This window comes from Megalops cyprinoides, chromosome 7, assembly GCF_013368585.1.
Source record: "Megalops cyprinoides isolate fMegCyp1 chromosome 7, fMegCyp1.pri, whole genome shotgun sequence".
NCBI classification, from domain to species: domain Eukaryota; kingdom Metazoa; phylum Chordata; class Actinopteri; order Elopiformes; family Megalopidae; genus Megalops; species Megalops cyprinoides.
Genome location: NC_050589.1, coordinates 1244566 through 1315908, shown reverse-complemented (window position 1 = coordinate 1315908; position 71343 = coordinate 1244566). Strand labels below are relative to the sequence as shown.

At 45.6% G+C, this 71343-nt stretch overlaps 4 protein-coding genes across 4 annotated transcripts; 2 read left to right on the top strand and 2 right to left on the bottom strand.

Annotated features, from left to right (window-relative positions):
• Window positions 1–12115: 12115 nt before the first annotated feature.
• LOC118780869 (dual specificity protein phosphatase 7-like) lies at window positions 12116–22225 on the bottom strand. The gene is made up of 3 exons (XM_036533615.1): window positions 21444–22225; window positions 19100–19528; window positions 12116–13545 (listed from the first exon to the last, which is right to left on the bottom strand). The coding sequence occupies exons 1-3, from the start codon at window positions 21844–21846 to the stop codon at window positions 13238–13240; spliced, it is 1140 nt and encodes a 379-aa protein (XP_036389508.1). The 5' UTR covers window positions 21847–22225; the 3' UTR covers window positions 12116–13237.
• Window positions 22226–38599: 16374 nt separating this feature from the next.
• On the bottom strand, window positions 38600–46185 carry LOC118780867 (5-aminolevulinate synthase, nonspecific, mitochondrial-like). The gene is made up of 11 exons (XM_036533611.1): window positions 45998–46185; window positions 43060–43274; window positions 42804–42977; window positions 42474–42614; window positions 41911–42133; window positions 41579–41763; window positions 41288–41467; window positions 40938–41102; window positions 39683–39951; window positions 39040–39202; window positions 38600–38904 (listed from the first exon to the last, which is right to left on the bottom strand). The coding sequence occupies exons 2-11, from the start codon at window positions 43256–43258 to the stop codon at window positions 38744–38746; spliced, it is 1860 nt and encodes a 619-aa protein (XP_036389504.1). The 5' UTR covers window positions 43259–43274; window positions 45998–46185; the 3' UTR covers window positions 38600–38743.
• Window positions 46186–49113: 2928 nt separating this feature from the next.
• On the top strand, window positions 49114–50404 carry si:dkey-42i9.4 (uncharacterized protein LOC492503 homolog). The gene is made up of 2 exons (XM_036533621.1): window positions 49114–49669; window positions 49832–50404. Exons 1-2 carry the CDS (start codon window positions 49552–49554, stop codon window positions 50173–50175), a joined length of 462 nt encoding a protein of 153 aa, XP_036389514.1. The 5' UTR covers window positions 49114–49551; the 3' UTR covers window positions 50176–50404.
• Window positions 50405–59605: 9201 nt separating this feature from the next.
• On the top strand, window positions 59606–64896 carry ognb (osteoglycin, paralog b). The gene is made up of 6 exons (XM_036533617.1): window positions 59606–59826; window positions 61463–61553; window positions 62478–62642; window positions 63108–63310; window positions 64206–64298; window positions 64726–64896. The coding sequence occupies exons 1-6, from the start codon at window positions 59665–59667 to the stop codon at window positions 64894–64896; spliced, it is 885 nt and encodes a 294-aa protein (XP_036389510.1). The 5' UTR covers window positions 59606–59664.
• Window positions 64897–71343: the final 6447 nt, after the last annotated feature.

Genomic DNA, 71343 nt, shown 5'->3' with positions numbered 1-71343 from the left:
GCGACGCACTGGCCTGTGTGTCAAACACAAACAAAAACCCTCTGAAGCCACAGGAAGCGTCAACAAAGATGTGAGAAATTCGAATAACTCAAACCAGTCTGAGGCGGTTGCCAAATATCCCCATGTGGCTCTCCAGCAGAACCTGTCCGATCGCCAGCTTCAGCGGCATGCAGGCCAGAGCACACGTGTGTTAAATTACACGTGTACTTCACTGTTACACTAATCACCACTGGATAATTCAGCCAGGACTTTGCTGAGGGTTCACTCGTTCTCTTTAAGATAAGATAAGATGATAAGATAAGATAATCCTTTATTTTTCCCACAGCGGGGAAATTTGCAGTGTTACAGCAGCATAGGGGATAACAGTAGAAAAAAGAACAAGAAATAATAACAATAAGTAATCAAACAAGATAAATAGTAGTAATTAGTAAATAAATAAAAACAGACAGTACACGGTTTAATAGACATTAAACAGTAATATTGCACATGAGTGAGCTATAGGCATTAAACAGTAATATTGCACATGAGTAATTATAGACATTACACAGTAATATTACACATGAGTGAATTTTCAGTTTTGATGTGTGTGGTCCACTGGGAGCACTTTAGTGGGTCCATTGATGGGCTCACCAGGGAGCGGAGATGGGCAAGGACCAGCCAGGGTCTTCATCAGGTGCAATGTCAATGCCACTGGCCTGGTCTTTGGGGTGCACTGGTACCACGCAGGTAGTTTTCCACAGCTGTGGCACTCTCCCCAGCTTCAGGCTCAGGTTGAAGATGTGCCCAACTATCCCACACAGCTGATCTGCACAGGACTTGAGGAGCCTTGGACTGATGCCATCCGGACCTGCTGCCTTTCTCACCTTAAGCCTCCTGAGCTCCTTCCCCTCCTGGTTTGTTGTGAGGGACAGGTTGGAGCAGGTTGGAACAGGAAATGCAGTGTATGTGCGGGGTAGCTGTGAGCTGAATGTTGTGGAAGGGGGGTGGTGGTGGTGGTGGGGGGTGGGGCAGTATACAGGGGGGCAGACAGTAGGGGTTGCAGGCAGGAGGGCTGGACAGGGGGAGCAGCAGATGACTGATCAAATCTATTAAAGAAAATGTTCAGATCATTCACCCACTTTTGGTCCCCCACAGGCTGGTGGGTGGGTTCCTTGTAGTCAGGGATGGTTCCTACGGCGCCTCCAGACTCCGCTGCCTTTGTTTAACAGTGTCATTTTATTGTGCAGTCGATGTAAGTATGGGTCATCGTTAGGTCAGCACAAAAAACAGGGATCCACACTGCAAAGTTGCCTGCATACATCTGCATTACACACCTGCATCAAACATGTACATGGATCAGCATCAATTACCTGTATCAATCACGTACATCAATCACTCAGCATCACCTGAGCTCTGATCAGCGTTGCAGAGTGCTTTCTCATTAAGCTGTCCCCTGCTGCTGCCGTTCATTCAGAGAGAGAGGGAGAGAGAGAGGGAGAGAGAGAGAGAGGGAACGAGAGAAGGAGAGAGAGAGAGGGAGAGAGAGGGAGAGAGAGGGAGAGAGAGAGGGAGAGAGAGGGAGGGAGAGAGGGAGGGAGAGGGAGGGGGGTAGCAAGAAAGAGAAAACTGAGAAAGTGAATGACAGAGTGAAGCCCCTGTGACAGTTCTGTGAGCAGCTCTGTAGGCCCTGAGACAGCCTAGTGAGCTGGGACAGTCCAGCGCAGCTCAGAGAGGAAGTCTGCTCAGCAGGAGATAAGCAAGCCCGGAGCAGAGACCTTTTTCTGCCTTTCCTCTTTCTCTGTATCAGAAAGTTGTTAAAGATAGGTTTGCATTAGGAATACAGCATTTTTTCATTTCACATCAGAATTTTGCCTTTTTACGTCCTCAGTTCCTGTAGTCCTGGGCTCCTCAAACACGTCTGGCAGGACAGTGAATAATGTGAATAATGAGTGTTGAGGGATAAGATTGTATACGTTGTGATGTGATGGAGGGCTGTGTTGAAAGAGTGCAGGATCTCTGGGTGAACCAGTCTCCACTCAGGAGGAAAAAAGTTCCCTTCCAGCCTCCCACAGCCTGGAGAGCCATGTTAGAGCTGAAGCTGGCTGAAAATACAGTGACAGTGAGTGTGTTTGTGGCGTAAGAGATGCAGCTGTGAGAGAGAGGCGGGCAGGGAGAGAGAGAGAGCTCTGACAGACAGCAGAACAGGGCGGACTGGTGGGGTGAGTGCAGACGTACGGGAAGCCACACTTTTCACAAGATCCCATCTCACGCAACTCACATGCACACTCTCACGCACAGACAGACAGACACACACACACACACAAACACACACATGCACACTCCTATACACACACTCACACACACTAACACACACACACACACACACACACACACACACACACTCCTATATACACACGCACACACACACGCACACACACACACACACAAATATACTCCTATACACACACGCACACACACTAACACACAAGCACACGCACACACACACATGCACACACACTAACACACACGCACACACACATACACACACACACGCACACTCCTATACACACACGCACACACACTAACACACACACGCACACTCGTATACACACACACTAACACACACATGCATACTCCTATACACACACACACACACACACACACACACACACACACACACAGTCGATTTGTGCCCCTTCTGTTCCCATGAGTGTTTTGTGTATATGGAGGTGTGGGCTGAATCCAGCTTCTCCTGGTGAATTCTGAGAGAGAAGTCAGAGAGAGCAGCTGAATAAACAGCAGATATACAGCAGCAGTGTGGTATGGAGCAGAGGAACTTCAGTGCAAATGAATCACATGTGAGCTGTGTGTAAACGGCCAAGCAAAGTGATCACAGAGTGCTAACTGAAAGGGTTTAAAGCCTTCTGTAAGCATCAGCGCAGAGTGAAAAATCTGTCTGAACATGTTTCATCAGGCTGCAAAATATGCTACCCTACAACATACAATGTAAATTTACAATAAATTATGATGCATTCAAGAATGTAGTGGAATAGTAATACACCTCTGATGTATACAGATATGAAGCATATGAATAATCCTCTTGTACAGTAATAATAATAATGTTTCCTGTATCTAGCAGCTTATAACGGCACTGATGCAGCGCCTCCATCCATTTGACAGACCATCTGGAACACACTGCAGAGGATTCTGGGTGTATCCATGACAACACTCCTCCATTCTGATACACTGCCAGTATTATGGGCTGTTTCTGTTGTGTCTACAGCTTTTTAAACTTCTGATGACCCCAGGAGTCGGGCAGTTATGATATGATCAATGTATGATATGATCTAACATAACCAAACTTAGTCACTGTGGCATGCAATGTGCTCTGAGCTGACCTGAGATCAGCTGTGCTTCCTGAAGGCTGCATGTGATCTGCAGGTACCCTGGGTGTGAAAGAACCCAGAATTGCCTCAGTAAATATCCAGCTGAATAAATGGATAACGTAAAAATTGTAACCCGTGTAAGTTGCTCTGGGCAAGAGCATGTGCTAAATGCCAATAGTGTGTGTGTGTGTGTGTGTGTGTGTGTGTGTGTGTGTGTGTAGTGTATACAGTCTGAAGAACAGAGCTCTCAGAGGGGCTGCTTTTAGGTGTTTCTGTCTGCCTTTCTTTCCCCGTTTTATTTTAGGCGTGTACACACTGGTCTTCCATCGGTATTTAGGAAAAAAATAAATGAGCAGCTGTGTGAAACCTTCGCAGACCCACCGTGACTCAGAAAGTCACCTGAAACATCGCGGGGAGGAGCGATTGGCTTCGGGACAGAGACTCTGAGCTGCGTGGTTTACAGCAAGGCTGAAGGAGGACAGGTGAAACCGGGGGGGTGCCATTGCTCTGAGTCCCTCCGAGGATGAGATATGATATCACACAACGGGCTGTTCAGTTTATAATGCAAAAGGAAGTCTCCTTCAGTAATTCAGTGTTTGAATTTCAGTGCTGGATGGATTGACCATACAGGCGGAATCAATCACATCTGCACATCTACAGATTTGATATTCATGAACAAGAAATAGATTGATATTTTCAGTTGATTGATGAGTCTTGTGATTACAGCATTTCTAACTGGTTTTGACCCGGTCAGACCAGGACCGGGTCATTTTGCAGTGGCTCAGTAGAAGACAGACACGTTCCAACACGTGACGGAGAGATCGTTAAACAGCAGTCATGCCTCATTTCGTGAAAATGGGTTAACTGCAGTCAGCTGAAGCTGGATGGGACGTGTTGAGCGTGCTGGGCTTGTGGCATGCTGTAGTGCACATTGTGAATGGCTGTGAAATAATAGCACACTGTGAAAGGCATCATGGTAATGTTTTGAAACAGTGGTGTCAGTGTTTTTATTGAAAGGGCGTGTCTCTGAAACACTGGCTTGCATTTAGGAAATGTCAGAGAGCACATGCAAACAAGTGGGAATCAGGAAGTTCCGACAGAGACATGCTTGTGGTCAGAGGAGCGGATGTTTTTTTTTCTTTTTTCTGAACTGTGTGGTGATGGAGAGAAATACAATGACAGCTTTTAATCTGTTTCCTGCTCTGTTCTGCTGTTGGCCTCTCGGCTCTGCCTGACAGACTCTGGAACATTTTTAACAGAAAGGAAGACCATATACACCACCTGCTGAAGATTTAAACAGCCTGGTTATAGGCACTAAACACTGCATTATCTACAGAGAATAACTGTTTTGCAGAACTTTGTCTTTTTTAAAATTAATTGCTCCCTACCATAAAACTGTGTGTTGTGTGTGTGAGAGAGAGAGACAGAGAGACAGAGAGAAAGATTATATGGTCTTTTATATCTTTTAATTTATAAACCTGATCCTGAAAATCAAGCACTTTCTACAGCTTTGCGTTCGCATGTGAGAAGATATTCACACAGCTGTAAGAGCCGAGGGCCCTGCTGCCACGGCTGCAGTGAGTACATGCAGCACGATGGTCACTGTGTTCTTCAGACACCGCTGTTATTCATGGTTTTACATTACATTACATTATTGGTATTTAGCAGACGTGCTTACCCAGTGTGACTTACATTGGTTACAGTTTTTTACAATGTTATCCATTTATACAGCTGGATATTTTACTGAGGCAATTGTGGGTTAAGTACCTTGCCCAAGGGTACAGCAGTAGTGACCCAGTGAGGAATCAAACTGACAACCTTTTGGTTACAAGTCCAGCTCCTTAACCACTATGTTACACTGCCGTCGACTCTATGCTGGGGCTTCTGTTCACTACTGCTAAAAAATCTGCTTATCCTGTAACTCCTGTATCCTGGCTGGTCAGCGATCAGTTTGCCTGACATATTTCCTGACGGTAATATTGGTAATGGCGGTGCCTCAGCAGGGAATCAAAGGAACAATCTTTGAGTTTAACCCCCAACTCCTTAATCACTGCAGTTCCCACGGGGTAAGTCACTCCAACCATCTGGCCAATAGGGGGCTTCATCTGACCTGTGCCCCGCCTACCAGCTTCCTCACTTCTGAACCAATCAGAACGTGCATGAGCACTCTGTGTGCTACCATTTCAGAAGGCGTTCTGTTTCGTTAATACCATTGCTGTTGTTTTCTTTTAGACAGCACTTACTTCTCTCACGTGTTTCTCTTATTTTGTGATCATATTCTCTTCAAAATGGAACAATTGTCATCAAAATCCAAGGTTTGTGCAGAAAAAAGGCTTTTTGCACTTTTTGTGCAACTTCAGTAGCAGCCAGACTGAATATCAGACCTTTTCCTTGGCACGTCTGAAAAGCCTGTGAAATCTCTCTCCTTCTCAGTCACGGGCGTTTAAAACCTGAGGAAGCCGGGCACACACGGAGCACACTGTTCTGTTCCCGAAACTACAGCTCGACATTCAAATCTTTCAAATCCATTTTTCAAACTGACCTCTGGGCTGTTAAATCTGTCATACATTTGCATTCTAATGCGTAAATGTGAGTCTGAAAAGGCAGAATAAGAATGTGCACTTCCTCCTGTGTGTTCCTGAAGATGGTGACAGTAATCTGACCAGTTTGGAGAGCTCAGACAGGTGAGGCATTAGTGGGTCACTCAGCAAACCTGTATGGCCTTTTTGAGTGACAGGTGTTTAAGTGGAGAAAGTCTGACCCATGACAACAGCTTTCCATTCAGCACCCAGTACCTTCTGGTACCACAGTGACTGTTTCACACTGGACTCCTTACAATCATACAGCTCAGCCCTGTGTGTGAGTCTGTGTGTGTGAGTGTGTGCACTTGTGTGTGTGAGTGTGTGTGTGTATGAGTGTGTGTGTGTGTGTGTGTGTGTGTGTGTGTGTGTGTGCGCTTGTGTGTGTGAGTGTGTGTGTGTGTGTGTGTGTGTGTGTGTGTGTGTGTGTGTGTGTATGAGCGTGTGCAAGTGTGTGTGTGTGTGTGTGTGTGTGTGTGTGTGAGTGTGTATGTGTGCGTGTGCATGCGTGCGTGTGTGTGTGTGTGTGTGTGTGTGTGTGTGTGTGTGTGTGTGAGAGAGAGAGAGAGGGAGAGAAAGGGAGAGAGAGTGTGTTTAACTGCATTCTGGCAGATTAAGAGGAATTTATTTCTCTATCCTCCATGTGTGCAGTGTGAATGAGCCTGAGGTTTAAAGCACATTCAGAGCTCAGGAGAGATGAGGGTGAACCAAAACAATGAACAGGAGCATCACAGCTGAAACAGGTCTGTGACTGAGACAGCACTGTGACTGAGACAGCACTGTGACTGAAACAGCTCTGTGACTGAAACAGCTCTGTGACTGAGACAGGTCTGTGACTGAGACAGCTCTGTGACTGAAACAGCTCTGTGACTGAAACAGCTCTGTGACTGAGACAGGTCTGTGACTGAGACAGCTCTGTGACTGAAACAGCTCTGTGACTGAGACAGCACTGTGACTGAGACAGCACTGTGACTGAGACAACACTGTGACTAGCTAGTGCTGTGACTGAAACAAGTGTGATCATTCAGTAAATACAAAAAAAGATGAAGAAAACTTTCTGGTGTTGAAAAGTAGTCTACATGCCTCTGCTGCTGGATCTCTGAGCGAAATCACCCACCCTCTAAACCACACCTCTCTTCCGTCCTCAGAGAACACCTCTCCACTGAACGCAGGGTGTGCAGTCACCCACCAGGTTCCGCCACACTGAGAAACACTCCGCACCCGCTCTCTGATATACGCAAAAGTCTTCAAACATCCCTCTGCTTTCTGCCTAACTGCAGGGAGAGGAACCGCCTGCTCAGGCTGGTAGCCAAAACATTCTCAAAATAAAGCATTCCCCGCAGCCTTTGCTCTGAAAGTACTGTGGCACGAATATCCCAGAGTCCATTTTGACCATTGTTAACAAGGAAAGCTGTACTTGACCTCCACACAGTGTAGTGTCTCTCTCTCACAGGTTAAGTTACCCTCCAAAGCCTCTCAGACAGGTGAAAGGTAAAATTAAACCAGTTCTTAGCTGTGCAGCTTTTCACAACAATGAGCTGAAAAAAAATTTATTGTCAAATGAATCATCGCTTATAATTTCTTCTGTAAATACAATTTACAGTTCGGTCTGTACATTGGAAAGGTGTTAGGTCTGAGGGACATGCTAAAAGCTGATGTAAATGTTTCTGAATCTAAAACTGAATGTAGAGGTGCAGTTAAGCACACGTATAATTGCAAGCATATGCTAACGTACTCAACTAGAGCTTGTAATGTTTGTTTACTTTTTTGTTGGCTTGGTTTTTTTAAAGACAACCATCAATTTGAACAAGTTAGTTAGGGGCGTAGCACTTTACCAGATTATATTTCTGCTTTCCTAGCATGTATTTAAGGTAGGCTAAGCCTACTGTTCTGACAGAGCAGGAAAACGCTCCTTTCACTAGGTCAGTGTTAATGAACGTGTGGCGGGCGAGCCAGGCACTGCGGTCCTCAGGGCTGCATACCCACAATGCACTGCAGCACACAGTCACGGTCACAGCTCGGTCTGCTCCACCACACCAAGCGCCGCTTGCCTTTCACACCAAAGAGCTGGAAAATTAGCACCAGCTTATTAAAGAGGGAGGATGTGTGCCTGAAAGACAGAGACGAGGAGGCGCTGATGATTAAAAATGACAGGCTGAAATATCCAGGGTGAGTGTGCGTTTCCGCAGTGTGGGTGTCTCTGCAGAAGGCTGTGAGCAGGGTGGAGGTCAGTGGGTTGGGAGGTTGTCAGGCCTCGCCCTCTGGCCCTTGTATTTGCATCACAGAAGCAGCTCCCACCTGTCCAAACACCCTCATCACACCTGAGTCACTGGGCTGGCTAGACTTTGGGAACAGGGATCATTTCCATTTATTGAATCAGTCAAAGAACATTACTTTTGGAGACAGGCTCCTTCATCAGAAAATTCACGTGTCATCGTTAGTTCAGTGCATAAACTGAGATCTAGATTTACTTATAGATCTCAGTAGTAAGACTCAGTGCTTTTAAATTTGATTACAGAATACTATACAACACATGTTTGTCTTCCTACCAGGTGAATGTTCTAATCTAAACCAAACTGCTCCCATACAATGCAATTATGATGGGTTAATAAACAGGCAGAGTGTTTGATTATCAGTGACTCTGAGTAAAAATGGCTCATTTTGTTTCTGAGTTTTTTGCAGAAACAGGACTCGTGGGTCACAGGGTCAGAGACAGCCTTACCGGTACAGCACCAGCGCCATGTGAAAACACTCTGGGAAGCTTTTATCTGCTCACTCAGGAGCCAGGTGTGCAGGGCTCTACAGAGGGGGAAACCTGAGGATCCAAACTCAAAGCATAATGCTACACAGTGCGGTACCATCCAGCATTACTGTACCAAAGCACAGCAACAGAGGCATGCGGGGCCAGGGAAGCTGTCTCTAAATGACCGCACAGGCAGAGAAACGCATGTTTCAGTCATGATTCTGTCCTGAAAAGATCTGCAGTTTCAGCCCGTTTTTCAGAGTCACACAGAGCTTTACATCACATCTCGAGCATGGAACTTGCTGTTTTAAAACCACGCCCACCCAGCGTTTCACTCTCTGGTGGATCCGAAGCTCGAGCGTCACGACAGCACCCTTCCAGAGAGGAGACACTGGTGCTGACAGGGTGAAGTGTCTCCCACAGGAATATTCAACGCGTCCCAGAATAGGTTTCACATATTCATACCTGTCAGAACAGAACCAGCTCTACAGCAGCAGGCCCAGTTATTCATATAGAAGTGGAGGAATATTGTCTGGCTCTGCTGAGATAACGCCTTGTATCTATGCAGGGTCACATGACCCCTCCCACCTCAGTGCAGCCAGAGACTATAAATCCCAGGCCTGCCCTACAGGGGGAGCCCCTGCTGGCCCGTCAGTATGATTATTACTTACGGAGACTGAGTTACATGTAATTACACAGAATCCATTTATACAGCCTGACGTGTGTCCTGTTTCCCCAGCGGCGTGTTCAGGAGTATGTGTGCGTGCGTGCGTGTGTGCGTGCATGCATGCGTGCGTGTGTGTGTGGATTGTACAGTAATCCTGTGTCACACCGCAGCCTCCTGCTGTGATAACACTCATAATGTACAGAAATATGCAGACAACTAAGAGCTCCTTATGTAACCAGAGTACTGCATCTCTCACTGGATTACTGCAATAGACAGAAATCATCAGAAATCATCAGAAATGCGTCTCCACCAGACAGAAACACACAACACAAAGGAACAACAGTCTGTAAGCATTTTGTAATACTCAACATGACGTAACATCTGGCCTAAGATTTCTTACGTGGAAAATTGGAAAATTATACAACAAAAACAAATACATTCCTTTTAACATAAAATATATATCTAAAACATTTTAATTAATTGCATTCCTTATGTCTGTGTGAAACCAAGCCTCTTTTGCTTTTTAGATATGTTTTGAATTATTTTCAGAGTTTTAAATATGTGTTGTGCGTGTGTGTGTGTGAGTGTGTGAAAAGGGAAGTGGATGAGTAGTGACTTGCAAGATCGGATGTCTCATCTGCAACATGTAGAGAAACAGGAAGTCAGGCGTGGGTGCTAGAGAAAAGCGAGTGTCTCACTGTGTCTACAGCTGGAGGCCAGGGGCCAGAGGCCGGAGGTTACTGGCCGCAGGATAGAGGCCGAAGGTAAGAGGTTGGAGGTTGTAGCCTGAATGCTGGGGGTTAGAGGCTGGATATTGGAAGATGGAGGCTAGAGGTTGAAGGTTGTAGCTGGAGGTTAGAAGCTGGCTTACAGAGGCTAGAGGCTACAGGCTTGAGGTTGGAAGCTGGAGGTTGAAGGCTGGAGGCCCACCCTGTGGTGAAGTACAGCAAAACCAGCGATCTTGCACGGCTGTGTACTGTGTGTGGGCTCCTGCGGTCCATTGGAGGTTCTCCTGTCTGTCCTACAGCAAAACCGAACCCCCCTTCTCTCTGCTTCTGACCTCTGACCCACAGAGGGACCTTACCATTAGCCTCTTGGGCCAGTGGTGAGAGACTGACGCCAGACAGGGTGTTCAGAATTAATATAGCTGTCAACAATTACATCACCTTGGGCTACAGACAACAGTGATTTGAATATTAAATTTCAGGTTGATAAGGGGCCACAGGTATATTGCACCGTGAATTTCGTGGTGTTGCATGCTGACCGCCCTCATATTGGCATCCGAACTGTTCCTAGATCAGGCCAGTGAGACACAATAAGAGCAAAGAGTGCTCTTCTTACTGGACCAATGATTGTAAACTCTATACTCACACTGGACCAATGAGAGTGAAGTCTATACTCACACTGGACCAATGAGAGCGAAGCCTACGCTCACAATGGGCCAATGAGAGTAAATTCCCAGTCGAAAATGCTGTACACTTCTCTAACTAACACTGCAAGAAAGAGAAAAGGTCTGGATCAAAGAAATAAAACACATGTGAATTCAGAACACCTTTTAAAGAAAAAATAATTCAGTATTTATTTGTAGTATAAACATGTCTTGTGATGGCTTCCGTATTCTGTACAACATATAGGGAAAATTTCATATCCTTCATGAAGCAGACCTACTAAAGCACACACAGACTGCATCTGTGACAATGTATACAGCACATATAAAAAAAGCTCTGACATTTATCTGAAGCAGAAATACAGACGAATTGTCCAAAAAATCCCTGAAGTTATCCTCTACGAGGTAACAATACATTTTTATTCTGCTCAGAATTATAATTTTATAATTCTTGGTCAGTCATTCTCTCTCCTTTTATCTCTCTCTCTCACACATTCACTTGTTCCCATGTCTCTCTGAGGAATTCGACAGAAACAAAGCTTCTCATTCCTTCGGTAAAATATAAATGGAGAACAGAGAATTTCATGTTTCTGTTTACGCTGTTACAAGGAAACAAACATATGCTCTGAGCAGCTGAAAAGCAAAGTTTTATGGTAAAATAATCTCCTTACTGAAGGAAATATGCTTTGATAATTGATGATCGGCTCAATAATCACACCGACGTTGCTCTTGGAAGATACAGAGGCAGAAGTTTAAAGCATGAACACCATCAAACACAATATGAGTCCCTTATATCTCACTGCAACAGTGGGCTGCATTAAAGTTGTACTGAAGGCCACAGCAGCCACATCTGACAGTGTGAGATATAAGTCAACTACAGACCTTTTGAGAGCTTCCCGTTCATACAAATGAATGTTGTATAGGTTGTATAGGTGCTGTTACAACCCGCCTCCAGCATATGATGAAAAGCACTGTGCTTTGACTGGTCTATCCAAGCTAAAATCAGCCAATGAACTGTACCCACTGAAACACTTGCACAAAAGCTGACGCACATAGGAAGAGAGTGCAATGTGTGTGTGTATGCGTGTGCATGTGCGTGTGCGCGTGAGTGTGTGTGTGTGTGCGTGTGCGTGCGTGTGTGAGCGTGTGCATGTGCGTGCGCGTGAGTGTGTGTGTGAGTGTGTGAGCGTGCGCGTGCGCGTGAGTGTGTGTGTGTGTGCGTGTGCGTGTGTGTGTGAGCGTGTGTGTGTGAGCGTGTGCATGTGCGTGCGCGTGAGTGTGTGTGTGTGTGTGTGAGTGTGTGAGCGTGCGCGTGCGCGTGAGTGTGTGTGTGAGTGTGTGAGCGTGCGCGTGAGTGTGTGTGTGTGTGTGAGTTTACACGTGCATCTGTGTCGCTGTGTGTTTAAGTGTGTGTCTGTAAGTGTGAGTGAGTTTGTGTGAGTAAGACGAACAGCAGTAACAGACCCCTTACTTTGCTGGTGTCCAGCATTGCTGCGTTTAGCTTTACAGAGTGAAGTGAATCCTTGAATATGGTGTTGAACAGTCAGCACGCAAAATGCATCAAAGCATATTCAAGGCTGGCGTGAGATGCACCCCCTCTTATTCTACAGCGCGCCCCCAGTTTTCTGAGGTGTCTCTGTTCACATACAGCCCTGCCCCAGTGAGAGACCGCCCCACGCTGAGTGAGGAACAACACGCTTTTGCATTTAGGTGCTTCGCCCTGACTGGCCTGGGTAGGTCTGGACTGGCCTGGATTGGCCTGGTTTGGCCTGGACTGGCCCAGTTTGGCTTGGTTTGGCTTGGCTTGGCCTGGTTTGGCCTGTTTGGCCTGTCTTGGCTTGGCTCTGCAGTCTGTTCAGCGGCTGCAGTCCTCCCTGCCTGGAGAAGCCCTCTTTCTGAGCTGCTGAATGACTCTTTATCTGAGTGGAGGACCAGCTCTGAGAGCCAGCACGTGGAAGGCCTGGCTTTGTGCAAACTACATGAGGTCATTACAAACACAGAGGGAAAAAAGAGAAGAGTACAAAAACACTCAGAATATCACAAAAGGGCTTTTTCTGTTGGGTTGTTGTCAACCAGCTATTACTTCTTTTAAACAAACACACAAGTACATGTGTACATGTATGTATATGCATAAAGTGGATTTGTACTTGTGTTTTTGTCAAATCCAGACAGATTCATTCCTGACAATTTTCCTGGCAGATATCACACTGGTAACGTTTGCGTCAGGAGGGTAAAACTGTTGTCCTGTTGACTCTCTGGTCCCCTCTCCCTGCCCAGCACAGGAAGTGAGAAGCACCAGTTTCCTGTCCATCACTGACTAAAAAAGAATCAAAAGGGAGCAGTCTATTCCAAAGGCTTGGGGAGTCCCCCCCCAGTCCAGTAATGAGGGGCAGTGCTTGCTGCCCGTCAGCCAATGGGGAACATCCCAGCAGTCCCATGTCCCGCCCACTCTCCTGACAGACAGCCACAGTGCCGCCTTGCATTGAAACGGTGGCCTCATGTGGACTCCAGCGTGTCCAGCCGGAACACGTTGTGATTGGTGGGCGTGGTGAAGAACAGCTGGTCGCCAGGCGACCGGTTGTCGCAGGGGCTGTTCAGTCCCAGGGTCCTCTCGAAGTCCAGCAGCTGCCCCATGAAGTTGAAGTTGGGCGAGATGTTGGACTTCTTGCGCTTGACGAAGTCGTAGGCGTCGTTGAGGGACAGGTTGAGCTTCTGCATCAGGTAGGCCACCGTCACGGTAACGGAGCGGCTGATACCAGCCAGGCAGTGCACCAGAACCCCACACTGCTTGGACCGGGCTTCATCTGTAGGGCGGAGAGGAGGGCAGCAAGTTAGTCTAACGTTGGGCTGAATTTATTCTGACGTTAGGCTGGCGTTAGGCTGATGTTAGGCTGATGTTAGGACTGTGCTTCCAAAGGGCCGTACTCTTATTATTTCAAACCAGAGAGACGATGGCCTGTAACCATGGGGGAACTATTGTCTCACTTCCAGTCTCTAACATGCTTGCTTTGACAGAATGAAAACAAAATTAGACTTGCAAATCCACACAAATGCCAGGGCAGCTTGTGCAGATTATTACGAGCTCATAATGGACACCTGCAGCTCTGTATCACAGCACAGCCCCAAACATTTGCTAAACCGCAGGGCTGCGTCTGCCCTTCTGCGGGGACACGGACACTACGACTACAGTTTCATCAGCTTCTTTGTAAATGGCTCCTACAATAATTTCAACATGATCAGATAATTTGGACAAGAATTCCCCTGTCAGTCATTCATCAGGAGTAGCAGATATCAATTTCAGAGCATAAGAAGAGATAAAGACAAACTACAAAAAACCACTAAACAAATAGCTTTCCTTGTTCTTTAATAATTTACAGTCAAATTATGACACATTGCTACGGAGGACAAAAACTGTCAAAACAAAGTTAAAAGTGCCATTAAATATAAAATGAAAAATTAAATAGTGAACTGAATAAATATATTCTTATTATGAAATACATAAAAGCTAAAGATCTGATGGTGAGTGTTATGATAAAGATACTTCAACATTTATTTTTTATTTATAATGGTATTTATTTACTTACTGATTTATGAACATATGACTGTACTCTGTCAATCAAATCTAGTAGGTGGGATCAAAGCACTGACTGACCCAGTGTACTAAAGGAGGAAGTGCCAGCCACAGAGTCAGGCCTGGGCCATGTGCTGACGGCAGCCATGTTAGACCTGTTTCTCTCGCTCTTTTCCTTCACCCCAGGACAGTGCCACAGCTTTCCTGGTACCTTCCACATAGAGGTGCATTTCTGCTCATTGATGTCCACTTAAATTGTAGTTCACTTTGCTACAGGCCTTTTACAGTAATGATGGGGGGGGGGGGGGGGTGAGGTCAGAGATGTCCACCTTGACACCAAAGACCTTAAACGGAAACCTGTAATTTGTGCCATCTAACTGTCAAAAAACACATACCAGTAATTAGGCCACAAAGGAAAACTGTGTGGATGTGTTCTTTATTATAAGCCTCTGAGCAATACTGCTACTTTCATACCCAGCAGTGCGTGGGAAGCATTGCCTCTGTGCACGTGTGTGTGTGTGTGTTTGTGTGCGTGTGTGTGTTTTGTACATGCATTTTTAAAGAGAAGGACAGAGAGTGACAGACTGGAGGAAAAGAAACTATTGAAATCATTGACCTCAAACAGTAAATTTCCCAAGAGCTGAAACCTCAGACTGGAAGTTCTAACAGAGCTGGAGTCTCAAACGGAACTCTCTCTCAAACAGCTGCTGGTATGGAACTGCTGGTACGGAGCTGCTGGTAGATATGTGCCTTAAAGCTGTTGTTCTGCTCTCACAGCTGTTGTGCTACATGTGATATCCATGAATGTGAAACCCTCTCCACCAGAAAAAATGGGCTCTCCATATTCCTATCAGGTAGGTCAGTCATTCCACTCTATCTGTTGTGTTTTTGGAGCTAAAACCTCTGCCAATGAAAAATGCCTATGCCTGCCTGAATTTCAGTGATCCTGCAGTATCTGAAACAGAGCATCAGATAAAGAGCTCACATTCCTCCCGGGAGATGGCCTGGACAGGCAGCACATTCCTGTGAGTGACAGGAAAAACGCAGAGAAGCTCATGCCAAAACAGGCCTGATTTCACATGAAATGAGCCAGAAAGTCAGGTCAGAGGTCAGAGGTCAGGGGGCGTGTCCTCCCCCGCCCCCACGCCTCCCGGCCTCCTCTTTCCTTTGGACATTTTTTCCTAAACCAAAATGTGCTCCCCTAAACCAGATGTAAGCAAAACAAAACTCAGAGATTAGGCAGCATATTATCCTATTATCCTCTGTATTATCCTTGTGGGTTTTGGGAGAATAATATAAACATATAATTATCCCCCTCCCCCCCCATAAAAGAAAATCATGAGTGAAGGAAAGCCAAGCCTCTTGCTGTGGGTGAGAGTTTAATGACTCAAGCATTGTTTAGAATAAATGAAGAAACTCCACAAACATGGACAGCCGGCCATAGTGGAAAATATGTTTAGTTAATGAAATAAATCAGTTTTATTTTCACCACCCAGTCTCTTCCAGAGGTGGGTGCCGTATCACTGTATCCTCCCCCGACCTGACCCTTACAGACAGTTTTCCTACTTAACAGAGTCTATAAAAATGAACACTACACAGAATATTTCTAAAAAGCCAAACTCATGCTCTGAATGTATGTATGTGCATGTGCGTGTGTGTGTGTGTGTGTGTGTGTGTTCAGAGCTTGTACTAAGCACAGCTAATGGTGGTGCTTAAGAGATCACAAAGCTAGTCGTGACATCAGTGTCCACAATAGCTATTCAGACAAGAAGTGATTCTGTGGAAACAGAGCTTTCATGCTGGTCAATGATTCATGTCTATATACAATCACCAGCATTGCTTCAAACACACACAGAGCCGCCAGGCTGAAAGCATTTGACTTGATTTTCAATTCTGGCTGATAGTATTAAATACTCAATAGGGAACAGTATTTGTAGGCAGTAGGTTGCAGGTTCAGTTCCCATGTGAGGCTCTGCTGTTGCACAATTGAGGAAGGCACTTAACCTGGATAAAAGTAAAATCCAAACTGCTCAATTCAGCCTGGGTAATGATGGCCAAGCAAGAGAATAAGGAAAGGGAACTATCTGTGCAGTCCAAGTCATCGTTTCCAGCACATCCTGCAGGTGTGAGAGCGCAAATCAAACCAAAACCATATTTACAGCTGGACTGTATTTCTCAGCTGGACTTCCCCATGGCAGCCAGACCCCAGCCTGACTTTGAAAATGTGTTTATGACTTTCCTGATGTGTTGTGTGTCTGCACCAGGAACTGCGCAAACGCTAACACTTCTGAGGGCTGGCTGGGTGGCTCGGTTGTACTCAAGAAGAGTACAAATCACCAAGAGATGTGACAAAGACTAAACCCAATCGCACAGCAGAGGGAGAGTCGTGTGGTGCTAGTCAGGGAGGCACAAGAGATATATTAGTGTAATGGAATATGAATTTATCATGTTTTTCAAAATTGCCTATTGGTGTGGAAGGCCCACAGGGTCTTATCAACAGGTCAGTGCAGCGGAAGAGATTTTCTGACAAACTTTTTCCTGGACGCGTCTTTGAGAATGCCTTCTGCCTCGGAAACGCAGCGAGACCGGCAGGAATACGCCACACTGATCGGGTATGCGCTCCGTACTCAGGCCACGGCCACTCACAATAAGAAGGAACGTCAGACGCCCTGATGGGGGTCTGATTTGTGAATAGATTCCGTTTTCAGAAAGAATGTGGCTTTTGAGCAGGACGTGTTGCACAAACAGGCTGTTAGCCCACAGAAACCACAGGCAGCACAGGGACCATTTCCTGAATGAAAAAACCCTGCTGGTCGCTCCGGTAACAAACACAGAGTCGGGTTTGAGGCTGACGCTGATGCTGATCTCAGCGATAAGAACGCGGTCACCTGACCACACAAAAAAAAAAAAAACTTGCCAAAGCAAAAGTGAAGATAACAGCCATACCGAAAACAAAAAAAATGATATTCATTCAAAGTGGAGGAGTGTGTGTGTGTGTGTGTGTGTGTGTGTGTGTGCGCGGACTCCGCCGTGTCTCACAATGAGCACAGGGGTCGCACAGTCACACTGACCTCACAGCACAGGGGGCGCACAGTCACACTGACCTCACAGCACAGGGGGTGCACAGTCACACTGACCTCACAGCACAGGGGGTGCACAGTCACACTGACCTCACAGCACAGGGGGCTCTGACCTCACAGCACAGGGGGCACACAGTCACACTGGCCTCACAGCACAGGGGGCACACAGTCACACTGACCTCACAGCACAGGGGTCGCACAGTCACACTGACCTCACAGCACAGGGGGCGCACAGTCACACTGACCTCACAGCACAGGGGGCACACAGTCACACTGACCTCACAGCACAGGGGGCACACAGTCACACTGACCTCACAGCACAGGGGGCGCACAGTCACACTGACCTCACAGCACAGGGGGTGCACAGTCACACTGACCTCACAGCCACAATCGCACTACTGAACTTGTGAACTGGCTCACAGAATGGCAGTCTTCTTTACAAAGCCCCCCTGTTTGAAATTCTCATTTTTATGAGAACAAAGAACAACTAAATGTTCAGTGGTTGTGTGAAAAAAGTTACAAAAAATTAAAATTGCACTCTACCTTTGATTCATCTAACAGTACTTACAGAACTTGTGTGTGTGTGAGTGTAAGTGTGTGCTCTAATGGCTACAGGGGAAGGTTTTAATTGTAACTATGTATGTCATCCAAGGTCCATCCAGCAGGTAGAGGCATCACTGCTATGACGTCATTGCTCTTTATAGCTATGGCTACAATATCAGCCTTCTTACTTTGCAGTCAGGGAGAACAATTCCTTCCTCACGCGACGGTAAGCAGGGACTCATTTCAAAACAAACACAGGCTTCCTGACTGTCTCAGAATGAGGAAGCTGATGTTAACCATCAACTAAATCCACTGACGTCCAGAGAGACCGAACACACCCTCATTCGGTCAGAAATGGCTGAATCAGGTTTCGGTGGCTTGGGTAATACACGGTTTATACGCTGTTTTAATAACATGCCTTTCAAATCCCACCTAAATATAACACCTAGTGGGCGTCTTTAACGTTGTATTTTCATGTGTGTGAATCCCTCCCTGTCCAGACCTGATATTAACCCCCCCCCCCACCCCACACCCCCACCCCCACCCAATGCCTGCCTTCCTGTCAGCGCAGACCGCTGAGCTGGAGGAAGTGCGAGCATCACAAACAGGAAGTTCCGCACGACCTGTTTACAGCAGACCGCATCCTCACACCACCAGCCCATCACAGCGCAGAGATCGCCGCATCAGTCCTGGCCCTGCTCTCACACCCAGCTCTCTGCCGGCGGCTTCACGGACATTACAGGGCTTTCTTTGGGTTGATAAAAATAAGGAATCATTATAACCACCTCATACTGCATGTTCATAAGTCCTATAAAGGCAGATGTGGTGATGGAGTCGGGTGTTCCATCTAACTACTATGGAGCATAGTCCTCAACTTTAAATCACAAATTCAACCAACTGTTATGTGCCTGTTTTATCCTTACACAGGGTTTTTTTCTTGATTTCAGTGAGCACACAGGTAACACCACCTGCTTGAACAGGTTAGGTGAAGTTTGAGACACAGTACCGTGGTGATTAGGCTGAATGGAGGGGAAAAAACCCCTGAGTGAATGTAAACCACTTTATCTCCTGATGTGAGGGTGGCCGGAAGCAGCACCTAGCACACCAGCATGCAGCCATGTGTTTTCTGTGTTTGTTTTGTTTTACTGAAAGGAAATGACTCACCGATGAAAGAGATGGCCTCGGGGAAGAACTGTGAGAGGTTCTGGCTCCAGTGGTCTGAGATGGGTATCTGCTTGTACTTGAATTCCCCGTCGTGCTCGAACACGTTGGGCAGGTTGGGCGTCACGTTGAGGATGTACCTGATGTTGTGCTGGCCCAGTACCGCCAGGTTGGTGGAGTCCTTGGCGCAGCCCAGGTAAAGGTAGGGCAGGATTTGGACCGGAAAGGCGGGCTGGCAGCTGCCCAGCGGGCTGCCGTCCAACTCGGTGGCGCTGCCTGACTCTCGGTCCGATTCGCCGTCCGAGCAGTCAGAACCGATCCGCAGCCCCCCCAGGCCCAGCACAGACTGAGGGGGAGAGGTGCTGGGGCAGGGGACGTCCAGGCTGGTCTCACAGTGCTCGGGGCAGTCCAGCCGAAATCGGGAGAATCCCCCTGCAATTAACACACAGCACAGGTACAGGTGACATAACCTGCAGGGAAGGGGGGGGTGGGGGGGTCACCTGAGCAGGAAAAAGAGGTTTTCAGTCCACATCACGGGTAAAACTATGCTCCAGCCCTATGACGCATGTGGGTGCAGTCTAACCTGCATTGCATGGATGTGTATCTTACACACGAGTGCGAGATAAATGAGACAGATAACAGCCTCTCACTGTACGTCTGTATGTAAGCAGCGGCACTGAACCTGGGAGTCCTCATCCACAGGGCGTGCATGGTCACATGTGCCTCGGTGATTTGGAAACTGGTATGGTACAGTGACTTGGAATTTCTGTCCAGTGCGTTTCAGGTTCAAACGCAGGGAGGGACACTGCCGTTGTACTCTTGAGTACAGTACCTAATCTTACATCTTTCAGTGAATACAAAGGTCATCGAGCAGAAAACACAGAATATTAACTAAACTAATTATGAAATACATTAAAAAGCATTTCCGGTTTTCCTTGTATAGTCACCATACAGGTTAAACGGTGTAGTAGATAAAATGCAGAATTTGGAGGACAGGCGGCTGCGCTCCCGTGCGATCTATAACGCTTCTTAATGAGAAATACCCAACTACAATAAAATTACCCGTTCATTTCACAAAAAGTCGCAAATGACTCCCGGAATAGATTAGTTTTATAAAATGAAGTAATTTAGACATCTTATCGTGAGCTTCTCGGTTTAAAATACATGTGTGATTTCATCCACCTTGATGTTACTATAATTTGCACGTAAATGCGCGCATATTTAATATATGCTTTAACAGCATGCAGGCTAGGAAGTCAGGATATCTGAGCACAAATGATCTGGCCGTTTTATCCTTACCGCCGAAGAATTTTGTGAATGACTGGAGTTGTTATGTAAGGGCATATTTATTCGGAGAAACGTGTAAAATAATTAGTGATGTTGTGTATACAACTCACAAAATATCTGTTAAATGTAAAAACACTTTCTTTTTTCCTGAATTATACCGTATCCGTTTTCTCTTCCTCTCCATTCATGAAAAATGGCTTTTTCCTGAAGAAACGCAACATGGCGTAGCCATTTTGGAATTTTAATTGAAAACATCTTGCTCGTCGACAAATTCTTTTACAAAGTTTAGCGTTACTGTAGTTGGCAAGGCATGCGTTCAGTGTTTTAGACCAAGACATATTATATAAAAGAGCTCCCTGTGGGTACTCAAAATACTGCTACATGCTAAACCTCTTTGTTGATAAATGCTTTTATATAACTGGCTAAATTATGGATCCTTTAGCCTATATTCAGTCGCACTCCAATGAGCGATCAAACGAAGCGTCTTCACTAATCTACATATATCGTGCTCGGCAAATTAGTCAAAGATTTGAAATGGATTAGCGTGTCAGTGCATTGATTTGAAAGATATCAGGCAGTAAATCAGAACAGCTAATTGTAGATGCAACTTCGGAAACTACACTGGCCACTAGCTAGCTAAAGAAACAGGCAACGTATAACCAGCAAACCAGCTAGAACTGTGATAACTAGGTAATATAAGTAGGCTATGCATTAAGTAAAATCTGACAACACCGCAGACCCTAACAAATGTTTATGATAGAATATTAATTATTAGCTAAAATACAAAGTCTGATTATGATGTAGGCTGTAACTCTTACTTGTATATCTGGTTTCCGTTGCATGTCAAAACTGCCTCATAACTTTAACGTTGATTCATATCATAAAATCTTAAGACATGTAAGTAGTCACTACAATGTAATGTGGGAAACGGGTCGTATGCTTCTATGCGGAATCCGGGTTACTTTACAGGTGGGGAACTTTAAAGCGGACACCTCGCCGGCAGCCGGTTTCTGCCGCTGCCGGTTGACATTTGCCGAAAGTGCCGCCGCGTTCCCCTTACCCTCCAGGTAGTACGCCTTGCAGCCGTCATCCCAGAGTTTCCGCAGAAGAAGCCCCAGTACAGAGCCGGAGGCCCCGCTGTCCTGCAGCTCCAGGGTGTTCTCGTCGTACAGGACCACCGTGTCCGTCTTGCACCGCTTGACGAACTTCTCCTGATCCTCGTTGTTGGGAATGATGGATCGGATCGGCAGGCTTCCTTTCTTCAGTCTGCGCAGCATCAGCCCCGGGATGGCCAGGTTGATCGCCGTCTCGATGTGAGAGGACTCGTAGTACTCGTGCGAGCGGCAGTCCAGCAGCAGCAGCGACGCGCCGCCGGACTCCAGAGCGTCCTGAAGCCAGTCCGCGCTCTTCTTCGGCATCACCATAGTCATGTCCAGCGAACCGCTCCGAAGATGATATTTCATGAGGAGAATACACACGGGCAGCTACCGGCAGTAAAAACAAGGCGGAGGAACGCGGCGATGAAATTGTCCCATGAAAGAACCGCGCGTTGTCCGTGGCCCTCCAAAACAGCGCGCATTGTGGCAGCTGACCACGAGTGAAGCACTCCGCATCAGCATGAAAAATAATTTCATTCACTCCTTTAGACGACAGCTACGCAGCCCACTGACGGTCACAGCAGCGGATGAGATCGAGCTAGCTAATATCCTCCGCAGATCCGTGCTATCTCCGATTTAATGTTAACTCCATCTTGACTCGCGATTAAAGTCATTTTTAAAATCCATTCTACAGAGTTACTTCTGTGTGTTTACAACTCTCGCCCTCCGCCCTCCGGTTACGCGTGTCCAGCATGCTGCCGCTGACAGGCCGAGCTAAGGGCTTTTTCTGACAGTTGTGTCAGAGGAGGAGGAGTTTTCGCTTTCGGGGTTTAAAGACGCAGTGAGTGCTTTTTGAAACAGGACGGCTATTCCTGTTTCAGCTGAGACGTCCCATTTTGAAGGTTCAGAAATTTTCTGTCACAAGTGCTAATGGGCTTTGTTGCCTGTTCATCCCAGGTTAACATGCCTGGCTGGTGGCTTTCCCTTATCATTAATGTGGATAGCAATATTTCACATCACGGGAGGACTAGATGGTTAACCTCGCTTACCAGCCACTTGATGATATCCCTGCCTAATATATAGACAATTAGCTGGTAATTAGCCAGTTTAGCCAGCCCGCTACCTCAGAGCTCGTCCGGGGGATGGTACCAATCGCTGTAATGGCACCTCAGACATCTCGCACATCCATCAGTTGTGACGTGACCAAATGTGACCAGGGTGGGCATTTCCACAGGTTCCTCCTATATTTCACTTAATAATCTTCACATTAATCAATGTTCAATGTAAGCACATAACAAAAGAGCCAGCCACACTAAGTTAAACATCCACCTCCATGCTGCTGTGAAACCGTGGCTGCCCAGCTAGCTCATGTCCACTCAATGAAAAAATGCTATTAAAACAAAAGCATAATTTTCTCCCTAAATCACCTGCTCTGACCCCATCCCAGTGAGAGTGGATGGGACAGTCATGATGTCTGACCAAAGCCCCTCTTCTGTTCTAGATCCTGTCATCTCTTTCCACAGAAAAGGGGTAGGGGCAGTGTAGCATAGTGGTAAGGAGCAGGACTCATAACCAAAAGATTGCTGGTTCTATTCCCTGCTGGGGCACTGCTGTTGTACCCTTGGATAAAGTGCTTAACCCAGAATTGCCTTAGTAAATACCCAGCTGTATAAATGGATAACATAGTGTAACTTATGTAATTTGCTATTGGTAAGAGTGTCTGCTAAATGGCTAAATGTAATATGGAAGGTTGGTCCAGCTCTCAGAGAGCCGTTTAAAAATCACTGAGTCATTTTTGGGGAAGTGGCATTATCACGCCTGTGTTTATCAGAGGCAGGCCAGGGCCATGCCGGGGAAGTGAGGCGAACAAAACATTATCGTCTCTCCCCCACAGCCCACAGCGGATGCAGATATGACGTCACAATGATCTCACAGAAAATGGAGCGTTACCCATGATCCTACACTGTAGTAGACATGCTTCTAAATGCCTAGTAACTCTAGGCGTGTCCGAATGTGCCATCGTGGGGAGGTATGGCTGACCGTTGCGTCAGTAAACATTGTTATTGTATGAAGCGTAGTATCTGGAGTTTGGTCGGAACTCTCAGCTGCTCGTTATGTGGTTATAGTTCCTCATTCTAAGAAGAGCTGATAAAAAAGTGATGCACTCTGCCACATCAGAAATATGAGCATAATATCACACTGTGACTTCTCCTTACTTATGCAGTAATGGTAGGAAGAATATCAATATGATACCATTCCAAACTGTTGCTGTTATCCCAGATATTTACCTTCAACCCAAATCCTTTCTGCTATTTTAAGCCAGTACTATAAGTCCATAGTGTCAGTATGACTGTTCACTACTATTTCATACCAGCCCCGGCATTTCAAACCCTCACTGTTCCCTTAAACCACCACAATCACTCCAACTGCCACTTTTTCGACTTCCACTCCAAACTGACCCGCTACTCCAAACTGTGTGCCTTTGTGCCCTCAGCCCTCATGACTCCTCTGCAGAGAGTGAGTTCTGTCTCTCTCGGTGTGACTGTCAGGCTAAAGCCGAAAGACAGCATGGGGCCTCTCAGAATGATGAGGCCTGGCTCTGCACGAGTTGCCTGTCAGGAACAGAGCAGCTTTATCGGAGGTGAGGAGCTCATTTCCTGACTCTGATGGAGCAGCTCTGAGAGCTCAGGGTCATTCCAGGTCAGGGAGAGGCCTGTCCATGGGCAGCGCATGGTGCTTATCTCACTGCACGCACACACACACACACACACACACACACACACACAAACACACACACACAGATACACACACACTCTCACACACACACTCCACTACAGATACACACACACTCACACACTCCCACACAAACTCACGCACTCACATACATGCGATGTTACATCCCTCTATAATGTTGCTTTTAAAGTGGAGAAGCTGTAGTCAAGGAGAGACCAGTAGAATCTGCATGTCCTTCAATGTCACCGACTCTGTTCTCTGTGACAAGTCTTCATCATTCTAAGGCCAGAAAGATTCATTTTACCTTACAAAAAATAAATAAATAGCTACATTTCTGTGTGAGAACACTTAAACAGCATTTTCTGTGGGTGTAGGTCCACTCTTCATGTTCTGTGCTGACCTACTGAACTGCAGCTTCACAGAGTCAGAATGAGGCGTGCCTCGGCACTGTGGTGACAGAGGCAGATCTGGGATCAGTCAGGATGGGCGTGTTAGGGGTGTCAGAATGTGCTCAGAGATGACTGGCATGGATATCCAACTTTTAACCCCTATGGTTATAGATTTACATAGTATCTCATCATAATAAATAAACACTATATTTAATTGGAACTGGATACCAGCTGTGTACATTCACAAAAGTATAATAAAATGTCCAGGTTTTGCTGTGTAACTCAGCCCTGATGAGGCTGATCAAGCCAAGACAGTGTTCCTTAAGAGGAGAGCGGTCATAGCTCATCTTTGAGAGGAGTTAGTCTTAAAAAGTGTGCTTAACACCAGCTTAAGATAGATCTCAACAGGAGCTGAAGGTGGGTATGAATCTCTCCCACATGGCCTTGCTGAAGCTCTGAAGATCCTGATGACTCATTTCCTGGGTGTGATCAGAGCTGGCTGCCAGTGTGAGAGTTAACCTTGGGAATGCCGTTAGGTCCGCTGTTGGAACTGTGGCTGTGGATATAGAATGGAGCATGAAACATAAAAACCATTTCTTTCTCCACAGGAAAGACCTGCTGTTTGTCAGGTAATACAGTGAGTAAGCCGTGAATGAGACAGAGGAATGCTGCTCTTTCCTGTAAGTCTGTGTCCTCTCCCTCTCCATCTTCTGAGTAACACTCTGATTCAGCCGCTGCATATAAAAAGCAAAACTAACAAATCGCATCACCTGACCACTGCTTTGAAAGGAAAAAACTGTTCTCATTATACACAAACCACAAAAAGAGCTCTGAATGCATTACTAATCCCAGACTTCACTAACTCCAGTGTTACTGTTCACTCAGAGAAACAAAGAGGCAGCGGACAACAGGTCATTGTGTGACGTTCAGGTTGTTTCAGTGTGCTCAGCTGTGTTCCGTGAGCTGTGCCTCACCCTGGCTGATTCTCAGGATTGAACAACATTTTAAAAAATAAACTTGAATGAATTGCATTGTTTCAAACAAAAATGAATCTGTTCCGTGTCACTGCACAGATCTCTCTATTGGTGTACTTGTATTTTCCGTATGAGAACCCTTCTGACAGAGTTTCCCGCTGTGACATCATAATCAGCCTCCAGCTATGGCATCCTAGTGGGCTTCCCATGGTGACATCATAATTGGCTTCGAGCTGTGACATCATAATGAGCTTCCAGCAGAGGTGACTCTGCTCCCTGTAGACCTGAGGGGGGTGTGACACAGGACAGGGTAAACACAGAGATGGCACCCGCTGGGTGAGGTTCAGAGGAGCTGCGCCAGGCTGAGCTATCAGGGACGTTTCACACACACACACAGAGGAATGCTAGCCTGCACTGGAGCATTCGGGAAGAGCCCATTTAATGTCTTCACTGCCTATTTAAAATTAGATTGTATAAAAGCAACACATGGTTAACCTACCAAGCCTCAGTGAGGAGATTGGTTTTATATGTTTCATCATGGAAAAACAGCTGCTCTCCAGCACCTACACTTACTGACAGAGAGATACAGTATTCCCTGACACGGAAAAATGCTAAACAGCAAGACAGAAATCATAGCAAGCTGGGGGAATAGAGGAAACTCAGGAGGGAGGTGTGGAAGACATGGGTGTGGAGGGCAAGCAAGTACTCTGGCCATTCATCAGATGAGAACATTCATAGTTACAGTACACTGTACACACACTAGGGGGCGCTGATGATACTCCACATTCTGCCACAGTGTACTCCAACGCAATAAATAATTGAATAAATAATAAATCAATAAACAATCACCATTTAAGTGACCTTATTCTTAACGGTTATAGAGAATGTACTTATCATAACAAAGAACGAATTACATAGTCAAAACCCATATTTAGATGCTGCTTCATGTTAGCACATTACAGGAACTCACTCCAGACCACAATGAGAGAAAGAACAGAAAATGTACGCGTTTGTGAATCTCCAACACAGCAAGGTTATCCTGCTTCATTTAAAAGCCCATGACTGGCCAGGTGAGCACACAGGTGAGCTGATTCAGACACAGCATCTAAAACTCTGACGGAGATACGGATGAGCTGCAGTGTGCGGTGGTCACGCCTCTTGCAGGCAGGGTGAGTGATGGAGGAGCTTTGCTCTCACTGTAAGGTAAGATGAGAGCGATAGCGCTCTCCCAGGCTGCACGCTCACGGAGAGCATGTTGAGAGGAGGCGCTCACGCTCTCTTTCAGCATCACTGCCACGCCCCGCCTCTCTGCAGCCCTGTCCTCGAGTGCACCCTTCCACAGTTACCTCAGATAACACCGGCACACACACACACACACACACACACACACACAAAGGCTTTCTCCCGCCCTGCTGAGTCACACTCCTCTCTTCCATGTAAAGTCTCATTGTGCAGGATTGCTGTTGCCATGGTGATGGCTGTAATAAGGAGACAGGCTCCTCACCCCGCCCCCTCTCTATGGAATGCCTTTCAGCCTCAGCAGCTACTCTCACATACACACACACACACTCACACACACACAGACACACTCACACACACACTCACACACACACAGACACACTCGCACATACACATACACTCACACACACTCACACACACTCATACACACACACGCACACACACACACACACACACACACACTCGCACACACTCGCACACACTCACACACACACACACAAACACACACACACACACACACACACACACACTCACACACACATACACAAGCAATGATACCGTGTTGAGAGAAGTAGAGAGCTGTTCAGTCTGTGCTGGTGTGTGGGCAGAGATTGGGTCTAATGCAGGGTTAACCCTAACGCCCCTTACACAGCGTTGCAGCATGTAGTGTGTATGTACAGCAGTGCGTTCTACAGATGCGTATATTACAGCCTACGAAAATGTTACATAACTATCAGAAGGAGAGGTAGTATCAGAAGCCAAGGTACACTGTGATGCACTGGGTATTCAGTTTTTGAAAGATTCAGGTGTCCTAACTGCTATGGGGAGCTGATTTGGAGGCAGAGCAGACAGAGCATGTGACCAGGTGCATACATTTAAATTCCTAAAATATCATCACATGGCATTTTGTGGATTGTATGTATTCAAATATAAGCACATATTTAATAATTTATGTAAACTGACTCCTTAAATTTAAGATTTTTTTTTTAAACTGAGTAAGACTTTGAGTAAGACTACAACTGCATCTGAATCTGATGTGAAGTTGTTCTGCCAAAGCAATGTTTCTTTTTTCAAGAAAAAAGTGTAGTTAGTGTAGATATACACCGGGTAGTGAAAGTTAGTTCAAATTCAAATACAAAGAATTCCTTATTTTATAATAAATTGTATTATATTTAAAAGGGCAAAAACATAGTTTACATCTACAGTCACTGTGAGTGTCACGATAACACACAGCATATTATGACAGCACATAATATCTATAAACAGCATTTCAAAAGAAGAAAAAACATTGGGAGAAAAAATGTAACAAAAGTAGGGGTGGTGTTTTGCAGAATAGTGATAAGATTGATGTTCTTTTAGCCATTGTTTAAGTTTGCAGGACGAGTGATCCAAACTGCAGCTAGCATGTGTCTCAGACAGCACTACACTCTGACTGCACTTTGCAGTGTGTTATGCACAGTCTGAGTGTGGGCTGGTGCGAGTGGAGCTTAGCACACACTGCAGAGTTGGAGAGGCAGGAATATGAGGCAGCTGAAAAATGTTGTATTTCTTGAAACACAATCAATGATACTGGTTTACTATGTGACAGTGGTGATACTTCTGCGTGTGTGTGTGGTATGTAGGGACGTCACTTTGCGTTAACACCGTAGTCCAGTATCTTGATTTGTGATCATGTATTTTCACTACACGGCCACTAGATGTCAGGACAGACTAACAGGAGAATTTGAACTTTCTTCCCTTGGAAACATTTTATTTACAAGGGAGTGTACTATTACATGCATTTACCAGACGCTCTTATCCAGAGCAACTTCCATCACAATAGAACATATGTGTATCCATTCAATTTAAACAAACAATAGTCTATAATCTATATAATATAATCTATATATAATAATAATCTACATTTATATTTACACGTCACATTTTTTATTCATTTGGCAGATGTTGTTATCCAAAGCAACTTACAAGTGAGGCAGAGTACAACACAAGCAAAAGCCATACAAGGAGTCACACTATTTGAAGAGATGCATGACCAAGTTTGGATAGTTGACCAGACAAGGTACAAGCTAGCTAGTAGAGACACAGGTGTATTAAACCATTAAATTTGATTTTTTTTTTTTTTTTTTTTAGGAAAACAGGTCTACCACATGTATTGTTCAGATACTTTGGTCTTTGGAGTTAAGATGGGTTTGTGTAGTTGTGTTACTCAGTTTTCTATACAAAATGTATATGTGGAGTGTGCAGGTGGCCCCTGTCCCGTGCCCAGAGGCATAGAGCTGATGCAACTGCAGTGTCGTCCAATCACAGCCCTGCTACCACCCGCCCCTCAGGTACAGCATTCAATACAACACTCTTCACATTCTAATCAGGACGTGGGTGGGCAGTACAAAATGTGTGGGTTCTCAGTGTAATAAATGAATCAGGTATTAACATTTAACATTTAATTTTTAACTTTAACAACGACACTGGTAAGTCTGATTCCCTTTCTAGGTGAGGTTGGTTGCCCCTGTTCAAATGAGACCAGATAATGCAATTTCAGCTCTCTGGGTTAATGTTTTGTTACTGACAGAATGCAACAGCTTTGTGAAGTTCATTGTAAGAATTGTTCATTTTTCCACAGAATGTGTAAAATGTCTTTGGTTCCACAGAACCAGGTAAAACTCAGCTTTATCAAGAAAGATACACTGTAAGACACACACATTAGCAGCTCCCCAGGAAATCATTTTTACTATGAAAATTAGCCAACATTCTCAACATTCCAAATACTTGGTGAGAAGCAAACTACACCAATAAGGACATTGAGCAATGTTTTTAAAAAAAGATCATTTTTGTGTTATTACTATCATTATTGTCATCAGTAACATGAAAACAGACACATGACAAATGTGAGAAATTTCGATTGATCCCACCACAAATGCACGAGGACCAACTGTACTTCCATATCATCTAAAATGCTCCAGGTGTTCACCCCTAGGCTTAGATATTGTCAGTATGTGTCACTGTACAGTTGATGATGTGCATTTCGCCTTGTGCATGGGCACAGACAGCCAATGAGGGTGCTGTGCAGAGGTGCAAAAAAACAAGTGTTTTTAAACAGGAAGTGACCTCAACTTCACAGCAGATTCCTGAGATCCTTTTAAATGATTAAGACCAGAGACAAAGGCCCCAGCTGACGACTCCAAAACGCAAGAGGAGACCCCTGCGCCTTTGGCCCTCAGCACTGTGGGGAGAGAGAGGGGTGCGCTTCCGGAACGTGAAAGAAGCCACGAGACTGTGCAGAGATACTTTTCACAGCAGACTTTGTACTGTAGACTGCAGACGTTAATTTCCTCCCTAACTGGTGTCTGAGTCTGTCATGCTGGAGTCAACAGCATTGACTCTAAAACCTGCTGCTTTCAGAGTGCTTGCAGAAAGGCATCGGCTCTGTTGGTGGCCTTGATGGGATGGAATCAGGAAGCTGGTGCATTTTATGGAGTCAAAGGCTGGACGCAGGAGGGGGAGTGATGTGTGATGTCACTTCTCTTTACCTGACCCTTACACAAGCAAACACACTGGACTGTGCAAACGTTGCTCACAGAGCAAACAGCGGAGCGCCTCTGTCACCGTGTCACCTGTTCGGAGCCCAGGGCTGCGTGCGAGTGTTCCAGGGGATGATTTAATATGAGACACACGGCAATGCTGATATGAGATAAGCATGTTGTTATCTCTCACACGGGTCTGAGATGCCCACAGAGTCCTGCTCTTCTCTGCCACTCACCCTGACCCACACAGGTTTTCACCCTGCCCCTTTTCACCAGGAGCTAAACACTGTTCGAGACATGAGGGATTGTTTGAGAAATGAGTGACTGTATGAGACGTGAGAGATTGTTTAGGGGTTGTGTGATTGTATGAGATGTGTGTGATTGTTCAGGGGTTGTGTGATTGTATGAGGTGTGTGTGATTGTATGAGATGTGTGTGATTGTTCAGGGGTTGTGTGATTGTATGAGATGTGTGTGATTGTAAGAGATGTGTGTGATTGTATGAGATGTGTGTGATTGTTCAGGGGTTGTGTGATTGTATGAGGTGTGTGTGATTGTATGAGATGTGTGTGATTGTTAAGGGGTTGTGTGATTGTATGAGGTGTGTGTGATTGTATGAGATGTGTGTGATTGTTCAGGGGTTGTGTGATTGTATGAGGTGTGTGTGATTGTATGAGACGTGAGAGATTGTTTAGGGGTTGTGTGATTGTATGAGGTGTGTGTGATTGTATGAGATGTGTGTGATTGTTAAGGGGTTGTGTGATTGTATGAGGTGTGTGTGATTGTATGAGATGTGTGTGATTGTTCAGGGGTTGTGTGATTGTATGAGGTGTGTGTGATTGTATGAGATGTGTGTGATTGTTCATGGATTGTGTGATTGTATGAGGTGTGTGTGATTGTATGAGATGTGTGTGATTGTTCAGGGGTTGTGTGATTGTATGAGGTGTGTGTGATTGTATGAGACGTGAGAGATTGTTTAGGGGTTGTGTGATTGTATGAGGTGTGTGTGATTGTATGAGATGTGTGTGATTGTTAAGGGGTTGTGTGATTGTATGAGGTGTGTGTGATTGTATGAGATGTGTGTGATTGTTCAGGGGTTGTGTGATTGTATGAGGTGTGTGTGGTTGTAAGAGATGTGTGTGATTGTTCATGGATTGTGTGATTGTATGAGGTGTGTGTGATTGTATGAGATGTGTGTGATTGTTCATGGATTGTGTGATTGTATGAGGTGTGTGTGATTGTATGAGATGTGTGTGATTGTTCAGGGGTTGTGTGATTGTATGAGGTGTGTGTGATTGTATGAGATGTGTGTGATTGTTCATGGATTGTGTGATTGTATGAGGTGTGTGTGATTGTATGAGATGTGTGTGATTGTTAAGGGGTTGTGTGATTGTATGAGGTGTGTGTGATTGTATGAGATGTGTGTGATTGTTCAGGGGTTGTGTGATTGTATGAGGTGTGTGTGATTGTATGAGATGTGTGTGATTGTTCAGGGGTTGTGTGATTGTATGAGATGTGTGTGATTCTTCAGGGGTTGTGTGTTTGAGATGAGCAGGGAGCTCCTGCTTCTGTTGGTGTCAGAAAACAGAAAGGGATTCATATTTTTTACATCACACCATTAATGACTGAAAAATGGAAAAGCCCACTTTAGCAGTCTAAATCATAAACTTCTTATTATTTTTCCTGTTTGTGATAACTGAAATTTAGTTCATTTTTGTTATATTCATCTAAAGATACAAATATATCACACTGTGACATTGTCCAATAATTGGCCAGGTATGGAGTTAAACCAGACCTGAATTGTTTAAAATTAACAAATAAATGAAATAACTCCAGTTTAACTTCAGGCTTGGCTAACTGTATGTGATACTTCACCATACGTGTTTGAGGGGGCTGAGCCGTTATCATTCTCAAGGACACTCTCACGCTCGCATCTTTGCTGAATCATTCGGTGACGTCACCGCCGAAAACTTACCCACCTGAAAGACAATTGGTCTGGTGAAATTGTTGCACAAGACGGATTTCAGGTGTTCACCGCCTTACAATAGCAAAGGTCCTGCCGTTGAACTCTGTGTCTATCTGAAACGATTCCAAGAAAAAAAAAACACACAAGCACGTTAGACGGCCTCTGTACAGACATGAAACCAGACAAAAACGTCTCTTTTAATAGGGAAAAGTGTATAAAGGTAATGGACGTTCGTGTCTGGACGTTCTGGTTTGAAGGGCAGACGCCCTAGAATAGCACAGCGTGTGAGAATCAGTCTAAATACAGAGTGATCTGTCCTGATGTTCAGCGACAAATTAAAGCAAATGCTACTTTACGTCAAGGACAGCTCCCTTTTCAGTTAGGCTGAATTAGACCATAATGAGAGAATATTGCGGGTTTTTTGTTCATTCTTTCATTTCCATCATAAAATATCTTATTTTTACAATCACGTTTTAAAGACAACGGAATAGAAATCCGCAGTCGAAATAACTCCCTCGAAAAATATGTAAACATGTTTGACTTTATTTTTCTCATGCAAGAAGGGGGAATTATTAAATAGGCGGGTGTTTGAAAAGACCTACAGCCTACAGGTATACGATTCCAGTTTTATTGTTTTTTTTTCCAAGAAAGTGATACGTAATCGCATTTTATCGTAAACCTAGAATAGTTCTTTAACTAAATCCTGTTAACAGCCCTGTGCTTAACAGTTATTATCACAGTTGTACTATTTTTGTTGATAAAGATTCTTAGAAACAGTTTCCCTCGCGCTTCCTCCAGACTTTTATAGAGGCGCGCATCCGCGTGCGTGTTGCAGCACGCAGCTCATTCCAGCAGTAAAACGCGTCACTCCTACCTTCTGTAAGTCATTCAGCAAGGTGGGGGTGTGGAAAAAACCTCAGCCATTGTCTGCCACCACATTCACAAACTTTCCATTAGTTCTTCCGCCTTCCGGCTCATACAACAGCTGAGGAATCACAGCCTGTGATAGATCAACCAGCCAAGCCTCGTCAGCCGAGCCTAGCGCAGCCTGGCTCAGCTTGGCCTGGTTCAGGACTTTGATGTACTTTCATCGACTTTGGATATTAAATCACTTTCTGTTCTGTTTTGAACATACTCTTTAAACAGAATCTCATTGTTATACTTTTCTCTGACATGTTTCATTTGCCACAGTACGAGCAGACTTTAATTTTCAGAACATCATTAAAATGTCATGTACTATGGAATGGAATTTTTGTCCCTCATACTACAGTAAAATATATGACATAATTTTGTGAATTGAATTTTGTAAGTATACATGTCATGGTCATGATTTGTTTTTGTTGATGATTTTTTTTATTCTTCGAGGATCACAGGAAACATAACCCTGTGAGTCATTGTCTGGTAGGAGTGGGTGTGCTCGGTGTGTTTGTGCAGTGCTGAGCTGACTGCCTGTCAGGAACTTGGCTCTGTCTAAGATGGTGGAAGTGCGGTCAGGTTTACGGCTTTTACTGTCAGACATTCGTGAGAAGTGTCCCAGCAGGCAGCAGGAAGAAACGGAGCTATCGGTGACGTGGTGTGGAGGAGGTGCCGTGGAGAATGAACCTGCTGTGGAGTGGAGCGAGGTTGTGACCCAGAGGAGCAGCTCTGTTACTGAAAGGAGAGACCTCACCAGGTGCTCAAGTGTGCTACCTGTGGTCTCACCTGAGAGCTGACAGAGTTTGCAGAGATGAACTCCGTTGACCCCACTGCACAGTGCACCGCTGCTGCTGAGAGATAGGCCCCACCCCCAGCATTGCGGAGTCACCTCTGTGCCTCTTGGCACAGTAACAGCAAATACTAACCTGCCTTTCTGAGCAGGAGGCAGGGCTCTCTGTAAAGAAAACACCACTGTAGGCTGGCCTGCCCTCTGTCCCTGAGCGCGTGAGATAAGCACAGCCTCAAGGTCGAAACCCTGCTTTCAGCAACAACACCTCCTGTGCATTTTACCTTCACGGCTGACTCTGAATCTGTGCTGACATTGAAATGACAGGAGAAGTTCAGTCACACACTGACCTCAGACCAGCTTCTGCCAGCCCCCTGCACGTTCAGACTCTCCTCACAATGCCCTGATTCTGCTGCCAGAACTGTGAGAGTTTGTGTAGAGTCAGAGGGTGCCGTCAATGATATGGCTGGACTGAATACAGAATGAGCCTCAAACGGGCCCATAGAGCAGTGGAAAAGAATGCAGAATTGCTCTTAAAGAGCCTCAGGAGAGCGGGGAAACTGGGTCAGGGAGAGGAACTGGGGCAGTGCAGTGCACAGCCGCACAAACACACTCTTTACATTACATTATTGACATTCGGCAGATGCTCTTATCCACAGCAGCTTACGCAGGTCACAGTTTTTGCACGTTATCCATTTATACAGCTCGATATTTACTGTGGCAATTCTGGGTTAAGTGCCTCACCCAAGGGTACAACAACAGTTCTCCAGTAGAGACTCAAACCAGAAGCCTTTTGGTAATGAGCCCTGTTCCTCACCCCTATGCCACACTGCTGCCCTACTCTACTCCACTTTAATCTGTCAGAGATTCTCCTCTCTGCTCTGTCCCTCTTCACTCTGTCTCCTTGGTGAGTTATGCAGAATTCCCCAGGGTCCTGAGCAGTGAGAGAAACTTCTTCGAGGGCTCCCCATGAAAACAAACATGAGTCATGTGATCGGCCGCGATGCCAGAGCGGTGAACACTAGCAGCCTCAGAGGGGAAGCATTTCACAAGCGCACAGAGAGGGCGCAAACGCAGTGACCGAGCTCGGGAAATTCCTGAGCCGCTGTCGCAATATTCCAGCTGCTCCAGGCGAATGCATCTCTGTCAGACGCGTTGCGGAGTTGCTTTATTTGCTGAAATGCGTCCACAATTTTCATGTTTTTTTTCAGTGTTATGGAATTCCTGCCCTTTGGAGGATGTTGCTTTTGAAAGTACAGCAGAGTGTAATCATGCAATCCCAGCTCAGAGCAGTACAAGAGCAGAATATTTCTCACTGTTCAGTCAGGCAAAGCCTGCCTCAGGTGCCTCTGTGAAATGTCAGCCCCCGGGTTTTCTGGAAAGATGCCTGAAAGACTGGTGTTTGGCTGTAATTCAGTCATGGCACACTGAAAGAAAGGTGCCTCACGAGGGCAAAAGAGCCTTTTTCATTTTCTTTCATTGCATTTCATTTGGCGGCCTGAAAGAGACAGCACTCTGATGGCTTTTTGTTTACTATCAATGTTGATGTACTATCAATGATTTGGGGAGATTAATGTCAGTGACTGACAGTCTGTGAAGGACCTGAAGACTCTCTGCCTGCAGGATATACATCTGCTGTGGAACAAGGAACACATTTCATACACTGCTCTTCCTGTTAGCACAGACACCATAGCGCTGAACTTGGGCGTGGGTCACCTGCTGAACAGCGCTAATTGTTCTCAGCAGAGATAAGGCCATAGTCTTGCCGTTCCGGGCCCCTGCGGAAAGCAGGTTTTTGGGTGCTTCACGTGCATTTCCTGCCGCTGATGTTGTTTACCTGGCACGGGGAAGAAGGAAGTGACCTTTAGAATATTTTCGGATCGAATTGCTTCCTTGATAGGGTGTAATTATGGGCCTCAGCAGAACCAAGGAGCCGTGTTTTCAGACCTGTCAGAGCTGGGAGGTGGGAGGCGGGGCTCCAGCAGAAAATTCCCCCCTGGTGGGGGGGGGGGGGTTCGCCAAGCTTCTGCTGCAGTTCCGGGAGGTGTTTCCATGGTGACTGCTGGGCCTCTTGGAGAAGAGCTCTGTGTGGCAGTGGAACGGAACCTGTTTAACACAACTGCCCTCCACTCTCCCGCATTACCTAATAAATATTAAAATATGAAAGAGAATATTCATCTGGCAATCCAAACAAAAATTCATATTTTATGCATTTATGGCATATATATATATATATATATATATATATATATATATATATATATATATATATATTTATATTTATATTTATATTATATATATATATTTCTTCAGACACAACTCAGAGTGGATAGCCAGTAATCAGTACCAGGCTGTAGAATACTGCAGATTACTGATTACGCATTAGAGTCCACAACAATGTAATTACTGTACAACACTGTAGAGTATGATAGATATGCATAACAATGTAGATTTATGCTGGACACTGGGTATTAACACAGTCACTATAGACTACTGTGGAGTAGAGTACATGACTGCAGAACTCTAACCTGTTGTTTAATAATGAAATGCATCTCCTACGAGTTTGAAATGTGATTATTTCTGTTTCTCAGAAAGGGAAGGAGGAGAGATACTCTCAGACACACAGTGAAATAAAAACCGATGTTTTAAAGTGACTGGCCCAGCCTGGGTGAGTACCAACAGAGCAAGACCAGAGGAAACTGGGTCTGACTGGATGTGCTGATTCTCTTCCTCCATCTCTAATAAGGCAAACTATGAGGAAGGAGAAAAGGTTTTCTGTAATTCCCCCCCCCCCCCCCCCCTCCCCCCCCCACCCCCTCCACCATCCTGGCCGTGATTGTTCAGAGTCTCTTTTCTTAGGTTACACTGACCTAGATAACAAACTCTGATCAATAGGAAATGAGGCAAAACAACCAGCCAGGCAAAGACCGTGATGTGGAACCTCTCTGATAATCAACATTATTCAAAGCTATGAGTACTTCTAGATAGTGAGATAGTGCTGAATAGCTTTTCAGTACAGAGGGTCATGATTTGATCAGTTGAATTGGCGGACAGCTGTGAGCTTCTCTGTGCAGTGCTGCGTCCCGGTGATGGGGGTGAGAAGCGCTCTGAATGCTGCACTTAAACACGAAGTGAGAAAACAACTAAATTCGCACAATATACCACGCTGGTACTCACTCAAATTCCCCGACGACTGTGCTTGCCGCCATAGACGTTAAAATTACCTGAGGTGCACACCTTCGTGCACCCGTGACCCTGACGTTAAGTGACCCATAACCCCTACTTCCGTGCACCCTTTACCTGACGCCATGTGGCATACCCGTAACAATATGGGCTGCCCCACTTTCACTGTCCTGTCACCCTAAAAGGCTCCCGTTTTCATCCCACTCACTGGCTCCTGGCAGGCGGGCGTTACGGGTGTGCTCACACCTGTGACAAAAGAGGCCTTTTAGTTTGTTTTGCCTTTTTCACTTCCTCTGAAATGTGGGTGACCCTGACTTCCCACAATGCTTTGTGCCTGTAATTACCCATGAACGGTGTGCTTTGACCTCTCGATCTGACCCAGAGAAGCCGTATGTTCCTCCTGACAGAGAGAGTTGTGCTCTTCCGGCTGAAGTACAAAGAAACTGTTTCCACCTTATGACAAAAACCCACTTCACACTCCAGTGTTTTTCCTTTTGCTGAGTCTTAAGTAAAAAACTCCCCTTACATTTTTTAATAAAAAATGATTAACATGTAATGTTTGTATGAAAACAAGCCCCTTTCTACACCACCAAGTAGGACTGGCTGCCGGTTGGATCAGATCGACAGGGAGGTTGCTGTTGTCATACCCTTGAGCAGTGTTTAACCTAAATTGGCCCAGTAAATATCCAGCTGTATGAATGGCCAACCTGTGGAAATTGCAGGCTATTCAAGTTGCTCTGGATAGGAGTGTCTGCTAAGCCAAGCTAATGTAATAAGTGACTGTCAATCAGAGTATGTGTGTGTCCGTTTATGTCCGTGTTTGTATTTGAGAGCTGGGAGGTTAAACTTTAAAAAGCATGCTTATCAAAAAACCAATACAATACAATCCAAGCTGGAAGTAGTCCTAGACCTTTGTGAAGAGTTGGGTTTCACAAAACCTATTGCTTCATTAATCTCTCACATTTTGGCTTGTGTCACATGCAGGCTCATTACCACTCATTACCAACATTTTCACTTTTCCCCTCAGAACTCCAGATACACTGATAACAACCTTCATTACAAATTCTTCTACCACTCCCATGCCGTTTCCTTCAGATCACGTCCAAGAGTTAAACTCATTTTTTATTAGCCTTTTTATTAGCCATTTGTGTCCTGTGAATAACCCTGGTTTTCCCTTATTGAGTATGTTCCTTATTGGCCACTTTTGACAGGAACTGTATTGCATTCATTTCCTGTCCAATTTTATTGCCATTTCATAATGCATTATGAAACTGTCAAACTGTCGGGCGCCCTGACTCATCAGGCCATATTTCAAATGAAACTCATGGTTCTGTAAAACCATATTCGCACGCTCATTCTCACAGTTCCTGCCTGAGGGACCCACTTCCTCTGCACAAAAACACACAGACAGAAGCACTGTTTCACAGCCATTTATTGGTCATTCAGGGTGTTGCACATGGAATTATTCATCTCAATAAGTTACAACATCTGATAAAAAAAAGATAGTTATAAAAATCTATGACATTGTGACAAATGAGGGGGCCGGGTCAGGGTGGGGTCAGGCGCTGGCTGAGATCTCCTGGCTCATTCCGCTGAAGTAGGACTTCTCTCTCTCGCTCATCAGCTCGAAGTGCAGCGGCTGGCGGCAGAAGTTGCACTCGGCCGAGGAGTGAGGCTTCAGATCCAGCCCCACCTCCTTCCAGGTGCCCAGCAGCTTCTCTGCAGGCGAGGAATGAAAGTGTGAGTGTGAAAGCTGCAGTGAGCTGCTCGTTCTGCCCTTCAGCATCTGCACGCCTGCCGTACGAGCCCGCCAGGTGTGTGCGCGCGTGTGTGCAACCCCTCCCCCCTCCTTACCCACAAAGTATTTCATCATCTGGGGGGTGTGGTGGGGCGTGGGGGCGATGCGCAGTAGCTCCTCCCCCCGGGCCACCGTCGGGTAGTTGATGGCCTGCACGTAGATGTTGTGGCGGCTCATCATGATGTCACACACCTCCGTGTTCTTCGCGGCGTCGGCGACCTGCACCCCAGCGGGACAGGAAAAACACAGATCAGGTCTGAGGGTCTCCCTGGCAGAGCGACCTGCCTGACAGGCCCAGCACACTTCTCTCCAGAGCACAGAAGCACAAAATGCTAACGTCACAGGTTGCTTTGCGAGTCAGTCTGGATCAGTGCATCTGCTAAATGACTGCAGGGTAAAAGCCTCTCCTCAGAGGGAGGGGACTGTGTGTTAAACCTTGAAACAGCCGCTTTCCCTGCTGACCACTACAGCCTTTAAACAGACTCAGCATGTAACTCTACAGAGAGCAGAGAGAGGAGTGGGGGAGGGACAGAGAGAGGGGAGAGAGAGGGGAGTGTGCGGGACAGAGAGCGGGGAGAGAGAGGGGAGAGAGAGGGGAGTGTGCGGGACAGAGAGGGGGGAGAGAGAGGGGAGTGTGCGGGACAGAGAGGGGGGACAGAGAGGGGGGAGGGACGGGGGAGGGAGGGAGCAGCACCGCACCCGGATGGGGATGATGTGGCTGGGGCAGTGCACCACGGGCAGGCCGGAGTCCATCAGCATCTGGCGGAGCAGCTTGACGTTGCGCTGGTGCCGGCGGCGCAGGGCGCGGCCCTCCTCCCCCTTCAGCGTGCGCACCGACTCGCGCGCCCCCGCCAGCAGCATGGGCGGCAGCGACGTGGTGAAGATGAAGCCCGCCGCGTACGAGCGCACCACGTCCACCAGGCCGCTGGTGCTGGCGATGTACCCGCCCACGCAGCCGAACGCTTTACCTGCGGGAGGATCCCGGCGTTAAACACACCCTTCCACACTCACGATCCCGCCGTTACACACACACCCTTCCACACTCACGATCCCGCCGTTACACACACACCCTTCCACACTCACGATCCTGCCGTTACACACACACCCTTCTATCTGACTGACACTGGCTGAATAGCTTCCCTAAGGCTATGGAACTGAAGCCTGAACAGGGCCTGTTCTCTAAGCGCCAAGCGACACAACGCCACCCAGCAGAAAGGCCACATACTGCCACAGCAATGCCATACTTCTCAGCACTTCAGGAAGCTGATCTCTATTATTAGACATTAAAAAAACCAAAGCTATAGAAAATGTTTGCTCTCAAAAGTGAAAACGGAGTTTCAGTTCTGTGTTGCATTAAACTCAGCTCTTCAGCCTCTCCCACCCAAGAGTCAAAGCTGAGTGCATTCAGCCCGGAGGCCTCTGCATGGTATGTGTCAGTTGCAAAATGCAAAAACACAGAACTACACTGTAAAACTAGGAGCTGCTGCATATTATGTCTGACCGGTTCAGAGGAACCATTTAATCTATGAATCTTTTGAAAGTAGGTTACTCAGCACCCCTGAGGAGGATAAGGGAACCGGGCTCACACCAGCTTTCACACAGCCACTCACTCTACCATTAAGACCAGTTCTGTGAGGAGCTGCGATTTCCTCTCCATTCTTCCCTCAAAGCCCCACTCTGATATTTCATCTGAGCGAGGAGGTCAGCCTGCCCTGGCTTTCTCCCACAGAAAGCAGATCCTGCTCTAAGTGGGGGCCAGGCCTCCCCCAGGGCTTAAGCCTAATTCAATAACAGTAAACACCACACTGGGTTTCCTAGCAACAGGTGAAAAGCTCTCAGTTCGGGCTCCCGGCCCACCGAGAGACAAAGCAGTGAGTCAGCCCGTTTCTCAGGAGGGCGGGGCCAATTACACGCGATCGAGGGCTGTGCTGTCCCAAACAGATGGGCGCCTTACCCAGCGTCCCTGAGATGATGTCCATCTTGTGCATGACGCCGTCGCGGTCGCCGATGCCACCGCCCCTTGCGCCGTACAGACCCACGGCGTGAACCTCATCCACAAACGTGATGGCGCCGAACTCGTGGGCCACATCGCACATCTCCTCCAGCGGACACACGGCGCCTGCGGGACAGACACAGACACAGAGGCCTTGTTAGCGCAAACCGCGGCCGTGACCCCAGAGCCCAGCCCCCACAGAGGCTCCGGCCTCCTCTGCGTTTATACCAATGGCACTTCAAAATAAAAGCCCCCATCACACTGCTGGTTCAACCTACAAAGGTATTTCAAAATAAAAGCCCCCGGCCTACCGTCCATGGAGTGGACCGTCTCGAATGCCACGATCTTGGGGGTAGTGGGGTCGGATCGCTGCAGCAGCTCTCGCAGGTGAGCCACATCGTTGTGGCGGAAGATGAATTTGGGCGCCCCACTGTTCCTGATGCCCTGGATCATGGAGGCGTGGTTCCCCGCATCCGAGTAGATCTCACAGCCTGGGAGAGAGTGGGAGAGCACAGACACATCAGACCAACCTCAGCCTCCACAGCAACACTGTCCCTTCCCTCGAGACAATGCTGCCGTCCCGAGCTGCGAGAGCGCGCTACCTGGCAGCATCTTGGCGAGGGTGAAGAGGGTGGAGTCGTTGGCCACAAAGCAGGAGGAGAAGAGCAGGGCGGCGTCCTTGTTGTGCAGGTCCGCCAGCTCGCGCTCCAACTCCACGTGAAACTTGCTGGTGCCAGAGATGTTCCGCGTGCCGCCAGCCCCAGAGCCGTGCTTCCGCAAGGTGTCCCTGTGAGGCGGAGCAGATGCGTCAGACACAGACAGACAGACAGACCCACACCTTTAACTCACACAGGACAGACAGACTCGCAGCTTTAACCCACACAGGACAGACAGACAGACCCTCACCGTCACGGCGCGGGTGAGGTGTACTCACATGACGGAGCGCACAACGTGTGGGTGCCGGCTCATGCCCAGGTAGTCGTTGCTGCACCAGACGGACACGTCACGGCGGGAGGACAACGACTCGCTGTAGTCATCTGCCATGGGGAAGGATGTGGCCCGCCGGTTCACCGTCTTAAACACGCGGTAGGTGTGGTCGCTCCGCTTTGCCTCGATCTTCTTCTCAAAGAACTTATCGTAATGGAAGTTAGAGACCGCTGCAAAGAACAAACAGACAGAGGAAATATTTATATTAAAGTGCAAATAAGCGGATTTAGTACTGAGCAGGAGTGTGGCACCGCGGTAAGGGGCAGGTCTCGTAACTGAAAGGTTGCTGGTTCAATTCCCTACTGGGGTACACTGCTACTGTACCCTTGGATGAGGTTCTTAACCCACAACTGCAAATATCAGTAAAATATCCTGCTGTATAAATGGATAAAATTATAAGTTGCTCTGATTAAGAGCATCTGCTAAATGATAATAATGTAAAGAAATGTTGTGTAATGTAATGGATGAGGGCTAGCGAGGCAGTGCAGTGATGCTGTGGAGTTCACCTACATTTGGGCATGTTGTCCTGCAGCAGATGAGACACCCTCGGGGGGCGCTGTTTGAGCAGGCTGGTGAGGAGGTCATCCTCCTCCACCTCCATTTCCTTGGTGATGTTGACCACAGTGGGGTTCACTGGGGAATCAGCCAGCTCTGGGCAGAGAGGGAAGCAGGAGTTCAGCCACACATTTCAAGGTCGTTTCTAAATCGTGACCACTGCTGCAGAAGCGGTCTGGCCGAGACCCGGCCACACGCTACCGGGTTTAACCACCAGGCTCTGAGCCGCGCATGCATTTCCACGGGAAGAATGCATTTCCCTGCTGCGCTGCTGCAATGCCTCACCTCTGCGCACGGCCTGCATCTCCTGCACATCCTCCTGCAGCTCCATGCGCGCCTGCCGCACCACGCCGCTGTTCTGCCCCATCTCCGATGCCAGGAACGGGCACTTGGTGGCCGCCGCCTGGCCTGGGGGGGGCATCGGGTGTCCTGGGGGCAGCCTGACTGCGGGCTTGGGGGCTGGAGGTCAGAAACACAGAGTTAAGCACTACTGACCAACGCACAGAGAGAGAGAGAGACAGAGGGAGGCCGGTCGGCTCACCCTCTCCGCTGGGCGGGGTCTGCTCCGCCTTCTGGAAGCTGGCAGCGGAGGACGAGAGGGCGCGGGCCAGGGGGCGGGAGGCCAGGTCCATCATCACTGGACACCTCTGGGCGTATACCACCAGGGACTTCCCAGCCTGCTGCAGCAGGGCGTGCGGGACGAGGGACAGGAAGGGACACCGTCGCATCACTGTGGCCATCGCAGACTGCCCGACTCTGAAAGGGAGAAACGACCGCCGAGCTCGTCACACGCGGGTCACATCCGCCCCCACCAGCACAGAGAGGCGCAGAGTCAGTTACAGCGAGAGGAACTCAGCGAGAGAGATCAACAGATGTGATTTAAAGATAAACTCTGCACGAAACAAACTCACTCCACCCCCACAAACCAGCAGCAGCCACCGCGCACAGTCCAGGCCTGAGCTAGCCTCAACACCATGCATTCACCCGAATGCCGTACATTCACCTGAACGCCGAACATTCACCCGAATGCCACCAATTTACCTGAACGTTTCCCATTCCTTCCTACCAGACCACAGAGAGAGGATCTTCCTGAACATGGCTGAGGGGACAGCAGAGCGGACAGAGTGGAGAGAGGCCGGAGAATGCCGCAGAGAGACCGGAGAATGCCGCAGAGAGAGGCCGGAGAATGCCGCAGAGAGAGGCCGGAGAATGTCGCTCTCGTCTGCTGCAGCTCCCTGGCTTTCCCCAGGGCAGCTGCTGCTGACATGCTCACACCCACCACTCAGCTCAAGAGCCACTGCTGACCCCAGGGGGAGGGGGCCAAGGCTACAATGGCTTCACCATCCAGAACCTTCCAAACACCATCTGTTCCATAACAGACCCATGTGACATAACATCCACGTCTTTGATATATTCACTTACATTTATGATGAGGGAAAACAACAATATGTCCCCCAAACAACTGATGCGGCAGTGGAAACACCAGAGCTCCACAAAGGAAGTGAAGGGACTGAAAGCCCTTATCACCACACACCCCTGTGCGAGGATGAGGGCTTTCAACTTAGTTACCTCAAACAGATATAATATAATAGTATATAAAATAACAGTATTCACGCTATTCTCAACATGGAAACACCCTCAGTCCATTTCTGCCGGCCATGTGACCTTAAACTCACACGGCCTCAGTTCTGTGCTGCCTATTTTTGCAAGGAGGTTGTGAAACTGGATCTCTCCGTTTCCTGGAACTCTCGGGGCTCGCAGAGCGCTGGAGGCCGCACCCCCGACTCTGACGACACCACAAACACTTGAAAATGTAAAGCATTTACTGCGGTGTCCTCACTCTGATCTGCATTTTTCTCAAGATTTGTAATGAAGAGCGATACGAATAAATTATTTGCGGTGCCGACTGCCAAAATTACCACGCTTACATTTTTTACCGTTTAGCAACTTATAGTCCAACAAGGGTTTAAAGCTGTAAATTCTACAAAAACATTATTCTATTACACCCCTTCACTTTTCCTGGACGAATCTGCGCCTTGTAGCATTCAAATGCGCGTCTCTCACTTTAACATTATTACCATGTAGCCTGATCTCTGGAACTACTATTTTTACTTGTATGATATGTTTAAAAAAAAAGCAGTTTCCACGAATCAAAGTTGTAAATAGCAATTATGGTCATACGTGTCGAACAGCACTGTATCTACTGGATTGGCTGTCCTATCCTACCGACACTGCGCTCTCTGTCGCCCGGATTTCTGGAAAGAACGGCATTCCCGAGCGCGTCACTGGCAAGGGGCCCTGCGTCACGCCAGGTTCATCCAGGGTGACTCCGGGCTCTCAGCCGCTCACCCCGAGCACGTCTCCGTGAGGCTACCGCGCTAAGCTACGAATTAAAGATACGGACAGGTGCATGTTAGCTGTAGCTGTCCATGCGTCACTCTACATTACGTCTTAAATAAAGGGAAAATGTCAATCCCCATTCCCCAAAAATCGGGTTCCCCTGAATCTGCAGAGATCCAGACCTCAGTTACTGCATATTCACTGCAGAGAAGGCATTACTCGCGTATCTGAAGCTGCGGATGTAACGGGTGGTCTCTTGCGTTGTGTTTTAATGTGATGTTACGTGGGTCGGCGAGCGAGCGAGTTTCGAACTGAGGTTCTTACTGCTCGCTGCTAACCCCTTAAAGCCAGCGTCGTTGCCAGTTGAGCTAAAGGCAAATTGCCGTTAGCCTGTCGGCGACAACGCTACTTAGCCAGGTCTCAGGGGGAGTGACGTAGCCGCTGCAACCACTCGGCTACCCGCTACCCGCTACCTAAGGCTTTACGCAGGACTCACACGAGCTAATCACTTCAGCTCTGCTACACGGACAGGGTAAGTCTTCACCCCACAAGCTCCCGAGCAATCATTAACGCCCTATATCTGACCTTCCGGAAAAGTTTCCCTCCGTTGTGAGGAAAACGGTCACCTTTGTAAGCCTCTTTACAACCGACGCTTTAAAATACCAGTAAGCACACAGATTTTAACGTTAACTAATGTTAGCTTACTGGGTGGTAATGTTAATTCAGCTGAAATGGCAGCTCGCGTTTGCAGCCATCTGTAGATAGCTGCCTCTTGCCAGATCAAACCTACAAGACCAGCAAAGTAAGATGCACCAATCTACCGCTTTGCTTCCTCAAACTGAGGAAGATACCACCACACTAGAGATACAATCAGACTGCTTCATCCCGATCAGAACTACGTGTGACGACCCTGTACATGTAGCAGATGCAGTTTCGGCATAGCGTTTAGGCATGATCTCTACCCCGCTAGCTGTAACACTTTCCTTACACACTCAGAATTTAAGCAGAAAGAAGAAAACTAAAGTAAACTGGGCTATCCAGAGAGCTGCTTCTGAAACACCCGGCGGCACGACGTGAGGATCCACTATCCGCCGCGCTAAGGGCTGGCTACTGAGCCAGCTAACAAAATGTTTTCTTACCTGATTCTCTCAATTTCCAAGTAGTGTTCTTCAGATGACGCTGTATATCAGCACAATATGCCAAAGTATGGTGCTTTTTAAAGTTATTTTATTAGCCCCCGGCTGCTAGTTGTCTCCGTTATCCTGCACTGAGGACGAACGAAGAAAATTGGCGTGCGCTGCCGGCTTTCAAGACGCTGCAGTTCTGAAATCTCACGAGAACACGTTCGTCTGTGATTGGCCCAGTTCTGTCACGTGTAAAATAATCCAATCAATGAGGGGCGTGTTTCACAGTTCCACACTACATGGAGTTCATGCACTGTCAAAAAAATAAACACCTCTTAATAAATGATATCGGTTTAGCCACGTACATCTGTCTTAGCGCGGCGGATAGTGGATCCTCACGTCGTGCCGCCGGGTGTTTCAGAAGCAGCTCTCTGGATAGCCCAGTTTACTTTAGTTTTCTTCTTTCTGCTTAAATTCTGAGTGTGTAAGGAAAGTCTTACAGCTAGCAAGCACTTCTTGTCATACAGTTCTACTAATTCAAGTGGCTTAAGTTACAGCAAGAGGTGACTCGTATACATTTGGCTTTCTTATCTTTCAAAAGTTCAAGGGCGTTAACTAATATTATTGTAGTATAAACGAAACGTGAACATCAAGGTGCTGAGCAGATACTCGCATCAAGAGTGATTACAGATAACAATTCTTATGTATTTACATTCTTCTTATACATTTATCCACCTGCATATTTACTAAGGCAATTCTGGGTTAAGTACCTCACCCAAAGGTACAGCAGCAGTGCCCCAGCGGGGTATTGAACCGGTAACCTTTTGGGTTATGAACCTTGCTCCTTATCACTACACTTTACAATTGATATTCCTATCAAGATCAAAATCATAAACATCTACAGGTAATTTGTCCATTTAAAATAACACACATATCCTATTACACCTGGGAATATCGTTGATCTTGAAATGAGGCTGACAAGGGATATCAACCCAAAACTGTTTTGTTTAGGGAAATGAAAAATAAATGATCAAGATGATCAGAATCTAAAGAACAGGACACAGTCACTAATGGTTCTGGTAAAGTGGGGCGGGTAGTACATGGTATTCATTGGACTTGCAGGCACAACCACATGTACTGGTTTTCCCTTTTTCTCTTTTAATAAAATAAATGTATAAAATCGTTACTAGTGGATGTGTGGGGGTTTCGACAAAAATGGATCTGATTTTGTATTACTTATCTGAGCTACTCGGCGAGTTAAATCTTGTCTTTGAGGGATTGCCTTTGTTGCCACCGGTAAGGTCAGAAAGGTGACTTCCTACTCAGTGGCCCTGAATTTGTACTCCCACGAAATTAATGTTTAAGCACACGTGGCTTCCCACGGTGCAGACTTTTAAAGGCCGAATTTTCACTTTTTACGTTTCACAATAACTGAGTCGACTATAGGCATATGAATTGTTTCCCCCCGTAGAACTGCGTTTAAGTCGACGAGTAGATCGATGGAGTCAATGACAACTACACGCCCAAGGGCAAAAACACCGTTTTGTTTTGTTTTGTTTGGTCAATACTGCCACCGTGCGGTATAATGTAGCATATTCGGCTTTAAAAAGGTCTACACGCAACTGCAGGTGATACAGCTACATTTGCAGATACACTTTCTTTCACAAAATATGTGCCAATATTTAACACCCGTTTCGATATTTTTTTAAAAATGGTTATTTTTACGTGTTACTAAAAACTACCTTGTCAAGACAAAAAGCTAGTGTTCATCTCTTAATGATAGTGTTCAAATCTCGAACAGTGCTCAGTGGGGGGGGGGGGGGGGGGGGGGGGGCGGTCCGAGACAAATTCACATCCCTCCTTCTCGGTTGAATTGCTCGTGAAGTATTCATCGTTAACGATGCTAGTAACTTGTCTATGCGAGGAAGTGTTGGCGAGACAAATAATTTTGAATTTACATCAAATTTAATCATAGTTACATTCTGCATACAGCTCTGCGTCCATCTCCACACCCATTACTCTTGTTTTAATTACTCATGAACTGCATAACTGTCATTGCATAGATATGGAACACATATCACAAGAAAGAGCGAAACCGGAGCTTTGTAATGATGCTAGTCACATATTTGTACATGCCGAAGTAATCACGTTATGAAGACGGATCAAACTTCTAAGTAATATCTGTAATAATTTCTTCACCCATTTTCACACTCCTGCTTCTCGGTTGAAGCGAAGTCCCTATCGCTTCACAACGTACCACATATCAAAATAAAGAGCAGGACCCTTTCCGATGATACTAGTTATTTCTCTGTGCGACAAAGCGTTGTCAAGTAATCCGGTTTTGAAATTACAGTTAATTTCTGCATTGTCTCCGACATATGCACAAACACAAAATTATTTTCATTACAAAGAAAAACAAATACACGCATGCAAAAACCCCCGTATTTTGAAAACTAAATGTTGGCAGATATGGGTGGGGGGAACCCCCCGATTGCCACCGGGTATTTCGCACACTGACTGAGATGTTCTCCTACAGAACCACCCATCGACTGATTTCTCACAGTAGCCTACTCTTATACTTGCTGTTGTAATTTACCTAGTAGCCTAAGTGCGAGTCCCAAAATATCAGACCCGATTTAAGACCAATTTTTCCCCCCAATTTAAGGCATGCGGTAAACATCAATAGTCAGTTGAGGAAATAAATATTTTCTTGTTTCTTTTGGCATGCCTTTTACTTTATAACAGAATAACAGTTTATGATAAATTTAGCACAGTTTTACCACTGAATATCTAAATAAGGTGAAGATGGGCTGGATTTCATATCCGTTTGCAAAGTGTTTCTCTGGTAGCAAAATTCCTTTCGACAAATTTATTAAATATTACTATATATCACGTCGCTATGAACAAAAAGTCTTACCGGAACTTCTAAGACTTAAGTATCGGAATTTTCTATCTTAACCAGGAAAATGGAATAGTGCGTAATCTCTCTAAACATAAATTGTCTCTGTTCGTCCAACTACGTGCAGCAGATAAACACAACTAAATGACGTCAGATAAACTAAACAATGTGATTGGTTGTGGCGACTGATGACGCTATGAATGTTTCTGCCAGCTGAGTGGAGTTAGTGAACAAGGTGTTGTTTCAGACCTTGCGTGAAAGTAGTAGCCCAGCAGAGGAAAATCTGTGTTTATAACTACTTTAATTCCACGATAAAGACGGAAAAAGCACGTGATTGCAGGAGTCACAGAGTAAAAGTTCTCCGCGACCCCGTGTTGTTCGAGCGGACTCAAGTTGTTGTTTCTAACCGCAGTTTTACGGTTTCGTTTGGACAAAGGGGAAAGTAAACGTCCAGGCGACGGGCCTTTGATTGTATGCTTTAGGCTACTTCCCGCTTCAGTCTTCCTTAACAAACGATCGATTTTTTTAAGTATACCACTCTAGTTAACTTGTTTTGTGCCGATCATAAGAATTTTATTAAAGCTGGATTTTTTTTCATTGATTTTGGGAATTCACATACTTGCTTCTCAACGACTAATTATTGAATGAAAAATCAGACCACTTGGACAAAATGAAAAAGGAGGTCTCCACAGCTGCGAGTTTCGTCACTAGATTACTCAGGACAACCGGACTGCTTTCCGAGGACCAACTGGAGCAGTTCAGCCGGTCCCTCGAGGAGGCATTGCGCGGTAAGATGTTTAAACATCATTGAAACCGTTTAGCTAGTTACGCGGTTTAAAAGCTACTGTATAAGCTTACATAGTCAATTGCAGTTGCTTTCCGTGAGGTCTTGTTGGGTATCATCCATCTGTGGACATAAAGTTCTCTGTGCAATTTGTCTTTTCCTGTAGACCATTACCGACACCACTGGTTCCCCCAGACCCCTTGCCGAGGTTCCGGGTACCGATGCATCAGGATCAACCACAAAATGGATCCGTTGATCGGGAAAGCGGCTTGTACCATCGGACTGCCCCGGGATCAGCTCTTCTCGTTGCTTCCCAGCGAACTCACGATGTGGGTCGATCCATACGAGGTTTCTTACCGAATCGGAGAAGACGGCTCCATCTGTGTTCTGTATGAGTCCACGCCACCTGTAGGCACGGCTGAGGCGGACAGCCGAGGCAGCTGTAAGGAGCAGCTGATGATCGGAAGGTCCAGTCCGGCCAAAGTGAACATGATGACTGTTTCAAGCTAATAACGCGCGACCGCAACCGGCTCCCTACATGCACATTTGATGATGTTCCCTTTTTCTGCAAGCAAATGAATTTAGTTTTGTTGCCAAAGCCATGTTTTGTTGTGGCGTTGGATTAAAGTAAACGTTTTCTGTGATTTTACCAATTGTGTACTGTAAATGAGGTGTACAGTAATGTGGTAATGTTTTAAAAATTTATATTAAAAGAAAATTCCTTGAGTTTTTGTAATACACCCTGGGTATCTACGTTGTATTTTGTGGCTTTTATCAGTATGCTAAAAATTCTCTTTTGCAGAGCAGAAGTGGTTAAGTGTTATTTTTTCATGTAGATGAACCATTCAAGGGAGCCTACAATTGTACAGATTCTTGCATCTACTACCGATGCTGTATCTGAACAGGACTGTATGTGATCTGTGGGCAGCTGTAGCCGCATATGCACAGTTCATTCTGATTCATTAACAGTAACAATGTCTTCCTCCTTTTAGAAGGCAGGGCTACCATTAGTTTCAGCCTGCTCTCAGTTCTTCAGGTTTGAATTGGCTAGCTGAGCTCCCACAGTGCTTTCAGTGGGTCTGTGACTGCCTGCTGGGTAATTGCCTGATCATGGGCCCTACAGTAAAACCCACAAAGAAGCCATGTCCCAGTTTCTGTGATAGTAAAACTCTTGGCCTCTCATCTTAAGTGAATTCATAGCACAAAATGTGCCAAGTGGCATAGTGCAATACACTCGGGTTTTATGTAGCACAATTCATGTGATTCTCAGGGTGCTTTGCAGTGTGGTAGAGCTGAAGTAGCTTGTGTGAGAGCAAGATTAAAATTAGGATCAAAATAAGTGAGGATATCTGACTGAGTTGTAAAGCCAAGGTGCAGAGCAGGTAAAAGCTTCTACACCTCTTCCAGGAGATGTGTGGAGAGCATCTCAGTGGGGTGTATGGGCAAGCACTGACCACTGCATTTCAGACTGACTAGCCACTCTAATGCAGACTCCAGTAAAATGAAGAGCGAAGCATTTTAGTAATCCAGTCTAGACAGTGCAAGGCCATTCACCACACTTCAACATGCTCGTTAGGCAAGGTTGGTCTAAATTTAGCCATGTTGTGCGAAGGAAGATAACCACTGAACTCATGTGGTTGTGCAGGCATAGTACCAAATGCTTTTTGACTCCTGAGTTTTGTGTTCAAAAGGAGTTTCTGGGCAGGGCCATTTGGTCAAACTGCTCTCAGCCAATCAAAAGCACTTCTGTCATTTTGGGTTTATTGAGTTTGGAAGAGTTTATTGTCATCCATGTTTCAATTTCTCGCTGGCAGAACAGCAATTGCCTGGGTCTGTGGGAAATTCAGCATTATGTAAGTACAGCATAGCAGTGAAATCCATGGCTGATTCTGAGAGTAATAGGAATGAGGCCTATCCACCCAGGCACCCAGCCTAGAGGAACTCCACACCTCACATCACCCGTTTGAGGACATGGGTCACCTAAGGAAGCAAATTAGAGCAGAACTGATAGATATGAGTGAGAAAGTTCCAGAGCAATGCCTCTAAACCCACTAAGAGTTCATTCTCACCAGTTAGATTCTGTGATCTACTGTGTGTAAAGCTGCTGAAAAGTTAAAATGGATACCAGTGTCACTGGATCAGAGGAGGTCATTACGGACTCATCACTGAAGGCTCCTGGGGAATGTGCTGACTGAAAGAATTCCATCATCTCATTTCTATGGAAGTAGCAGCTGCTATTTCTCTGTGAGCTTAGCAAGAAATAGAAATCTGGAGACAGGCCTGCCGTTCCCTCAGTTGGGTACTAATTTCTTCAGAAAAGGCGAGCTTGTTTTTCCGAAAGCAGCTTGGCCACAGCTATTTTCAAAGCAGAGGGAACTTTCCCAGGTCTCAGCGAGGAGTTCACAATGTCAGGGCTCCAAAAGCTGGAACACAGATGAGTCAGCCAGGCCAAGGATCCAAAGTAAATGCTGTGAAATTAATTTTTTATCAGTATGCCCTTCATTTCTACTTTGGATACTAATTGAAATTCTGTAAAGTATTCATACAAAATTTCTAGCTGTATGAGAAGGTCTATCAGAGATGTCTTCCAGGTCTCCTCTGGTAATACCAATCAATAGGGTTGATAAACAAAGTTAGGGTGGATGACACTGAATTTAAGGTCATTTTGAAGAGAGTTAAAAGTCAAATGATGTCACAATGAATATTTCAGAAAGGTACTTCAATTTAGTCCACATTGACAAGTTTTATCAACAAAAGCCAATCTGTGTGAGTCTGACATACTATGCCCAAGACAGCTAATCAGACAGCACACGCTGGCTAATTTTAGGCAATTTTTACTTTGACTGTCATTTTGAAAGTCACAAATATCAAATATAGTAAGGATAGATGTCTAGGAATTTAGGAAAAATGAAGACATTTTACTATGTCCTAACTGTCCTGTAAACGCAGCCCTGTCTGTGTATTTTGCAGTGTGAGCCAAGCTAAGTGCAAACATAACATCGTGACTAATTCTCTGTATAAACAGAGGGCAGTTTTCAGTCTGGCAGCTCACCATAAAGACTCAGGTTACATCACAGTCTCTCGGTGAATGGTTTTTCCTCATTGATAAAGTCTCCCTGACATTGTATGTATCAGGTGAAGTTCCAGAAACCACTTAGCATCAGGGTTAATGTAACCAACACTAGCGCACAGGGCACAGATAGGAGCGTTGATGCATCAGCTGAACCTCAAGGCTGACCGTGGCCTTAGCCCTTCCTTTCCCACGTACAGTCATCAATACATCAATCATCAAGACTGGCTCAGATTCATTTTGATTTGTATTAATCCTTTCTCTACCGTTACATTACATTACATTACTACTACAAGTGTAGTATCTGTTCCTATTATTTCTTATCAGTTTAATGTTGTAATTAAGGTTCAACAGGTTAAGTAATGGAGCAAAAGTGTAAATTTGTATGGCATGTGGACAGCTATTGTTTTTTATTGTTTATTTTTTGTGGGTTTTTTACTCAATAATCACAATTCTCATTTTGTAATCCATGTTGGAAACTGAGAATCTTAACCTACAATACACCATCATGTATGCCGCTTACTTCCCCAGGGTGCCAGCAGATGGCGATCTTGTAATACGCGCTATGTTCATGAGTGCTATGACTGTAGGGATGCGTTCATAATAAAATCGCACCAGCGCTGCCCATACGGTATTATTCCTTTCATGGAACTGTCAACAAAAAATATTGTTTGTCTGTTGAGACACTGGACAAGGAAGCAAACAGCAGTCATTTTCTAACGAATAACTGTAAACTTTCAGTGATCGCGTGACTACTGCTCACCTGTCCAATCTTTCAATCAACAACGCCTGACAACACCCAAACAGCACTTCATTTTCACCGCTCATCAATTATAACCATTTCATAGGGAATTTTTTTTAAAAGTCGCTTTGTGTGTGTGTGTGTGAGAGAGAGAGATCACAGCACAACATTTATGTGCTTTCATTTTCAAAACAGTAGTAGCGGTCAAACGAAGTGCGCATGTTTTCGAGGTAGATGAAGTCGGAAACCCGCACCGCGCTTGCACGTGGGGGCATTTCTTTCGGTTCTGAGAAAAATATCGCGGGACCGTCTTTTTTCCCTTTTAATCAGGAGTTGGACAGGGTTGGACAGCCTGGCTGTGAGACGCCAAAGCTGCGCACAGGAAACATATGGAAGAGATCTGCAGGCTGGCCAGTGCGCGCTCCGCCACGTCTCCCATCCTCACAAGCGCTCGAACGCGCCGAGCGGCACCTGGCGACCGCAGAGCAGAACGCCCTCCTCTGTGTCACTGTACGACATGCGAGGAAACGGGCGGGTGGGAGGCCACTGTATCTGCTCATAAATCAGTCTTAAAATCAACATTTTCCCAAACACGAGGATTAAAAGTGCTTTCACTGCATGCAAAACAGATTTCAAGCACATGCGTGTCTATTCGAAATGTTTCTCCTGCAAGAATCATTATATTAAAAACAACTTCGAGTGGAAATATATTATTTATTACCTGAGTTTTCCATAAAGTGCTCAAAACTATCAATTTCCTGACTCATTTGTATGTCAGGAGAGATTGCTCAACAATAAGCAGGCCTTCAGTGTGAAGTATTCTTCACACCGTCAACACAGAGGATCTGAGACCTGCACCGTTCACACCACCAAGCAGAGAGCACTGCCTGGAGACTGACCTCAGGTCAGCCGTCTGGGTAACATCTCAGAATACGTCTTGGTGAACATCTCAGATTAACTGTAATCAAAATATTGCATTTCTGTAGAAGGTCTTGGAACGATCCCACATTTCACAGAGGTGCTGTGGTGGGGGGTCTGCCTTGTTTGGCATGCATGTGCCATTTCAGAATGAGAGCTTACACTGTGACATCACACTCTGCTGCACTGTGACATCACACTCTGCTGCACTGACATCACAGTCAGCTGTATTAGCAGCTTTGGTCCATGGAGTCTGTGAAGAGAGGAAAACCTTCTGCTACAATATCATAGTGGCCAATGAGCATTAATTAGCCTTTTATGGTGCTTTACCATTTCAACACAAGCTGAAGTCTGATCGGCATCACACAGGTTGCTTGGCTGACTACATATGATGTAAGACCCATTACATCACCACGTTACATCACATCCAAGATGATGTGTCCAAGAGCAGGTTACATCACTGATGAGGTGTTCAGGAGCTTGAGAGCAGCACGCAGATGCATTTGCCAGCAATCCTTCACAGAGCTGCCTGTGCATTCAGGAGAGTATTCTATCTGTCCACCAGGAAACTCTGTCCTTAAGTTTGAAACATGAATCAAAGCAAACATGACAAGTACTTTCACAAGTTTAATGATCAGAGAAATACAAATATTTAGTGAGAAATGTTTCTTATGTAATTCCTATAAATCCCAATTCTAATGCCATATTTCATTTCCATTTCAATCTGCCATTAAAGCACTGGGTGGCTGTGTCGTAATCATTGGAGGTTTGGTGGACCCAATGTTCTGACTCAGTTCTCACTGGGGCACAAAGGCTATGTCGAAATGTTTTCTGTGTTAGAGTAAATGTGTATTAATATGCAGATGTCCCTCTATGGGGCATAGCTGGCTAACTATTAATACAGCAGCATATTTATTGGGATAATTTGGGTTAGAATCACATTCATTGCACCCCTTTCCCACTGTAGAGCTGGAACCATCCTTGCTCATTATACCCCTTTCCCACTGTAGAACTGGAACCATCCTTGCTCATTATACCCCTTTCCCACTGTAGAACTGGAACCAGCCTGGCTCATTATACCCCTTTCCCACTGTAGAGCTGGAACCAGCCTTGCTCATTATACCCCTTTCCCACTGTAGAGCTGGAACCAGCCTTGCTCATTATACCCCTTTCCCACTGTAGAACTGGAACCAGCCTGGCTCATTGTACCCCTTTCCCACTGTAGACCTGGAACAAGGCCGGCTCATGGCCACACTGACCCCAGGTTGCCAAATATTAGGATCAGACTCTCCACAACACTTCATCATTTCATAATTTATTCAGACTTGAGTAACATATTTCCAACACATTGAAGTCTTACTTTCCTGGTAAGTCTTTTCTTCCTGTCTGCATGAGGTTGTCCTGTCGAGTTGAAATCTCACTGTCCATTTAATGTCTCACTGTCCCGGGATAGCATTTGTGTCCAGATGTAGTCTTTCAGACTGGGTTATGTCTATTCAAACAGAGATTCTACTGAAATAGTGCTTTTATACCATGAGCAGACTTTCTGTTTTACCAATCAGTTTATTTTCTTCAAATCCTTTGAGACCCAGTTCCAGGGTTACATTCCAGCACATAAGTAGGAGCCTAGGATGGAAAATGGCCCAGTCAAATCTTTCAGTGAAAACACAGGATGGGCGTTGAGTGTGATTGTCTGGTCTGTGCGCTCCACGGAGCCCCTGAGTTTAGCTTCATGTTCAGTCACGCTTTTCAGGCTTCGAGCCACCAGCTTCACCAGCTCTGAGCTGTGACCTGGCGATGGTCTGTCTGGAGAGAGTGACCTGGGCTGGGGTAAACTCAAACGCTGCAGTAATGTGCAGCATCTTGCTAGAGCTGTGCTGATTAGGGTTTTGGTGTAAAGTGTCACACTGGTGATCAGGAAAACACCCCAAACCCTCTGCTCACTTCACGCCAGACACTTGTTCATTAAGGGTTTGAATTCTGATTCTGCTTTTTCTTTTTTCCTCTCTGTGTTTGTGCTTTCTGGCTTTGGAGTGAGCATGAGGGGGAGGAACCTCTTCACAGAAAAAAGAGATTGAGCTCGTGGTGACTGGAGACGGAAATGGGACAGTGTTTTACGGCATGGAGTGAAGACACAGTCAGGGACGTTTAGCGGACAGCGGAACAGGGCGGATCATAAACTGCTCTGTTCACAGGAACGACTGCAAGCTCGTCCTGAGCGCCAGTAATGTGAAAATTAGCCTTAGACAGGGTGTGTTTGGCAAAAGGAAGTCACTCTCTGTGTGTTATCTAACTGAGTGGGTCGTAATTTGCCATCGTAGTAACTGTGATTAATATTGTTAGTTCTGATTTTGCTCATTTTGGGGAGTCGTCCTATATTGTCATATTTGCCAGCAGGCAGAATTTTTACTGAAAGATATATCTAGTTCAAAGTCAAAGAAAATATCTTAAAGTTCCTGTACAAAGTATATAGCCATTTCTTCTCTCCACACATCATTGCAGGCTGACTGATCAAATGGGGCATGTTTATTTTGTCAATAATGTTAACATTCAGTCCATAACACACACTTTTACAAAAAGCTTAATGTTTGGAACACCTGGTAAAACAGTCTCAGGAGTTAGACAGGGAGAATGATGTAATTCTCGCACCAGGTGTGTTACCTCTGCCAGACTGAAACAACACCGCTTTGCGCTGCTGAGTAAATGACTGTCTGTCTGTGTATGACCGGTCCATCCCTGTGTCAGACAAAGGCTCTGTTTCAGAGTGCAGCACTATGAGAAATAAACACCATTTACAAATTTTTGTTATGATTCACATAACAAACCGAACAATTAAAAATTGACTTTAAATATCAAAGCCGTCCATGGCCCCTATTCCCTGAACCGGGGAGGTAGCTGAAATAAACATTGCGATCAAGTGAGCTGAATGTGGTTGATTCATATTACAGGTGTGTCTGCAGCTGGCCCCAGCCCCACCGACAGGCCAGCGTCTGGGGAACGTTTTTACAGCGTTAATGTGCTGTTGTTCGTCTCCATGTCAGGGTGGGTTTTTTCAGTGCCTGACATTTTTCTCCGCGATACAGATTCTTTAATCTAAACCATACGGTTTTGAAAAGCCGTCTTGGCTTCCTCCTCCCCCTCGCAGGCCAGTGGGCTGTTATTCTTCTCTGTCTGACGGACAGTGTTTACATTGCGAATGATATAGCTGCGGCTCTGCGGGCCAGATCTGTCCGACGGCAGCGAGACCATCAGCCCTCCCTCCCCACACACGCTTCCCCCCTCACCCTCCACCCCACAACCACAACAAGGCCAGATTGGCGCTCATATTCAGAACGTTTCAGAAGCTGAACAGGAAAAAACGTGTGTTTGCTCTTACAGCATGTGTTATTTACTTGTTTAGCAGAGTAACTTTCATATCATCCATTTATAGAGCTGGATATTTACCAAGGCAACTCAGACTGGGCACCTTCCCCAGGGGGAAAGAGCAGTGGGCTGGCTGGGCCTGGAACCTGCAACCTTTGGGTTACAAGTCATGTTTAAAACCGCTAAACTATTGTGCTGCCTGTTTAGCTTATTGAATAAATGAATAAAGTCTGGTTGGACAGATCGGTAAATAATGGGTTCAGAAGAATGTATTGGACTCTAACAGAGTGTTTTGGTTTTGTCAGCTGTTCCAGTCATACTGTGTGTGCATTAGTCATCCCAGAGAAAGCCAAGCTTCAGAGCCTTCAGCAGGGTTGCTTAACACCAAAGATTAATGGGCTATAATTCTATAGAGCTCTTAACAGCTAATATTAATGGTTTATAATTGCAACAATGCATCTTATTTAAAACATGTTTTTTTCTCTATTCATGTATTTAACTCAGTCCAGCTCTGTCTGCAAATAATTAAGGTCAGTGAATGTGAATAACTTCTACCAGCTAGTGAATGTTTTAATCTGAAGGGTGTGACGAATCCTTTTGGTTACGTCTCCCATTTGTCTATTTTAAGACGTGATTCCTTCAAAATTCTTCTGTTACGTCTGTTTCAGATGTCATATCTTTTAAATCTGAAAACAATTTGATTTTACATGGTTGCAGTCCCCTGAACCTGAGGCTGGATGGAAGCAGTGGCTCCAGCAGGATTTCCCAGAATGCAACAGTGTGCCTGCTGTGGTGCCAGCGGTGGGATTTAGAGGTCAGGAAGGAAGTAATAACCAACAAAGCCCTTAGGGTCACACTGAAGGTAAACCTGATGCAGCTATGGCTTCAATGACTCTTCAAAGTATTCAAATAAATTTTCAAAACAGTATTCAAAAAAAGGATCGTATGTAACACAGAGGAATGTATGGTTACAATGTGGAAATAAAGTGACTGTGACAGACAGTGATAATCTTCACACGTGTGCTCATGTAATAGACTCGTAATGAGAGCAGGAGGTTAACACACAGCATGTTGAAAACTGACACAACATTCCGCTCGGAGAGCGGGAAGAGGCATATATCAGAGCCGTTTGTCACGGAGTCTGGCACCTTCTACAGCGGATGGTTTCTACATCTTCAATGTTTCATTTGTTTCTGCGATTAAGTTGGGAATTCCTTGCACCTGATATTTCAGACAAGGACTTGAGGCCAAACTAGCATGAAATCTATATTTCACAGGGATATAAGTGATAGCTAACACTCAATACTGTTGCTGGTGTGAATATAATATTTAACTTTTTGAAAATTATTCTGTTCCAATCAAAGAACTAAAATAGTTGCCTGCAAATCTAATTTGGCAAAATTTTTATTGGATACAGATATATCCTGTTTTTCTTTTTATTATTTATAATTCAACCTTCACTGGAAAAATAAGCTTGAAAATGACTTTTTTTCTAAGGCTCTTGAATGATTCATCAGTAGTTTGGAAATGAGACAGAGACACATTCCATTTAACAGAACAAATATGAGCAGTCGGAGTGCGCACAGAGTAAAGCCAGCTGCCTCTCTCCGCACTCTGCCCCCCCACCCCCCCACCCCAACCCCATACCCCCCCCCCCCCCCCCCCCACACCCGCCCACACCCGCCCACCCCAGACAGGACACCGCTTCAGTAGTGCAGCCTCCCTCCAGTACGTATAGGGTTAAACCTGCACCAAAAAAACTCTCGCTGAAGCATCCCGGCCAGCCGCTCGTGAGGGCTTTAAAGATTGTGTTTTAAAGCTCTCATTTACTCTCAGGCACTGAGAGAGCGCACTGCCTGTCCCAGACCGCGAAGCGTGCGCACGTCGTGGAGCCCCCGCTCGCACCATGGAGCTCAGACCGCTGCTCCTCTCCTTCCTCTTCGTGCCCTTGGCTCTCTGCTCCTCTGGACCAGCTCTGGACTGGAGCTCGCTGTACAGAGCTGGCATCAGCAGCCAGGACCGCAGTCCGCGCAAAGCTGAGGTCTTCATGGAGGCAAAGAAGTCAAAGGTACTGTGACCGCCTGGCTGTAACTGCACAAATCACACACCTGCACTTACAGAAACTACAGATTTGCTTTGTCACAGCTAATTGCATTTCTATGTATACATTTAGTGTAGAAAAGGAAAATAAATTGCATAGCAGCAACATATTGAAGCACATAAAGAATTTCAGCAGTGCATTTGTAGCCAGAAGTTAATAGTTTTTTACAGATGTGTTTGACCATGGCTCTGCGGGATATGATGACTTTCACCATACCAAAAAAATAGGATAAAGTTATGTTACACATATAATTAAATTCACTTTAATTAACCTAACCAAAACCAAATATTTCAGTTTCATGCATCTTTGCACCTGATACTGATCCAGCATTCTGAGAGGAATATGGCAGTGTCACAGACATGGTCTGCCTCACTGAGTCCCTCTGAATGCCTCTTCTCACCACTGAGTTTACATGTCAGATAGTGGTCCGGAAATTAGCCTTGTGAATCTTCTGGTGTAATGGTCAGCAGGTAACCCTGCTGTCCCCTTGGGCAAGGCTTGCGGCTGTGCTGTCCTCTGCATGGTCCACGGTGTGAAAGCACAGAATGTGCTTATATGTAAGTCTTGTGTTTCACAAATCACCAAGTGGGACCATATTTTAGTGGATGGTCTGGAGCTCATTATACCACTGTCTCTCAAGGACTCATCCAGGGTGTTTCTATGGAAAGCTCAGTGGGAAAACCCTGCCAAAAGACCGCACACCATGTTGCTGTATGCGGTGCAGCTGATTGCAGTATGTTGTTAGATTGGCTGCAAACTTGTTTGAAAGTGGGTGTGGCCTGTACTGTGGATGTGGCAAGCCCCTCCAAATTAGTGCAACCAGTTCAGGACCAAACTGAATTTGATTGGTCAGCACCACACTAAACACCCCCTTTTCAATGTAATTTTCCACACCCACTATTAAATAATTTATGCTCATCTATTGGGTGGAAAAAATGGAAAATGTTTTTTTTACGGTGGGTGGAGCTGGGCAGGTAGTGTGGTGGTGGTTCAGAGCCAGCTGTCTTTGTTTCTTGAAAGCTGAGAAAGTATCACTTTAAAATGGAAAAATGTATTACTGAATCTGTTTACTTTCCTGTTTTTTGCCTTTCTGGCTTTTAATTTTCGCTGCCTTTGAGGCTGAGCTGAGTTTGTGGCTCTCTCTGTCGTTGTTCATATAGAGACACCTCTGGATCTCTGCCACAGCACTGTGACCTGGAGGAGCTAAAAAACAGAGCCTCTGTGGCTCGTCACACATGCAGCTGCAGGGGGGGGCTCAGGCTGCAGCAGCAGTGTCTCCCTGGGGGGGCAGTCAGTGACCCTTTTTAGGGGGGGGGGGGGGGGGGGTGACACAAAGGGCTTCCAGGTGCTTCTTCTTCTGTATGTGAGAAGCCTCTTTAGGGCATCAGGACTCCTCAGGGAGAGAACGCCAGCACTGTAACCACACTGGTCACTCATCCATCATTCAAACCCTCTAAGGGAAAACGCGAACAGAGAACAGCTGACCGGGAGTCTCGCTGAATCTTCAGATGAGGATGTCGGTGTGTGCGGGATGGTATGTGCCGGTGTGTATGTGTGTTTTTGCGTTTGTGATGACAGCCCTAACAGCGCATCTAATCCCCAGAGAGACGTGATCACCGTCTCTGACCGCGGTACGGCGCACCTGCCTGCAGACCAACCTGAAGAGAGCCCGGTGCCTGCCAAGGACGACACAGGTGAGCTCACCTGCAGTCCGCACCTGTCAGTCAGAGGGCAGTGATTCATCTCCATCCTGTCATCGGCGTCCTTCTCGCAATCCCGGCGTTTGGGTGCGCGCGGTAGCACTGAGAGGAAACCGCCATGTTCTGCCAAAGTGTTCGCATTTCTCCTGTTGGCTCGGATCCAGCAGCAGATGGGGTCCATACCGAGCGCTGGAGGTCTTCTGAACACATGTCTGCGCTGCAGTAAGAATGTCAACACTACCGAATATCAGCCATGAATTTCCCTGTAAATATTGCCGAACTTGCTTGCCTTGGATCCGCGCCAAGGGCAGCCCGACGACAGTGAGCAGGTTATGCTGTGACACAAGCATGTTGCCACTGCTCTGTTTTAACCAGATTTATTTCACTTTGTAAAGTATGAGCAGCACATTAACCTGTTTTATTGCCTATTTTAAGATATTTTATTGAATGTTAGTGTTCATAGCATAACTGTAATCATATCTATTAAACTCTCCAGTCGGCCACAGGGACAGTACACATTGGCTTTCTGTGTTTAGTATCAGTTACCCTTAGGGCACAGTTTTTTCCTGCATAATTCGCTAATTTATGCTAACAGAGTGTTCTGGATGGTTTGCTCTGGTATATGATGCATTAGTATATACATATATAATCACAGTGGTTGTATTGCACTCTTTTTTCACAGAGTAGAACAGTATATCTCACTATGAATTGTACCTCCTTCGTGTGGCTTGTATCCCTATCATTGTATCATGGCTTTTTATCTTCCGGTCGGTTTTATGATGTAACTGTCGTAACTTGCCTTGTTTCTATGTCATTCTCTCATTGGGATATGCTCTGTGCCTGTCTCTCTGCTGACTGTAGTCATATTGATCATTGATAAATTGGTTGAAGTGAAACTCGGGATCTGATTGGTTTCAGAGCTGCCCACCTGCCTGCTGTGCGTTTGCCTCACTGGCTCGGTCTACTGCGAAGAGGTCGTTCCCGACATGACGTCTGTGCCGCCTCTTCCCAAGGAGACAGCCTACTTATACGCTCGCTACAACAAGATCGCAAAGATCACAAATAAAGACTTCGCAGACATCCGTGAGCTACTTGCTTTGTTATATCATTATACATGCTTTCTTGTGACTTCTGGTTCAGATTTGATTGTTGACACTATCTGAGAATGTTATACAGAAGCATTATACAGAACATGCTTCAGTTACTACAGGTGCAGCTTTTTACTGTTATTTACAATCTCATTCAGTGTTACTAACCCACTGGCATTCTTTCACTCCCTGTTTCGGAATATACATTTCAGTGCGTGACAGGGAAATTAATATGACAGGGTGATTTGAAATAGGAAGAAAATTTCAGATTGTTTTAGGATTTCTAAATAGCTGTGCATTGTTAAGGAGTATAATTAATTAACTAATGAGCCCATCAAAGCAAAGAAACCAAATTAAGCCAGCCTTTAGGTCTGAGGCCACTTTAATGTACTGAAATATGACTGTTTGGTAGTAATGTTGAGATGGCTACCATTTTAATAAAATATCTTTTTTGTTGCAGTCACCTTGAAGAGGATCGACCTGACTGGAAATGTGATCTCTGAGATCGAAGATGGTGCATTCTCAAAGCTCACCATGCTGGAGGAACTGTCGCTGGCTGAAAACAAGCTGCTCAAATTGCCCATTTTACCGACCAAACTAACCTCCTTCAATGCCAACCATAACCGTCTCCGGACCAAAGGTGTGAAGGCCAACGCCTTTAAGGTACTGTGGCATGATGAACAGGTGGAGTGATACAGATAACGTGCCTGGATTAACACACAGTGACAATCCAATGTGGCCCGAATGAGTCACAGTGATGAGATGGTAACATTAGGAAAACACAGAGTCAGGGCCAGGAAAGTGCTGTGGTCTCAGTGACTGTAAATTAAACTGGATAGAGGCTCCCAGGTGGCTCAGACAGCACAAGCGCTGGTTCCAAGTACAGGCTGAGCCCTGCAGCCAGCGTCCAAAACCAAAACAATGGCTGGCAGTGTACACTGGCGGGACAGATTGGCTTCGGGGGATTGGATATGGGCGGGCAGGTCAGCCAGGAGGCCCTCATCACTCTGTTCTCTGTCCCAGGGACCCGCTGTAGTGCCTGTGAATCACTCAGACAGTGCCAGGGAGATGTGCCTGTTGTTGGCGTCCTGGTGCATTTTGGGACCTGTAATGTGCAAAATAGTCATGGTAGGCGTACATATAAGTAGTGACTACTAAAAGTTGGGGGAAAAGGGGAAAAATTCAAAAGAATAATAATTAATAGACAGGATAGATGTGATGTAGTGCCATGAGGCAGCGTGAAGCGCTAGTTGTGGAACTGGGCTAAAGGTGAGTCCCTGTGTGTGACCACCTCTCCTCTCCTGCATCAGTAAATATACAGCTGCATATCTAAGGAGACAACAGCTGTGCTGTATAACTGCTTCAAACAGTGAGAGTATCCAGGCAAACCTTTTCTGATCGGGTAGCAAATGTGTCCTCTTTGACTGAAATATGACTGAACATCTCAGATGCTGACTGGGAACTTCACTGAAACTAAGAGAACATGCAGTAAAGATCCAAAGGATTGCGTGGTTGCTAAGTCTCTGGGACTAACACCGACACCCCTCTCTGTCTGTAGCGGCTCACCAGGCTGGCTTACCTGTACCTGGCTGACAATCAGCTGGAGGCCGTCCCACAGATTCCCGAGAGCGTTCGCATCTTACACCTGCAGGTGAGTCTACCTGTGCATTCCCCAGCCCCCCTGCACTCACCTGTCATACGCTCCAAAGCGACAGTAAATACAGCCTTTGTGGCACTGTGAGCCTAAACTCTAAACCGCTAATTTAAGCAGGAATTACATTTTTACATTCTTGCACAATATCAGCTCTTATTGAAAGTATAGTGTAGGTTTTGTTAAAAAATGTGTAAAGTTTTAGAAAAGTTTACGAAAAAGTTTGCGAAAAAAGTATGAGGTAAAGTTTAAGAAAAAGGTTTGCTTTAGCCTTTGCTATAGCCTGACACGCAAAACTAAGCCCAAAACCAGACAGATGGCATGTCAGCCTTTGAACCCAGGAGATTCTGCATGCGATATGCACCAATTCCATCTTTCACTGTCTGACTCCATTAGAGCCTGAAACACTGTCTCCTGTCGCACACAGAACAACAACATCACGGCAATAACCGACGAGACCTTCTGCAAGGGAAACAGCACGCGTTACCTCCGCACCAGCATGGACGAAATCCGCATGGATGGCAACCCTGTGGTTCTGGCCCATTATCCCAACAGCTTTGTGTGCCTGCGGTCGCTGCCTGTCGGACGATACTACTGAAACAGCGCTGTACAGCCAACAGGGAAAAAAATGTGACCATAAGTACATGCCTACAGTGAAGAGCTAATACAGTCTACCATATGGTTTTCTGTGTGGATAATTCAAAAAAAAAACTCAAAAAGTAATTGTTCTCAGAACTTACAAGCTGTTTCCTTGTTTGTTTCATGCTCAGATTAAAACATTTCATTTAAATGTGAAAGTTTGTAAAGCCTGTAAAATCATTTCGGGACACTTTGCAGTTAGACGGGAATAGCCCCTAGTCTTGTGATTGGCACTAAGTCTGAGGTGGAGTTGGCAGGCATCTGCAGCCTGTGAGTGTGACAGTTCTGTGCCATGCCCCTGTCCCTCTGGCACCGCAGCACACATTGTTTGAGTCACATAAAAAGTGATCTTTTTAATTTGAGATGTAAGAATTGACATTGGACCAGATATGTTTTATATAAAGGACCTGGATCTCTTGTCCTGCCAACAGACTGTATGAGTCCCATCTCATACTAACAGCGCTTCCCTGAACATGTGGAGTTTGTCTCTGAACTTTCCATAAGAATTCTGTGAATTATCTTCACTTCAACTGTTTTTAATTTTAAAAGCAAATGTTGCAAGTACTAAATGTGCATAAATTCTGTGTCCTTTGTTCTCTGTAGTCTAGTATAATGTACAGCAACATTGAAATTATGAAATAGTTTAAATTTCAAATGATTAGAGGAAGTGATATAATCAATGCTGTATCTTTTCTATATGGTTATGTACCTGAAGTTGCAACCTGATTTCAAATGTATTTTTTTTATTACTACCTATGTGAATCAGTGACAAGTAGACTGTATTAAGTTTGTGTGATTAATTTTCCTCTTTAATTTGAATAAAATTGAATGTTTTTAACTTAAGGCAGAATTTTCTTTATTGTCAAAATACTGACCCCAATGTTATCTTATCTAAAAATAAAAGCATTCAATCATTCATATATTAAATTTAGTCCTATATCAGTAAGAACTCAAACTCTTGCTATATATTATTTAATAGTACAATGATACAATACAATATGATAATTGTATTAATGTGCTTATTTTGTATTTTGAGGAGCATTTACCCAGGTGGACTTTAGTAGCCTGTAGCCTCTCCCTGCACCATGCCTTTCATTTCAGCAGCCAGGGGGGTTAACTGTGCACTGATAATCCATATATACATGAAGGTGAACAGACTTTGCACTATGCACTGATCCTGGGTCAGTATTTACCTTTTACACGTGATGGTGGGTGTAGGTGATTGGGAGATTAAAGCACATAGAATGCTTTCATGAATATGCAGAATTGGACTTTCTCCCTGGAACTCCATAAGGACTGATCTTACCTGTGGCAGCATGAAGGAATAGACCTGAGGTCACTGAAACACCCAGAGAAACCATCAGAGAGACCATCAGGTAATCCAGAGAAACCATCAGAGAAAACATTGGAGAAATCATCAGAGAGACCATCAGAGAGATCATCAGAAAGACCATCAGAGAAACCATCAGAGAGATCATCAGAAAGACCATCAGAGAAACCATCAGAGAGATCATGAGAGAGACCATCAGAGAGACCATCAGAGAGTCTGTGCTTTTTTTAACTGCATAGTAGTTAAACTGCATTATTGTATTGGTCCAGACAGGTGTTTCAGGGAACAGTTTTTAAATGATGCAGCCCAACATGTGATTGCAGACCAGTGAAGCTGAAACTGTGTGGGAGGAGGTGTCTCCCCAGGCCAGAGAGAGCAGCGTATACAGCACAGCAGCTGCGAGAGGGGGGAAGGGCCTACCTGCACTGACCACGCCCAAAAAAGTGCATCAAACCTGGACAGGTATGCAAGGGACTGAGAAATGATCGTGCCAAATGAGAATCATTCAGCTGCAATATGAGCATGACCATGTAAAGTGGCACCATGTCACCTTTACTTCTACAACCAGAACATACTCAGAAAGACAGAGCACAGCCTCATTCGCAGAGAGAACAGTTCTGCTTCTCGGCAAATCCAACAGCTGGTGTTCTTCTCTGTCAGGAGTGGGAGACTGCATTTCTTCACAGAGGATGTGTGGAGTGGATCAGAGGCTACAGGCTCAGCATCACAGAGGCTCAGGGTGGATATCAGCTTGCTGTCGGGGTTGAAGATGTGTGATCGTCAGGGTGAGGAGCGAAGGCTGTTTTTGGGGAAAAGCCACAGCACAGAGGGACAGACTACCAAAAAGCACTTAACATTGAGATCAGCAAGGAGAAGAAATCATACATTGCTCATGGTTTTAACATTTGTAAACTAGTTAATCTTTGGTAATGCAATAACCAGACATCACCGTTGCAAGCAACAGCATAAATCACACAGCTTATTTTGACTGTGATTATGATAAAAAACCTATTCTCAGATGAGTATGAGATTACAGCGAGCTGTGTGAGAGTGATTATCTGCAGCATTTTTCCCTCCACATATGCCAGGATAAACTCCCAGACCAGACTATAAAAAACAGATGTTACACAGCAGAAAAATGGCTTTCCAAAACATTCCCGAGATCTGACAAAGGCCACATTTTACAACTCCACTGTAACCAGATCACAGGAGCAATCTTCACTCATCAATACACGAACAGGTGACAATATCCAGATGAGTAGTAGAAGGAAGAGCAGTCTTCAGTTTAGGAATATATTTCTTCTGTTGGTTTATTTGATAATTCTAAGGTATGTCTCCCTCACCTCTAATTATACCACCAAAAATAACAGAAAATCAGAAATTGGTCAATTATTCAAGGATCTGGCAGTGACTGGTTTATTGATTAGCATTACAACTTCACTGTGACTGAGCCAATCATGAGAATGTAACCATAGTATAAGCCCCAAACCATTGTGTGAACACAACAGCCAAGTTATTAATAAAAGTCATTAACATTAAACATACTGAAAATATTTTTCTTAAATAAATTAATAAAAGCATAAAATTATTGTGATTTTTTTAAATTGTGTTGTACTTGTGTTTAAATAAACTATAAACCTTCTGGAAGCAGCATTTCATTAGAAATGAAATAAATACCAAGAATGTGCTTGGACCCTCTCCACACCTTCTCCACACCTCTCACACAGACAGATTCTGGAGTCTCACTGCATTCCTCTCACTGACCTACAGAGTACCAAACACTAACTGCTCACACAGGCAAGGTGATGCTTTACAGAATCAGTCAAGGACAGAGAGTACCGGTACATCTGGGTGAAGGCTTTAAGCCAACGTCACACATTAAAAGGAGCAGAATACAAAAGGTTTTTTGCTGAGATATTTAACCTTCTGAAAGAGAGACTGGAACCCAAAGAGACAGAAAGCGCAGAGTCTGTCAGTCAGGAGAGACTCACTCCCCGAGGCCACCAAACAATGGCTTTCATTATCCTGTCTGCAGTGGAAATTAATGGCAAAGGAAGCAGGTTTCTCCTCTTTCCAGAAACGAAATACTGGAGAGAGGGGTACCCTGAGCTCCCGACAGGCCAAAAGTAAGCTTGCATCCTCCTGCTGACTGCAGCTGCATCTGCCCTGCCTATCAGAGGAAAGTGGAAAAGCCAGTGAAACCTGACAGCACGGCAAAGCAGGAGCTGCTGAGGTTAGTAAAAAGGGTGTTGTGTAAAAACGGGGCACCTCTGCACTCTCTTGTGTTAATAGCGTTTCTCTGCACCTCAGCAGTCAGAACAACTCAGCACACATTTTTCTGATTAAGATAAAGACTCTGCCCAGACTTACAGTAATATTGAACCAACAGAAACAGTTTTATAATGGGTATGAGGTCATTGCAGGCTGATAACATTTGGCAGGTATCAGATAGCATATTCTGCACTCCAGGACTCATTCAGAGCTGTTCAGGAACTGTTTCTGTGCTGTCCAGGTTACTCACAGCCTGGGATCATCTGTTGTGCTGTGTTCCTGCTCTCTCTGGCTGCATAAAGGTGTTGTGTGATTGATCAGCACATCTTATCTAGACAGGTAACGGGGGGAGAGGCTAAGGCAGCTGTTTTCACATTATTTCTGTGTATACACACACACACACACACACACACAAACACACACACACATACACACACACACACACACGTACACACACACACACACACACACACATACACATACACATACACACACACACACACTCACATACACACATACACATACACACTCACATACACAAACAAACACATACACATATACATACACACATACACAGTATTGTTGACGTTAGTTGTAACTGATACGTACTTTTATTCAAATACATAATATACAAAGTGTATACGTAATCTTGAGACATCCAGTGGTACACCATCTGTTTTTATAGAGCTGAACCATTGAAGATTTACACATAGCCCAGACATAAGGAGCTAAAACTATAACGAGTGGGAACGTACTTTCTGATGTCTCACTGAAAGGCATCTCTACAGTAAAGGTCTCGTGCAGCCCTGAGCTGGGTGGCTCGATATTTAAAATAAAAACATCTGCCATCCAGCTCTATAACAATAGCTTTTCTGTATGCTCTAAGCTCCGTTCCCTTGTCCTTGAAATTCAAGGCACAAATAATCAGAGGCAGAAAAATAGCAAAACCAAAGACATGCTTTCAAGTATTTAAGTATGATCCAGGGTGATACTGCCCTCTGCTGTTTCACTCTGTCCATTGCAGGGAAAAAAACCTGCAGCAAATGCTTAACTAGTCTGTAGGTGCTGTTAGGCAGTCCTGTTATTATCTGATTACTTACGGTTATGGTTATTTCCCTATCATGCCTTGTGTAGGTTATTTTAAATAGTACTTTCTGATTTGTATACACTTTATTTTTTCCCATTTACTAACATTGTTTCAATTCACAAGTCAACAGGTGCGCAGTGGCCAAACCAGCCAAAGGAAGGTTCCCTTCAGAAAGCCACAAGTCCCAACAGACAGGCCAAACCACATGTCACCATAACTGAAATTTAAAGTCTCAATGGTAGCCTTTCACTAACTCTCACACCATGGACATATTGAGGTTAATATTGTGTTTGACCATGTTTAGGGCAGCTGTGTTCAGTTTTCGTGGTGTGTATAGGGCAGCTGTGTTCAGTATGTGTATAGGGCAGCTGTGTTCAGTGTTCATAGTGTGAAGGGGAAGCTGTGTTCAGTGTGTGTATGGGGAAGTTGTGTTCAGAGTGTGTATAGGGCAGCTGTGCTCAGTGTTCATAGTGTGCATAGGGCAGCTGTGTTCAGTGTGTGTATGGGGCAGCTGTGTTCACAGTGAGCATAGGGGCGGCTGTGTTCACAGTGAGCATAGGGGCGGCTGTGTTCAGTGTGTGTATAGGGCAGCTGTGTTCAGTGTGTGTATAGGGCAGCTGTGTTCAGGGAGCAGAGTGTGTTCTGGGAATCTGAGAGGAGCCTGGAGGGGGTGTCACACTTTCCCAGAAGCATCAGTGTGTGCAGAGGGTTTCAAAACCAGGAATAACAGGAGGTGAAAAGGTCAAAGCTGGCTGTGTTTTAACCTGCTACTTCTGTGTCTTAGGCAGATGTTTCTATCCTCTGAGGCATATTCCATAAGCCATATTCCATATTCCATTTCCAGGAAAATGCAGCACATGGACATCAACTGAAGAAAACAGGAAATATAATTGCAGGAATAATTTGTCTACAGTTAAAGAGATAAGAGATAAAAACAGAAAAGAGTGAAACAGCTTTCATTTATGACCAAAAATGAAAAACCTCAGAAGAAATTGTTTTCCTAAAAGCTTCTTATATTTGTGCAAGCGGAAATTAAAATGATGCTCAGAGAAGCACAATGCGTGAATGAAAATTTGCTGCTTTGCAAAATTTTGACAAATGTGTCAATTATTCAGGAAATCACTCTCCTGCCAAGAACTCAAAGTCATCTTTTCATCTGACACGGTTGTTTTGTGGGAAGCGGGTTGTGAAAGATGCTCCACAGTGCCCCGACCTCCTTCTTATTCCAGGAATCTTGATTTGACCTGCATGTACAATAACAGCCACGCTGTTGTCTGCCTTTCCTAGCAGTGCTGTTTCCTCCTGTGAAAAAGATGTGAGTCCCAGTCAAACTGGCATTGAGCCCCTGAACTGCGAGCTGCCAGCCCTGCTCACATACACACACACACAAATACACACACACTTCCCCCCTTTTCATCATTTTGGGGACCCCTGTGTACCCCTCTATATCTTCCTTATGTTTAAATTGTGAGGTTTAGCATCATCAGTAGTTTCCATGGTGATGGGGGGAAAGAGGAACATGAACCATATGGAAGACCATGCGTTCAGCCCATGTACTGCTGCCTGCCCAAGCCTGTTACCCCAACACTGCTGCCTGCCCAAGCCTGTTACCCCAACACTGCTCTCTTCCTGTTACCCCAGTTCTGCTCTCTGATGATCAGGCCCCTCTACACTGATGCCAAGAAGCATCCCACAGATTGGCCTCCCTAGCCGTAACC

Bases quoted from the DNA above. Each gene is read 5' to 3' on its own strand.
- si:dkey-42i9.4 (XM_036533621.1), top strand. From the start codon at position 49,552: ATGAAAAAGGAGGTCTCCACAGCTGCGAGTTTCGTCACTAGATTACTC. The intron at 49,670-49,831 runs GTAAGATGTTTA...CTTTTCCTGTAG, and splicing joins CCTCGAGGAGGCATTGCGCG to ACCATTACCGACACCACTGG.
- LOC118780867 (XM_036533611.1), bottom strand. From the start codon at position 43,258: ATGGCCACAGTGATGCGACGGTGTCCCTTCCTGTCCCTCGTCCCGCAC. The intron at 42,615-42,803 runs GTGAGGCATTGC...CTCTCTGCCCAG, and splicing joins GATGCAGGCCGTGCGCAGAG to AGCTGGCTGATTCCCCAGTG. The intron at 42,134-42,473 runs GTAGGTGAACTC...TGTTCTTTGCAG, and splicing joins GCAGGACAACATGCCCAAAT to CGGTCTCTAACTTCCATTAC.
- ognb (XM_036533617.1), top strand. From the start codon at position 59,665: ATGGAGCTCAGACCGCTGCTCCTCTCCTTCCTCTTCGTGCCCTTGGCT. The intron at 61,554-62,477 runs GTGAGCTCACCT...GATTGGTTTCAG, and splicing joins GCCTGCCAAGGACGACACAG to AGCTGCCCACCTGCCTGCTG. The intron at 63,311-64,205 runs GTACTGTGGCAT...CTCTGTCTGTAG, and splicing joins TGAAGGCCAACGCCTTTAAG to CGGCTCACCAGGCTGGCTTA.
- LOC118780869 (XM_036533615.1), bottom strand. From the start codon at position 21,846: ATGAAATATCATCTTCGGAGCGGTTCGCTGGACATGACTATGGTGATG. The intron at 19,529-21,443 runs GTAAGGGGAACG...TGTTAATTGCAG, and splicing joins CAAGGCGTACTACCTGGAGG to GGGGATTCTCCCGATTTCGG. The intron at 13,546-19,099 runs GTGAGTCATTTC...TCCGCCCTACAG, and splicing joins CGAGGCCATCTCTTTCATCG to ATGAAGCCCGGTCCAAGCAG.